General features: G+C 36.7%; 3 protein-coding genes across 6 annotated transcripts; all 3 read right to left on the reverse strand.

The window, feature by feature from the left end:
* Positions 1-2,825: 2,825 nt before the first annotated feature.
* Positions 2,826-19,621, reverse strand: tnnt2a (troponin T type 2a (cardiac)). 2 transcript variants are annotated; one of them, XM_067370590.1, is made up of 12 exons: positions 19,599-19,621; positions 14,836-14,892; positions 13,549-13,578; positions 13,114-13,138; positions 12,958-13,021; positions 10,152-10,268; positions 9,896-9,973; positions 9,680-9,787; positions 9,452-9,561; positions 7,103-7,193; positions 6,782-6,822; positions 2,826-3,055 (listed from the first exon to the last, which is right to left on the reverse strand). In XM_067370590.1, exons 5-12 carry the CDS (start codon positions 13,012-13,014, stop codon positions 3,022-3,024), a joined length of 636 nt encoding a protein of 211 aa, XP_067226691.1. In that variant the 5' UTR covers positions 13,015-13,021; positions 13,114-13,138; positions 13,549-13,578; positions 14,836-14,892; positions 19,599-19,621; the 3' UTR covers positions 2,826-3,021. The 2 variants fall into 2 exon arrangements, with proteins under 2 accessions (XP_067226691.1, XP_067226690.1); XM_067370589.1 differs by lacking the exon at positions 19,599-19,621 and adding an exon at positions 18,750-19,521.
* A 2,636-nt stretch (positions 19,622-22,257) lies between these two features.
* On the reverse strand, positions 22,258-42,213 carry lad1 (ladinin). 3 transcript variants are annotated; one of them, XM_067372034.1, is made up of 14 exons: positions 41,983-42,206; positions 40,914-41,039; positions 39,022-39,322; positions 33,920-33,987; positions 33,598-33,766; positions 31,967-32,053; positions 31,624-31,667; positions 28,092-28,134; positions 27,931-27,974; positions 27,757-27,823; positions 27,153-27,281; positions 26,953-27,045; positions 23,147-23,245; positions 22,258-23,027 (listed from the first exon to the last, which is right to left on the reverse strand). In XM_067372034.1, the coding sequence occupies exons 1-13, from the start codon at positions 42,018-42,020 to the stop codon at positions 23,174-23,176; spliced, it is 1,281 nt and encodes a 426-aa protein (XP_067228135.1). In that variant the 5' UTR covers positions 42,021-42,206; the 3' UTR covers positions 22,258-23,027; positions 23,147-23,173. The 3 variants fall into 3 exon arrangements, with proteins under 3 accessions (XP_067228135.1, XP_067228136.1, XP_067228137.1); XM_067372035.1 differs by lacking the exon at positions 26,953-27,045 and having other exon boundaries at positions 41,983-42,213; XM_067372036.1 differs by lacking the exon at positions 41,983-42,206 and having other exon boundaries at positions 40,918-41,039.
* Positions 42,214-44,608: 2,395 nt separating this feature from the next.
* On the reverse strand, positions 44,609-55,026 carry tnni1a (troponin I type 1a (skeletal, slow)). Its single transcript, XM_067370911.1, has 6 exons — positions 54,943-55,026; positions 52,804-53,545; positions 50,174-50,305; positions 49,659-49,748; positions 48,140-48,316; positions 44,609-45,267 (listed from the first exon to the last, which is right to left on the reverse strand). Exons 2-6 carry the CDS (start codon positions 52,810-52,812, stop codon positions 45,163-45,165), a joined length of 513 nt encoding a protein of 170 aa, XP_067227012.1. The 5' UTR covers positions 52,813-53,545; positions 54,943-55,026; the 3' UTR covers positions 44,609-45,162.
* Between the last annotated feature and the right edge of the window lie 17,063 nt (positions 55,027-72,089).

Below are 72,089 nucleotides of genomic sequence, written 5' to 3' on the forward strand. Positions count from 1 at the left end.
CAACGATATTAGCTTTACCTGTGACGTGGGGGAAAACCTCTTATCCCATTTTCACCTCAATCAATCATGAGAAATGTTGCTTTACAAGATTTCATTTCCTCTTTGCGATTTTACCAAAATACAATGAGTATCAACAGCTGTTCGAACATATGTCTTTATTGTACAGGCAGATTATGGGAAGTCTTTTCCCCATCAGAAAACAGACATTTGTTTATCACTGTAACTTCTGAAGAAAGCAATTGTATTTATTAGCGTGCTTGCTTCATGTTTACTTGGGATCTCCACCCTACACTAGAAATGGCGGGCTGTGAGCCAGGAGAAGCTTTATGAGTCATACAAATTTCCCAGTGTAATTAAAAAAGTTTGTTCTTTTCATACACTGCGTTCCAAATTATTATGCAAATGCAAATTATTAAGCTAGTACAATTCAGATTTTAGTTTTTCTAAGAAAATGTTTGTTTGTTTATTTATCCATGTCTTTTTTAGATAACTGGTATCAATCTCAGACAAAATAATTTGCCAGATCTATGGAAACTCTACAATATGGACCCATGCAATATGGGGAGGAAGAAAGCTCTTTCTGAAGATGAAAAGCATGAAATGGTTCAATGTTGTGCAAAAGGCATTAAAACAACTAATATTGTGTGAAACTGAATGGAGATTATCAAATTATCATAAGATTTGTGAGTGATTTAAAGCACTGCAGAACTCAGTCAGATAAAGGCTTATTAAGTAAAGTTCCTGTCTAAAAAATTAATTGCATTAAAAAGGCTGCTATAAAAAAGCCAGTGTTGAGCAGCTGCAAACAGGTATTTGAAGCTTCTGGAGTCTCAAGAAGCTCTCCATGCTGGCTGGCAGTTGTGCGTAAAGATGCATTTCAGCCACTCCAAACCAAACCTCACAAAGAGAAACATTTGCAGTGGGTGTAGAAATACATGAAGACTCATTTTTAAATAGTTTTATTCACTGACTAATACCATACTACAATGGATGGTCTATGGATGTATTTCTGGATGGTTGGTGAATGGCCACCACGTTCCAACAAGACTGCGGGGAGCTAGCAAGGAGCTAGTGGGTGTTGATTTGGGCTGGAATATTGGGAAGTGAGATAGAGGGTATTTAAATGACTTTTGCAAGATATGTGAAGTTCATAACTGGCCATTTTCAGCTATGATATAAAAAAGAGGATAGTGCCTTCTGAAATACAATGCACTATCCCATGCTGCAAAAAAAATCCCCACAGCAATAAAACTGTTTGAAAATATGTTTCTACACCCACTGTAAATGTTTCTCTTTGTAAGGTTTGGTTTGGAGTGGCTGAAATGCATCTTTACGCACAACTGCCAGCCTGCATGGAGAGCTTCTTGAGACTCCAGAGACACCAGCAGCTTCAAATACCTGTTTGCTGCTCAACACTGGCTTTTTTTTATAGCTTTTAATACAATTAATTATTTTGACAGGAACTTTCATTAATAAGCCTTTATCTGACCGAGTTCTGCTGTACTCTACATCACTCACAAATCTTATGATAATTTGATAATCTCCATTCAGTTTCACACAATATTAGTTGTTTTCATGCATTTTGCACAACATTGCACCATTTCATGCTTTTCATCTTCAGAAAGATCTTTCTTCCTCCCCATATTGCATGAGAACTGTGAGCTTGCTTAATAATGTGGAACAACTAGTAGGGTTTCCATAGATCTGGCAAATTATTTTGTCTGAGATTGATACCAGTTATCTAAAAAGACATGGATAAATAAACAAACATTTTCTTAGAAAAACTAGATTCTGAATGTTTACTGTACTGAAATCTTACTGATATGTCACTTGCATAATAATTTGTAACGCTTCAGCTTGTGCATCATATCAAGGGTCATTTTGTTAATGTGTTTAGTCTGTTCTGCTCGTGGTTATTTCATAGAATTGTTTGTAGGTCTAAATTACTGTAATTGAGTTTTGTTTCAAATGGGAACTTATCGATGCTAAAGCACTAGCACATGATGATGTAAACACAATATATGCTCCTGTGCCAAATGGTAATATGCAAATCACTTAGGAGGAGAATTTTTTGGCTTTTTAATCTGCAGAAAGGCCTGAAGGGCCATTAACAGAAAAGAGCTGGGTGTGTTAATGTGCATCACTTGAAGACGTTTCTTGTGCGTATGCATGAATAATTATAGTTCATTATGTTGTGTAAGAGAGATTTCAAATGCAAACTTTTTATGTGTGAGATAACTGACACCGAATTTACGTAACCTGCGAAACGAAGCTCATGTGACAGTGGCTCCAGTCTGAACACAGCCATTGTTTTAACAAATTTGCATCTGATCTTGGCTCCATGTATTTATATCAGTTAGTATTATAAATTACACCACAGTTCTGAATAAAAAAAAAAAAAAAAAAAATGAAAACGAAAACGAAAGCAAAACAACTTTCAAATGTATCATTTTAAGTATCGGTACCATTTCAACAAGTGCACACTGTTCAAAAGTATGGGGTCTTTACATTTTTTAATATTTTTGAAAGAAGTTTCTTATGCTTAGCACTATTAGGCAGCATGTATTTGAACAAAAATACAGTGAAAACAGTAACAAAATAGAAAAGACTATTTGAATATATTTTAAAACGTAGTTTGTCCTGTGATCAAAGCTGCATTTTCAGCATCATTACTCCAGTCTTCAGTGTCACATGATCTTTCAGAAATCATTCTAATATGCTGATTTGATGCTCAAGAAACATTTCTTCTTAATATCATCAATGCAGTATCATCATGCATTCTTTCACTCCAAACATTTAAACAGAAGTGTACACAACAAAAATACTATTGGTGCTTCATGTTCTGATATTTTTTTTAATTATTTTTGTTAAGTTGTACACAGACAAAATCTACAGTGTTTATTCAGTATGACTAATTAAAAGCAAATGAATCAGTGAAGTAATATACACAGCTCTCCTGAACATTCTCTTCATGATTTCTACGGGTTTGTGAGTAGTCCAGTATGTCTTTTAGCACAGCATTCACTTCCTGAGGCCTCTCTTAGTTCTCTTTGTCCTAGAAGAAAAAATAGCCAAGAAAATAACAGCCTTTAGTTTACATCGCAGAGGTAAACAATGTTTTGTGCAAAAAAGTAGAAAGTGGACACTTATCGTGCTATATCAACAGAGAAAACAGGAAAATTAGCACCACCAAAAAGGAGCGTAAATATCGCTACGGCATCCACAATGATGGATAAAATCCTGAGTATGCTCAAGTTACTTATTTGGACAGGTAAGAGAATTAATTATTGTATAAACCACTGTCTAAATCTTTTACATAACAGTTTAGAACAATCATGCTGTTAGCGTCTAATCTGACAACATTGGGGCATCAGTAAATGGTTAGTTCACTCAAAAATGAAATTTCTGTCATCATTTACCCTCATGTTGTTTACTTCATGTAACTACAACTTTGATGCTTAAAAGAGATCATAATACTAATCCATATGAATTGAGCAGTTTAGTCCAAATTTGACTTGGACGCATTATGTGATGAACATATTGAATTTCAGCTTTTATTCACATATAAACATTGATCGGTGAACACAGAAGCTCAACTGAACTTGCTTGATGCGCGAAAACAAACCTCATTGGTTCTTGTGGAAGCTCAAACCTGCTGCATAACACACGAAAAACGAACCTCAGTGGTTCTTGCTGAAGCTCAAACGTGCTGTGTAACATGAGAATGAACCTCATTGGTTCTTGTGGAAGCTCAAACGTGCTAGGTAACACTAGAATGAACTTCATTGGTTCTTGCAGAAGCTCAGTTGTGCTGCATAACACGAGAATGAACCTCATTTGATGCTCAAACATGCTGCGTAACACGAGAATGAACCTCAATGGTTTTTGTGGAAGCTCAAACTTGTTACATCAGAAAAAGAATGGCATCTACGCTAATATTAGTCTTTCTGTTTATCCCGAGGTTTACCGTAGTCAACCGGATTCGGGGCCGTTTCCAGATGAGACCGAGGACCGGTGCCTTGACACAACCACAACGCAGCCCTGTATCAGCAGAGATCGAGTCGACTAGATCATCCATTGTCGAGACATCATCAACTCGACAGTCAGTGCCACAGTTTCCTCAAAATTATAATCACGATTATTAATCATGTTTATTCTATCAAAAGAGTAATGAAACTATGGCTATTTTGCAAGTTCTTTACCAACCCACACTTCACCCAAAAGGCCTGTAGGTGGCACAAAGACTAAAATTTTACCAACTATGATAACTTCGTTAGATGGTAAATCAATACCAAACATGGTTTTGGTGAGCGCTTTGTAATATGTATTCACATTAGATTTTAAAGCAACACAATTCGTTTGCAATAAGACAAACCAGATTCAAATTGCCCGGCAAATTCGTAAAGCAAAGAAAAATCATTTCTAGCTGATCAACATTATGAAAACTGGTAAAACCTTTAGGAACTTCAAAAGATAAAACAGCGAAATTCCTGATATTACTTCCAATATTTCCAAATTATGTTCATTTTCATAGAGCGGGCCAATATCGTGACGATTATTTAAAATCAATCGAGAGAAGCAGATATCGTTATCGTGATAAAATACGATTAATCGCGCAGCCCTAATTTAATTTAATTTGACTTGACATTTGATATTCAACAGTATCCTTGACATTTATTCAACAGTGCTTTTGATCTGCCTGCACTGACACTATTTTTTAAAAGGAAAAATTATATATCAATTATCAGTGTAAAGCTGCTTTGACACAATCTGCATTGTAAAAAGCGCTATATAAATGAAGGTGACTTGACTTGACTTGACTCAATCGTGCTGCAAAACACACAAAAAAATGAACCTCACTGGTTCTTGCTGAAGCTCAAACATTCTGTGTAACACGAGAATGAACCTCATTGGTTCTTGTGGAAGCTCAAACGTGCTAAGTAACACTAGAATGACTTGACTCAATCGTGCTGCAAAACACACAAAAAATGAACCTCATTGGTTCTTGCTGAAGCTCAAACCTCATTATCATGTTGCGCAGCACGTTTGAGCTTCTGCAAGAACCAATGAGGTTTGTTCTCACACATCAAGCAAGTTTAGTTGAGCTTCTGTGTTCACCGATCAATGTTTATATGTGAATAAAAGCTGAAATTCAATATGTTCATCATATAATGCGTCCAAGTCAAATTTGGACTAAACTGCTCAATTCATATGGATTAGTTTTATGATCTCTTTAAGCATCAATGTTGTAAGTACATAGTCTTGTGGGTTTGAAACAACATGAGGGTAAATGATGACTATATGGAGAAAAATCCTGGAATGTTTTCATTAAAAACCTCCATTTCTTTTCAACTAAAGAAAGAAAGACATGGACATCTTGGATGACATGGGGGTAAGTAAATTATCAGGAAATTTTTATTTGAAAGTGGACTAATCCTTTAAACATATTGCGTAACAATACGTGACTGTTCCTTTGTACTGGAACAGATAGAGCTGCTGAGATCTCTGCTGACTAATGATGTAGACGAGAGTTTAGTGCTGGACACGCACAGGTAAATGCTGACTTTGCTTTGCAACAAATGGTAACCCAAAGCCTCTATGCCCTCAAATGTTTTAGTTTTGACTCCCACAGTCGTTTTCTGTCTTTGAAGCAGCTCTGACAGCTGACAAGACTGTCACTCTGACATGCATTCACAAAGACTCGTGTTTCTGTGTTCCATGCCTGAGGCAGAGTGGATGAGTCAGAGTTTAATTTGAATGAGAAAGTCCTCCGGGACATATAGCAGGGTTATAAAAAAAATACACATACAGCAATATACCAAACCCTGAGAGAATAGTGCAGGTATGTGTCAAAACCAAAATAATGTCGGAACTAGTTCAGTGGTCAATGGGAACAGTGATATTAATCTTCATGCAGATTTGATAATGAGAAGTTGTTGTAGAATAATGAGACTCAACTATTTTACATTTTGTTGGATTGGTGGTGAGTTTGTTCAATTTGGTAACATTTGTACGTTTCATACAATCTGCTTATGTCACTCTAGCTGTTTAAATGCACCCAAATAATCAGTTTCTAATTGGATTGATGGCTCAATTGGACTGAAAAGCCTTCATGTAAACAACTCAATCGATCTGGTTGAGCTTGATCCAAATGAAATTTAGAACAGATTGAAATGGATGGCTTAGACCTAAAAAATCACATAAACACCCAAATCCATTTATTTTCTCAATCAGATTCAAAAATACCTTGCACACATGCACAGTGCCATAAAGTCTATGCTTACATATGTTTTCCACATTACAAATGTGCATATGTTTATTTATGTCTCATGTCTTACGAACTAGTAAGTGAGATATTTACTAAATATGGCAGCCACATGTCAGCTTTCTGTTTAGATATGGGAAGCTTATGGTTTTAAGAATAAAACCTAAAAATAACCATTAAGGCCCTGAGATACTTCAAGTGAAATTGTGGAACAAACTGGTGTAATGTCATTTTGAACAAAATCAGGCCAAAACAAAGTTCGTTTCAGGACTTTGAAACAAAGCAAACTTTCCGGTTCATTTCCTCTACTCAGTCCATCGAGGTCGGATGTCTATGAGTAATATGAACACACTGGAGAGATTCTTTTATAGTAGAAATTGAATTGTAATTCTCATTTAACAACTTTAGGTTTCGGGGTGGACCTTCGTGCTTACTTTCATACAAATCACATTGTATAAATACATACGAAATCTTAAAAATAGTCATGTTTTCTCATGAGATCAGTTTAGAACTCACGTTTTCTGGTGGTCACTGACTCTGTTCCTCAGGACATTGATCTGTAGAGAGATGCACAATCAAAAACACTAAACATCTCACTGAACACAGGATAATGAGACCGTGATGATTGAATTATCTGTGCATTTGGTGGTCATATGTTATTACATTTATGAAGTTATTACATTTTGATGAAAGATTTGGATTTTTTTTCTTTGAATTACATGCAATAATGATTCTTGCACACTGAGACCGGAAACATGTTTTAAGAAAGTGAATAGGGTTGTTTTTGATTTCATGTTGATACTTTATCCAAGCGATACAGTAAATTCTTCAGCTTACCTCATATTTCTGTTTGGTAAACTGGTACTGTAACTCAAACTTCTCTGCTTCTAGTTGACGCATCCAACTCCACAGTTCCTTTGCTTTCTCCCTGATGAAAAAAAGGATCATTATCATTAAATCTGCTTGATTGCTATTTGTATTTGTATTGAATTCTATTCCAGAAGTTAAGAAGCAGTAAAACAGGGGTGTCCAATCTCGGTCCTGGAGGGCAGAGCACCAACTTGCCTCAACACATATGGAAGTTTCTAGTATGCAAAGTAAGACCTTGATTAGCTAGTTGAGGTGTGTTTAATTGGGGTTGGAGCTAAACTCTACAGGACAGTGGCCCACCAGGAGCAGGATTTGACATGCCTGTAGTGAAAGAATCTGACTGGAGGAGAGATTATTACTAGGGTTGTCACAGTACTAAAATTTCAGTTGTCAGTACCAATACCCGTACAATTCCATGGTTCTCAGTACCAATTTTGGTACCAGAGCAAAAACTGTTAATTTAAAGGTGCCCTAGAATTAAAAATTGAATTTACCTTGGCATAGTTGAATAATAAGAGTTCAGTACATGGAAAAGACATACACTGAGTTTCAAACTCCATTGTTTCCTCCTTCTTATATAAATCTCATTTGTTTAAAATACCTCAGAATAACAGGCGAATCTCAACATAACATCGACTGTTACGTAACAGTTGGGATCATTAATATGTATGACCCCAATATTTGCATATGGCAGGCCATGTTCAAGCCATTAGACAAGGGCAGAACGTCTGGATGTTCACAGCTGAATCAACAGACTAGGTAAGCAAGCAAGAACAATAGTGAAAAATGGCAAATGGAGTGATAATAACTGACATGATTCATGATATCATGATATTTTTAGTGATATTTGTAAATTGTCTTTCTAAATGTTTCGTTAGCATGTTGCTTATGTACTGTTAAATGTGGTTAAAGTTACCATTGTTTATTACTGTATTCACGGAGACAAGAGCCTTCGCTATTTTCATTTTTAAACACTTGCAGTCTGTATAATTCATAAACACAATCTATTAGCTTAGTAGCTTAGGCCGCAACCTATATATCGGTGCATAGTTAATGATGCCCCAAAAATAGGCAGTTAAAAAAATGAATTAAAAAAAATCTATGGGGTATTTTGAGCTGAAACTTCACAGACACATTCAGGGGACACCTTAGACTTATATTACATCTTTTAAAAAGAAGTTCTAGGGCACCTTTAAGTACTTTTTAAAAATGTTGTCCCATTTTTGTCCGTCCTTTGGTTAACACTGTCAATCGCTGCAGTTTCCGATTCAATCATGCATTTGTCAATCCAGAAACTTCGCCATGCACTTAGCAGTATGAAAAACTCATCTTGTGCTCACTCGCTTTATAATCACTAAGGCTGTCAATCTCTAAAGTGCAAGCTCACTGAGTTCTGCACTCTCGTGAAAACTCCTGTGATGATAAAAAAAAAAAAAGCTGTCTTAATTGTACAATAAATATCTTATTTATATTGTTTTTATACTTTATATTGTTTTACACTTTGTTATAATGCAGTGGTTCCCAACCACATTGCTGGAGGCCCACCAACACTGCACATTTGCATGTCTCCTTTGTCTAACACACCCGTTTTAGATCTCTGAGTCACTACTAATGAGCTGATAACCTTAATCAGGGGTGTTTGAGGAGACATGCAAAATGTGCAGTGTTGGTGGGCCTCCAGGAATGTGGTTGGGAACCACTGTTATAATGAAAGGATTTGCGAGCGTGCGGCTCACGTCAAAACAAAACAAAGCCTTGTGTGTTTTCAGCAGTGTTAACGGTTTATGACTAGCTTACAGACTAGCACCTCTGATAGGCCATTGCGTTCACATGCTCAAAAGATATGATTGTGATTGGCTACAATGCTCAGTGCTTGTAAAAAACATGCTGTAAATAGAAACCTTTGATGCTCAGAGAACACGAACGAGAGCATTTGAAAGAACCATCTATGAGCGGGTACTCGGTACTACCGGCACTGCAGAAATGCTGGTATCATTTTTTTTTTTTTTTAGTACCGACTGTATACCGATAGTACCGGTATGTTTGACAATCATCATATATTAATAATAAATAATAAATTTAAATTCTGTCATCATCTCCTGTAATTCAAAAACTACATGACTTTCTTTTTTGTCTATACAATGGAAGTCTTTTCCAGCATTCTTTTGTGTTCCACATAAGAAAAAGGCCATGTCAATGATGCCAAATGTTAATTTCTGGGTGGAATATCCCTTTAACTGTGAAAAAATGATAATGCATGACATGTTGTGGCCCTACATTTGCTCCTGTAGGTAATTGTAGAATGACTTTTCAAACCTGAGAGCAGAGTCGTTGGCACTGTCGATGTCCAAAGACTTGCGGCGATCGCCTAGAATCTTCTTCTTCTTCTCTCTCTCAGTCTGTTTCTTTCCACTCCGTCTCTCTATCTGCAACAAAACAATTATATATAGTTGTCACATTTCTGTCAGTAAACATGTTGGGAACTCATGGAGACAGTCAAAAATGTCTTTTTCTCAGCAAAATTCATACTGTCTCAACTCTGACCTTCTGCATGTAACCACCGAAGTGCAGGCTGGTGAGCGTCTTCTTCTTCTTGGCATCGTCCTCTGCCCTCTTTTTGGCTTCCTCTTCCTCCTTGCGAGCTCTTTCTTCCTAAACATTTAAAAACAGAGAAGGATTTGCAAAGCTAATACCAGTTTGTCTCCATCAGTGTGAGGTTACAGGAAATGTCAATATCTTGTGCTTTGGTTTTCTACTGACCTCCACACGCTTCTGCCGTTCCTTCTCGCGTTCGCTGCGAATCCTATGCTGCTCCGCTCGCTCGGAACGCCGTTTCTCCTGCGGGATCAGTCACATTACAACTTTTACAACTGAGATCACTCAACAAGAGCTAATGGTGGAGTTTATTCTTCAAAATGACAGAGTTGATTGATTTGACACTTGTCTGTTGAGTCGAGCACATTCAGGCTTACTCTGGGTCACATATTTGTCTCATATTTGAGCATTGCTCACTCACAATCCTGTCTTTTAGGCTGATGATTTCCTCCTCCTCCTTTTTACGGCTTTCAAAGTGAGCTTCAATCAATGTCTGGAGCTCGTTCAGGTCCTTCTCCATACGCTTACGATGGATATCCTGAGGGGGAGTGGGTGTCAGTTTGACAGTTTTCTTGACAATACATGCAAGTTCAGATATATAACAGCATTAATCAGAATCTGATTAATGTCTGTGTCCAGTGAAACATTCTGAAGCATTTGTAGATTTGCTGATTTCTACAAATATTCAAATATATGTTGTTTGTCAAGATATTTCAGTACTTCAAAAACAGCAAAAGTGCCTCAGAAAATGACAAAAATTAAAAAAAACGTGCTGACAAAAACATTGTTACAATAATTATAAAATGAGAAATATATTTTAATAGTTAAAGTTATAAAACTTGCTTGTAATACCTTATATTTTATCTTTTATCTAACATTTCATAATATTATATGTAGCAACGTCACTAACAATTATTTTGGTAATTGAGCAATCGGTCGATTATTTTGACGATTAATCGAGTAATCGGATATTTTTGTGACTTAAAAGCGCCCTAGAATCAAAAATTGAATTTACCTTGGCATAGTTGAATAACAAGAGTTCAGTACATGGAATTACATACATTGAGTTCCAAAGTGAAGTTTCATGATTACATGATATTTTTAGTGATATTTGTGAATTGTCTTTCTAAATGTTTCGTTAGCAATTTGCTAATGTACTGTTAAATGTGGTTAAAGTTACCATCGTTTCTTACTGTATTCACGGAGACAAAAGAGCCGTCGCTATTTTCATTTTTAAACACTAGCAGTCTGTATAATTCATAAACACAACTTCATTCTTTATAAATCTCTCCAACAGTGTGTAATGTTAGCCCGTTAGCCACGAAGCACTATCAAACTCATTCAACATCCAAATAAATACTATACTCACATGATCCAACGCATACATGCAGTATGCATGATGAACATCTTGTAAAGATCCATTTGAGGGTTATATTAGCTGCGTGAACTTTCTAAATACACTGTATTATAGTCGAGAGCCCCAAAATAGGCAGTTAAAAAAAAATGTAATTAAAAAATTAATTAAACCGGTTCTAGGGCACCTTTAAGCAAACAATAGCCTTTAAAATACATGTATAATAACAGCGAGGCAATAATATTTGGTTCAAATAAAGTATCAAAAGCAAATGACACTGGTTTTATAGAACAACACTGTTAAAATACTTAATATATTATAATATACATAATACACTGCCCGGACAAAAAGAAAAGAAAAAAAAAAAGAAAAAAAGAAGAAAAAGAAATCCCCGTTAGGATTTAAATAGGCAAATACTTAAGAGTCTATGATTGGATCATTATTGCTGTTTCTAGCATGTTATATGTGTGGCAAAAGTTCTAACCCTAATTGGAGTGTGTAGCTTTTAATCTCTTGAACAACCATGTAGGAAGACGCATCATGGTAATATTCCAGGATGACAGTAGCCGGGTTTCCATTACAGTTTTGTGCAAAACATTTGCAATATTTTCTAAATTTTGATAAAAAAACTATTAAAAATGACAGTGTTTCCATGACGTTGTGCGACTAAAACATATTTTTTTCCCTTTGTAATAAGTCATTCCTAAAATAATGACGAAGGATGTTAGTAGGTTGAAGTATATCACCGTCACTGCACTAGCCATTATTTTTAATAGAAGGAGACGTAGACATGTTATCCAAGCATTAATGGCAAGGATAGCGGCCACATATGAGGTGTTTCTGGGTGTTTCTCCCTCATATCTGCTTCAAGGTCTTGATAAATTGTGGCATTTCTTTGTTGTTTAGAATCCAGTATTCCTATAATTCTTTTGTCTTTTATGATTTTAATAAATAAACTGCTTATTAAACTCATCTTCTATCCAAACATACATACAAGAATGATTGACTTTTAGGTACCCCAGGTGACTTGTAGATGTGAAAAATGTTTCCATTGCAGTTTTGCGAAATACATTGCAGTTTTGTATTACTTTTTCAAATTGCCTGAAAAACCACCTCATTTGAGCATTTTGTGATATATGTGTCAGGATCCCGGTGTTTTGTGTTTTGTAGGACTTTTCTGTTGAAGTGTAATCTTGGTTTTCTTTGTTTCAATCTTTATTTCCTGTGTTTTGGTTTCTGTTTTGCCTGTACCTTATGTGTCGCTATAGTTACCCTCATTAGTTACCATGACATCATATCACCAACACCTGTCCCTTATCAGCCCATTGTTAACGTGTCTATTTAAACCTTTATGCTTCATTTGTTGTTTGTTGGTTGATGCGTTTGTGAGTGTGTTCTTGCCGTTGCTCTTGTCTGCTGTCTGTGAATTACTCCTGTTTATGGATTACCTTTTGTTATTAAACGTTGGTGCTTGCATTTGGATTCTCACTCTGTTTCATGCCTGCGCAATCGTAACAATATGGGAGTTTTGTGAAACTTTCCATTCAGAGTATTTTCAATTCACAATATCAATTTGCGCAGTTTGAAGGGAAATGGAAATGCAGCTATCAAGATTCATCAGGCTCAAATTGTGAAAGAATGGTTCAGAGAGCATGAAGAATCATTTTCACACATGAATTGGCACCTCTGAGTCCAGATCTTAAATTCATTGTAAGTCTTTGGGATTTGCTTATTATCACTGAGGCTCACTCTGTTTTGCTAAAGATCATTAAACTTTTATGAGCTGTTAATTTGGATTCTAGAGTGGTTTGACCAATGGAAATCATAACCAAAATCGTTTAGGCTCAGTAAGCCTCCTGTGAATTTTACTCACATCAAAATCAACTCTTTCTCCATCTGGAATCTTTGGGGGCACCAGGTTCGGCAACATGAAAGGTCTGAAAAACAATGATGGGCTTTGAAAATTCTGTATGAAATTAAATAATGTTCTGTTGATCCTGATCTGTAGAAATATAACAAATCAACTTACTTTAGGAATTTGGGTTTAGCCTCTTCTGAAAAATCAAACATACAAACAATCAGAAGTCATTCAAAGCAATATGAAGGATTTTTACTTCGAAAACTATACATTTATTCTCAATATCTGGGGTGGAACCATTCTAAATAACTGAAACCAAATTTGTAAAAAATTCCCCTACGTGTTCTCACCAGTATCATTGATTACACAATAGCACATGGTTACAGATGGTTAAGAATGTGTCATTAAATCAGTACATTGGTAAACTAGATTTTTCCTGTAATGAATGTTATCATAAAAGGATTTGGTATGATCTAATACTTTGAAGACAAATTTATTGAGAAGGGTGTGTGTGCCGTAATACAGGCTGCTACATGTCAAACAATCACTGCAAAGCTATAAATTTTCGGTTTCCTGACATTTGCCAATGCAATAAAGATCAAATACCTCCTCCGTCTTCTGTCTCTTCTTCCCCATCTGAAAGAAAGATAGAAACGGAGGTTTTCAGCATCACTGACAGTGCCACAGAGAACATAGAAGTAGGAACCAATAACAGAAGAATAATGGGAAAACTACCACATTTCACTTCAACTATATACATAGAGCAGAATATTTTTAGATTTATTGTGTATTATGAGTTCAGTTAAATGCATGTGACTTGATGGATCAGTAAATAAAATTCAATGACTTTTTCTAAATATGTTTTGTGTTCTTTAGTCACACATGTTTGGAATAATATAACGGTGAATAAATTATGACTTTTTTTTCATTTTCTCACTTAATTCATTTCCTCAGAAGGTCTTTTCTGAATTAGACAATGAGCCTGTTAAACAATTACTACAAAATTCTGGCCACTTTTTTTCTTTTCTAGTTTTATAAAGGTTTTTACTTTTGCATGCTGTTTTATTTGTAAATGTTTCAATTCCATTTGGCTCTATTTATTGGTTTTTGGTTCTGTATTATTCTGTTTGGTTGGTATTTGGTTCTATTTTTTTTTTTTTTTGTCTTTATCAGTGCAATCAATAAACCTAAAACAGCAACACTTAGATAAAACTTCAACATGGTTCTTGCCCACAGATGTAATCTAATGCTATCTGTCAAAAATCTTTCTCATTCTGCCTGTGCAATCTAGAAGGTATTTCTGCAGCTGGGCGTTTCAATTTCATTTGGCAGATGACGTGACTGAAGATGAATACAAAAAGCAAATTCCAATAGATCATCTGAAAATTTGCAGGAAATTGGATTTTATTTTTTATTAAAAATATACATTTTTATTTACATATACAACTCAATACAAAACTTTTTCAACTCAGCTGTGGCCTAAAGTTTTTGTGTTTATGGTTGTGATTATGACATTTATCCCTGACTTCAACCAAGCTTTACTATGATGGTCCATCATACATAATCAACTTCTCAACTATGCACTATTTTATTTAAATTAAAAATATTGTACATAAAAACCAAAATAATACAAAAATTGGTTTAATAAAAAATATTATTTTGGTGAGACAAATTTTGGATAAGTACTATTTTGTATTCTTAAGTGTGTTATGTAAGTATTTTCTTTTCAATTCCATCCAAGAAAATCTGCAATCATTTTAGAGCAATTCCTGATGACGTTAAATAACTTCAACAGTATAATGCTAAGAACTCTTCATGACAAATTTTCTGATTGTCTGATGGAGGTCTGGAGGGGTTTGAGGTCAAACTGAGGGGTTCACCAACAGGACTCACCATGTTCTTGAGTGGTCTCTTCCTCTCCTCCTGCTTTCGCTTCCTCCTCTTGAGCCTCTGGATATGGAGAAAGTTGCAGGACGGGTGTATTTAGCTTGCATTACTGTCAACCATGATTCAAATTGTTTTGGTTCATTAAGTATCAATTTACATAAGAGATTCCTTTGAAGTTAGTTATTCTGTCTATTTGAGAGTGGGGGAAAAAAATCTAATTGAAGTATGTGTGTAAGAGAGAGTGCGTGGTGAGGTGAGTTCCTGAGGGCAAAGAAGCCATATACCAGCCTGGGCATGATGGGTACTGGTGGCAGGCTAGTTAGATTAAAGCATACCACAAATCCCTCAGATGGTTACACACTTACAGCAAGACACACCTCTCTACTAGCCACACAACTGTTGTCTATGATAGAAATGTGTCGGCATGTCTGAAGTCAGACACTTAAAAAGTTTTGTAGTATAGATGGTAATACCACACTTTGATTTATACAACATTTAAATCTGGTCCTCAAATCTGATTGATCGAGCTGCATTCACTGATGCATTAAAACTCTTCACTGATCACGGATAGTGACTCTTTCTGTAGGTTGCATTGTTAATTCTACATTGTTACTTTATCAGTGAGTCATTAGCTCCTTTTGCATGGACCCTAATAAACCAATTGTATAAAAAAGTTGCATGTAACCACGTCAATTGGAATGAATTGGCCAAATTGTAAGGGGTGGTTTAAACCTTTTCTAATCCTTCGATATGCATGTAAACCGAAACTGGAAATTTCTGCGCATATGCAATGGATGTAGAAATGGCGCAGTGACGTTTGACAAACAGGAACAAGCTGTTGTTGTTGTCGTGTCATTCTAAAATTCTCATTCCACTTATCATCTGTGAAATGCTGCAGGACAATGTTGTCCCAGCAGTGCTTGCTTTTGACTCTTAACCACAGACTTTCCACAGGCTTTCAATAAAACATGGCTGCCTAAGTAGTAGAAAGTAAGGCTGCCTAAGTAGTTTCTTTCTTTCTTTCTTTCTTTCTTTCTTTCTTTCTTGAAAATTTGCAAAAGGTGAGGTTCAGACTGCGTTTGGAGCCTGGCTACATAGTACACAAGCATTTGGACTGACAACACCTGTGTCTAGGTTGAAAAATCTGATGAAAGTGGTTGGGGAGAACCAGCCGGCCACCACACAGATATCTGTGATAGAGGAGGCCATACCTCTAGGCCCTAACCCCTAGGGGGCACAAAAATTCGATGGACCTATAAGCCAGCGCTATTGCATCCGCAATCCATCTGGAAATCCTTTGCTTCGAACTGGCAGTCCTTTAGTGCAGCCTCTGAAGCTGAAAAACAGCTGCTCTGATTGCCGAAATCGGCTAGAGTGTAGTTCTCCAACGCGCTTGACTGATGCTAAAGTCAGCAACAGGGCAGTCTTAAGCGAGAGGGAACGAAGGTCAGTTGTCTTGAGCGGCTCAAAGGGAGGGTCCCGAAGTGCGCTAAGGACTGTGGAGGGGTCCCATGATGGGACCGAGCATGGACAGGGAGGATTCAACCTCCTATCCACCCTGAGAAACTTACTGAACCCATCATGCTTCCCAATTGATTGGCCAGCCATAGGGTGTGATTCCATTTCTGGGAACCAAGGCTGGTTCTGCCAATGTGGTGCCACCAGTAGAACTGAACATGCTTCTTCCCAGATTCGACTGATGACCTGTGAAAGCAGGGCTACAGGAGGGAAGGCATAAAGGTTATTTCTGGGCCAGTGTGTCCATTCCCTTTTTGGGACTTCTCTTCCGTTGCGGAGATCCACATCCACCAGAGCAAAGGTGCAACATGTCGCGCTGATATGTCTCTACTGCCCCTGCTGTGTGAAAACATGTCTGCTCCTACATTTAAGGGGCCCGGCAAATTACCTGCCCTCACTGAGGTTCCTCTGTGCCGATAGGAGTAGACAGTTCGCCAGTCTTTGCAGAGGTTGAAACCTGAGAACTCCTTTGTGGTTTACAAAGGCAACCACCGTCCTATTGTCCGAGCGGACCAGTACACGATGACCCCTGAGTTCCAGCCAGAATCACCAGAATCATTTCTAGGCAGTTGATGTGCAAACTTAACATAGGGGTTGCCCGTGAGCTGAAGGCTATTCTGCCAATGCATAGGGCGCCCCAGCCCATCTTGGAGGCATCTGTCGTGACCATTTTCCTCCTGTAAACTGAGCCCAGTATTACCCCATCCTGGTAAAAGTGGGGTGATTTCCTAGGGACCAAGGATTTGATTTGAGTCCTGCACGGATCCTGTTTGATAAACCCGCACCCGCCCCACACCTGCAGTTATTAACAGCACACCCAATATCCGACAAAAAACAATAATTTTAGCCCATACCCGACCCGACCCGTTTGACATAAAAACGCGACCCAACCCAACCCGCACCCGCATTAAATCTCCTACATGACATAGGCAAAAATAATTTTCTCATGTAGCCTAACACAAGCAATAAGGCATTCTATGTCACTGCATTTAATTAAACATTGCGTTAAACAACACAATAAAAATAAGAGAACAAAGTATGTTTTAGTTGGCCTACAGCTAGTTAAATATTTTAGCAGATTAACTTGGTATTTAAACGCGGTTGTCTCTTCTGAAACTGAGCATTGTTTACCAGTCCTCTGGTCCTCTTTGTAGCAGCGCGAAAAATATTCAAAAACTTTTATTAAAATTGTGAATAGCCTATATTAAAGCAATAGCAAGAGCAAAGCGCGCTCCCTTTAATATATTCACTATAGTTTTCAATCAGATGCTGCGCGATTGGCTACAATGCTCAGCGCTGCAAATCGTGCTGTAAGCCTTTAACGGTCTTCAGACAGAGCGTAAACACAAAACTGTTAAATGCACTGAATTGAGTTGGAATAGTCTTGGCTATTGGACCTGCAGTCCACCCATGCCTACCGCGTGTCCGACCCGCACCCGACACATAAATATTATTCCACGCGATACATTAAATTTGGCGGGTCACCTGTTGGGTACCCACCCGCGTGCAGGACTCTGCCTTGGGTCACCTTGAGAGTGTGTCGGCCCATGCGTCATGCACGAGGTGGGACATGGACCTTCAACCAGAGCTAGAGTTTGTGGGTGAAGAGTACAGGGGATTCGCTGGGGGAGAGCACTGGGCCAATGTGGGCTCGCTTTCACCTGACTGCTAAGCCTGACGGCTTGAGAGGGGAAGGAGATGAGCTGGTTTGAGCGGTTTGCTAGAGAGCGTGATCTGGGCATGCAGCGTTGCGAGGCTCAGCATCTTGCAGTACAGGCAGCTGGAGTCCATAGTACCAAGGAGGAGACCCACTTTTGGTGCTTGTCTGGAGTGGGCAGGTGAGCCCACATTCTCGGCCTGACATTTGCAGCAATGTAGCTGGAAAATTTGCTCTTAAATTTGCACTCTTAGCAGTCGCCAGATGGCCACTGAATCATCTTGCTTGCCGAAGTGTCGTTGTTCTGCTGCTAGGCTCGCTCAATGGCAAGAAGAGTGAGTAGAGTCTTCGGTCTTCTTCGGAATAGCAAGATGATCTTCACACTGAAGGAGAAATATTCTGACAATATGGCATTTCTGCATGACTTATATAGGCAGTCTTTTGGGCTGAAATGGCATTTGTCTGTGCAGTTGCAGATTCAGAGAAAACTGAGTTTTCCCTATAAGCATCAGCGAACTGACACAATGCGAGTGGACTGTATCAAAGGGAACTACATTTGTTTGAGTCAAAGTAGCCAGCAGGCAGCATTATGCAAATATGTTACATGGTGATGCAGCTAAATCACAGAAATAATGGCAGGACTACAAATGAGGTGTTTAAGGCAGGTAAAAATATGGTATTACCATGTTACCATAGTACTTTTTTAGTGTTAGTGAATGGCCTTTGGCAGATAAGCATTCACTACCTTCCTCATGCTGCACCTCCTCCTGCTCCTCCTCCTGCTCCTCCTCTTGCACCTCTAAGCCACACCATGCAGGTTAGGTCAGCAAACAAAAAGACATCACAAAGATGGAAGCTAAGAGATCTGTTCACAAGTTGCACTGAAAGACAATAATGCAGATCTTACAGAAGTTTCTGCTCTACTTATTCCATATCATTGTCATTTTTGGGTGTGTTTTGTTGAAAGCTGTCAAGCAGAGTGAACTTTTGTTCTGCTGCAACTGACAAGAAAAGCTTAGCTTTCACAGTCATAAATCTTAAATGACAGGGTCTTTAGGAGTAACATATGCAAACCTGATTAGCTGGTGTGTTTTGAAGGTTTTACTGTTGTCTCCCCATTCGAATTTCAGTGTAATGGCAATATTTTAACAACCCTGCTGAAATGTAATTGGATCTTTACATAAACCACCATATATAGGTGGTTACTTCACTTTTCTAAAACTCTATAGCCGCAAGGGTAACACTTTAGTATGGGGAACACATATTCACTATTAATTACGACTTTTCCCCTCAATAAATTCCTAATTTACTGCTTATTAATAGGAAATAAGGTAGTCGTTAAGTTTAGGTATTGGGTAGGATTAGGAATGTAGAATAAGGTCATGTAGAATAAGGCATTAAGATGTGCTTCATAAGTACTAATAAACAGCCAATATCCTAGTAATATGCAAGCTAAAAAGCAACTAGTTAAAAGACCATAAAATAAAGTGTTACAACTGCAAGGCCAATATTTCTGACCGTTTTGAAAACAAAAACTGTATTTTATTAATTACGGCGTATATATGAAAGTTATGTTATGGAAATCAAGACTTACCCTCCAGTTCCCTAGAGAATGAGACAGAATAGTGCTGTTATTTCCATTGTTCTCATAGCTCAAGTACTTCCCAACAGCTGCCTGAATTCTCAGATTAAGTATACTTATCAGATGAGTCACAAGTGGATGGTATTAAAATACCCTATAGCACTTGTGACTGTATTATACAGTTAATGCACAGTATTCTTATTTGGACACTGTAATATCACTAAAAAGAAATATTGTAAGAGACATATTTGTCACTGATGAATGGATGATAATTGAACAATGAATTGGTGCACTTACTCGTACTCTTCCACTTCTTCGCTGTCTGACATTTTTACTCTGTAGTAAAAATAAATAAATGTAAAAAAATATATATTATTTTAATGAAAAGTAATTTTACATAAATTCAGAAGTTAACCAAAAAACACAATTTTGTTTTGTTTTTTAATAATAATAATAATAATAATAATAATAAAAAAAATCAGTCCTTTTTTTGTTTTGTTTTTCAATCTTATTTCAAATATAAATTTTGTACCTCACACTGTTAATTTTTCTGTACATAAAACATAAATAATATACAGCATATAACCCTCTTACCTGATATACAGCTGAGATGTAGAGAGAATGGCTGCCTTAATGTCCGAGAGGCAAGCTCTGGCTCTCTTCTTGATACTTATATCATTGGAGCTGGGGGTCTTTGTGGGGGTCAAACGTCTCACTCACTGTGTTTATTTTTACCCTCAGAGATAAGTGGAGAACAGTCTTGAAAGCGCTCCCTAAAAGGCCCGCTGCCATTGTTATGGTGAAGAGAATGGAGATAGCTAATGTCCATATCAACACAACTCTCTTGAGGTGCCCTGTGATAACATGTGTGACTGGTTAGTCTCTGACCGGTATGACCGGTCACCATGCTTACCATTCCATATCTCTACTCATGCTAGCAGCCTGAGACTGCATTGTGTTCAGATCCACAATTTATTTAGTTCTGTCATGCTCAGGCCTTGTTGGAAGGTTTGAAACAGTTGGAAGGTTAGTTTGAGGTTTGAAGGTTAACAGGCCTCGTTTAGTTTGAAAATTTAATGTTTTGAAGAGAGATTTATTTATTTTAAATAATGTAGGCCTTGTTATGTGTTCTGAATGTTTTCAAGGTGGTTGCTTTGGGTGGTTACGAGATAGAGAGAGAGAGAGAGAGAGAGAGTACACTTCAATATTTTTAGCTTAAAGAGCTGACAATCATCATTCCCACTTGTTTGCAAAGCATTATTATTATTATTATTATTACTATGATTATTATGATTATGATGATTATTATTATTGTAATAATGGAAGCAGGGTATAATAATAATAATAATAATAATAATAATAATAATAATGCTTTACAAACAAGTAGGGGGAAATTATTCATATTATTACTGACAAAATAGTATTAATAATAGCATTTTTGTAATAACAAAAACATTATTAATATATTGTCACTAATAATAATCATCATATTCCCCCACTTGTTTCTAAAGCTGTATTATTATTATTATTATTATTATTAGTAGTAGTAGTAGTAGTAGTAGTAGTAGTAGTAGTAGTAGTAGTAGTAGTATTGTTATGATTTATATTATTTGATGAAATAATAGATAACATTGTTTTTGCTTTAATTATTAAAAATATTATTAAAATATATAATATATTTCTTATTTTCAAAGTCAGATCCTCTCTGGCCTGCATCATTTGAGCGTTATTATTATTCAACATTTATTTAAAAATATTCCTTCTAGCATGTCATTACTGATGTTTTCATGACATGCAAGACAACATAAATACTGGTGGAAATAATAATGCTAACAATAATAGCATTATTAAGATAATAACAACAATAATAATTATGCAATTATTATTACCATTAATGTTAATAATGATAAAATATAAAAATATATTTCTAATTTTTACAAAGTCAGATCCTCTCAGGCCTGTGTAACCACCTGCTCTAAGTGGGACTTGAACCCTGGTCTGCCGGCATAAGAGTCGGGCATTCTAACAAGGAGGCTAAAGACTGCAGTCTCTAGAGCGCCTATTGAGATCAGGGGAGTGAAGTTGACGTGCACAGCTCTTACCAGCCTACGTCCGTTACGCTCAATCCCCTAAACCTCACTCTCACCCGGGTCACGGCACCAATATAACCCCTCCTGTTTGAACCGCCCACTCTAAGCGGGACTCGAACCCTGGTCTGCAGGCATGAGAATCGGGCACTTTAACAAGGAGGCTAAAGACCGCAGTCTCTAGAGCGCCTATTGAGATCAGGAGAGCGAGGTTTACACGCACAGCTCTTACAGGCCTACGTCCGTTACGCATAACCTGATTTTGCTGAGTTCGCTGGGTCAGATTTGAGGGTCAAGTTTACAGATTGTCAAGTTTAGGCTTAAAATCATGAATTCAGTGTTATTCATCTATCATTTTCCTCTGAATGTTGGTGTAACTTATGGGTAGGGTTAGGTTTAGGGGTAGGAATAGGGTTAAGACAAAATTTTCAGACTAGAATGTTGTTCCAGGATCAGCAAAATATGTTGACCCAGGAACGCATCTAACTCAGCAATATTAGGACGTGCGTCCATTACACCTGCATCATTTAAGCATTATTATTCATCATTCAATTGCAAATATTTCCTATAGCATGACATTACTGAAAACACAAGTCAGCATAACCACTGGTATAAAAATTTTATTAATCTACAGGATAACCCTTCTGGGCAGAAAAGATAATTACATGACAGGTCTTTCAGTTTTTCCCAAAGAAAAAAGAAAAAGGAAACGCAGGCTTTGGTTGAGCTGGAATGAATTGAAGTCAGTTAGCAAAGGGCTTGATAGAACACATTTTGCCATTCAGTCATTAAATTACATTTCTTTATTGTGACTTAATTGTCTGGCAAGTTGAAACAACAGCAGCCAGAGCATAGATCAGCTTCAGCGTGTGATTTTCTAGCTTCATTAAACATGAATCATCAAGCTCATTTCATTGAGGTTCATTGAAACAGACATTCATGATATTACAGTTGTACCTTGGACTGTTATGTGTTATGGCTGAGTTTAGGGGTCAGAGATTATAACTCTTTCTCCTAATAACTTTATCGACAGCGCGCAAATCAAGTAAAAAGGGGAGAGGCATGTCTGGCATGAACGCAAAGAGACAGTATGGTCATATTCTTGCGATGTTCAATTGCTGTGTTTTACCTATAAAGACACTGTAATACAGTCTTAGTTGCATTCCACAATCCATCAGTACACACATTCTCAACAATAAAACCAATTACGTAAGCCTTGAATTTACCCAAATAATGTACTATGCCTTAAAATTGCTGAGGAATTAACCAATGTAAAGAAGCAGAAGGAAAAGGAGTTTAGGGACAATCCTTGGTACTGACTGTCTGAAAGAGTCGATCATGCTTCCTCCAAAATCTGCAGACACAAATTATCAAATGAATCTCATGAAACATACAATGCAGAAAAAAATAATAATGAAAACAGTGATGATCACAATTATCCTTCCATATGTTTATTTAGAGACAAGCAATCACCTGACTTTGCCATTATCCATGAGAATATCACTTGTGGTCCTGATCTTCTCCTCTTTCAAACAAACTTTTCTTAATGGAGATGTCCACATGTCTCAGATCCTGAGCAAGAACAAGTAACAAAAATATCAGGATATATTATTAGTGAGTTATGGGAGAAACCAGTATTCCATATTTTAAGCTTGTAACTTATTCAGTCAAGTCAAGTTTTCAGCATTAAAAAGTTGAAACATCAGTGTGGCAGAACAAGCCATCTGTGCCATAGTCTTAGTCTGCAATCTGATTGCAGAGTCACTTCAAAATAAAAATATGAAATTATATTTTGCATAAAAAAAAAATTAAACCTTAGGACTATTAAGATTTTTGCAACATTATTTTCATGACTATACTGTACATAATTGCAATCATTCTTAATGTTCTTAAAAATAGGCTTCTTTTTCTTTTCTTTGTGAAAAATCTAGTTGACTACAACAGAGAGAACTACAGTAAATACTGTTTTAAATGCAGCACGTTCTTCACCTGAACTTACTGTTTACAATAGATCTTTTTGGTTGATGAAAAAGGTTATTTGAGGATATGAGGAGGTCTTGTGTCGTCATAATGATATGCCATACATTATGGCTCAAACTTTCATAGTCATTTCATAGGTGCAAATTACTCCACATTCATAAGATGCATGACACATATTTGTGTGATGACTAACAAGGTCAAATGAGGGAACCAAATTGGCTCAGTGCAAAGTGTAATACTGCCACCAAGCCAAAGCCTGGAGAAGAGCAGTGTTCAGTGAACTAGTGTAGAAAATGAACCTTCCAGGATATCATAAATCATAGGAAAAAAATGAAAATCAAAAAAAAAAAAAAAAAAAAAAAAAATTCAGTGTGTGTGTATATACAGCTATGGAAAAAAATAAGAGACCACTTAACATTGATTTCTGAACTTGGAGTGGTCTCTTAATTTTTTCCATATATATATATATATATATATATATATATATATACTGATCAGCCATAACATTATGACCACCTTCCTAATATTGTGTTGGTCCCTCTTTTGCTGCCAAAATAGCCCTGACCCATCGAGGCATGGGCTCCTCTAGACCCCTGAAGGTGTGCTGTGGTATCTGGCACCAAGATGTTAGCAGCAGATCCTTTAAGTCCTGTAAGTTGTGAGATGGGGCCTCCATGGATCATTTGTTCAGCACACCCCACAGATGCTTGAATGAATTGAGATCTGGGGAATTTGGAGGCAAAGTCAACACCTCAAACTTGTTGTTGTGCTCCTCAAACCATTCTTGAACCATTTTTTATTTGTGGCAGGATGCATTATCCTGCTAAAAAAAGGCCACAGCCACCACGGAATACCGTTTCCATGAAAGGGTGTAGATGGTCTGCAACAATGCTTAGGTAGGTGGTACATGTCAAAGTAACATCCACATGGATGGCAGGACCCAAGGTTTCCCAGCAGAATATTGCCAAAGTATCACACTGCCTCCGCTGGCTTGCCTTCTTCCCATAGTGCATCCTGGTGCCATGTGTTCCCCAGGTAAGTGACGCACACGCACCCAGCAATCCATGTGATGTAAAAGAAAACATGATTCATTAGACCAGGCCACCTTCTTCCATTGCTCCGTGGTCCAGTTCTGATGCTCACATCCCCACTGTTGGTGCTTTCGGCGGTGGACAGGGGTCAGCATGGGCACCCTGACTGGTCTGCGGCTATGCAACCCCATATGCACAGCCCCGAAGCACTGTGTATTCTGTCACCTTTCTATCAGAACCAGCATTAACTTCTTGAGCAATTTGAGCTACAGTAGCTCATCGGTTGGATCGGCCGCCCATGACCCTGTCGCCAGGTCACCACTGACCTTAGATACTGACCACTGCAGACCGGGAACACCCCACAAGAGCTGCAGTTTTGGAGATGCTCTGATGGTCATTTAACCATCACAATTTGGCCCTTGTCAAACTCGCTCAAATCGCTTGCCCATTTTTCCTGCTTCTAACACATCAACTTTTAGGACAAAATGTTTCTAAATTAGATTAATCACATACAAAATACGAGTTTGAGTTTACATAATATATGTGTGAGTAGTGTGTGTAATTAATATGTATATATAAATACACACAAATGCCAAATTCTAAACCTCCATCTGAATGCCAAAGCAGAAATCCAGACTCAACACTTTTCCAGTCTTCTATTGTCCAGTTGGGTTAGTTGGTGACCCGTGTGATTTGTAGCCTCAGTTTGCTGTTCTCAGCTGACAGGAGTGTCACTGGTGTGTCTTCTGCTGCTGGAGCTCATCTGCTTCAAGGTTAGACGTGTTGTCCATTCGGAGATGCTCTTCTGCAGACCTTGGTTGTAACGAGTGCTTATTTGAGTTACTGTTGTCTTTCTATCAGCTGAACAGTCTGGTCATTCTCCTCTGACCTCTGGCATCAACAAGGCATTTTCTCCCACAGAACTGATGCTCACTGGATATTTTCTCTTTTTCGGACCATTCTCTGTAAACCCTACCCAACCCTATACTCAGACCATCCCATCTCACACCAACAATCATGCCACATTCAAAGTCACTTTTCCTCTAGAGGTGTGGGAAAAAATTGGTTCACATATGAATTGCGATTCTATCTTCTACTGATTCACATTGATTCACAAATTTCAAAAATCAATTTTCTAAAGTTAGAGTGTTATTAATCACAAAAAAGCCGCGAAAAATGACTTAATGCTCGCACTGACGGACACACACTCTAATTCAGTTCTCTTTCACAGCTTACTGCACTTGCATGGTCAAATACACACACAATTATGTCACAATGCATATCGTGTGGAGTTTTCACGTAAACACAGTCTGTTATGTCCTTCGCAAACGTCAACAGTTGGAGAAAAGCGGATGTGTAACAGTATATTAGATCCATGCATTCATTCCTAAAGGGACAGCAGCCTCATAAACTGTTGCCATCTGTTTCATTAATGTTAATATTAAAAATCACTCACTGTATCAATTTTTATTTAATTCATACAGTGAAGACTATACAGTGTTTTGTTTTTACATTTGATCTTTCAATTTCTGTAGTATTTCTTACTATATGTTAAATAAACCTAGGCTTCTGTACCTGAACAATTTAACGTTTATTTAATTTGTATATTTTTTCTGTTGTATTTGTCCTATTGTTTGTAATTTGCTTCTTTTTCCTATTTTTAATGTTTTAATGTTTTTTTTTTTCTCTAAAACATTCCACTGCAGTCAAATAGGAAGTAACACAAAACAGTAGAATCAAATCTACGCATATATCGAATCAAATTTGATTTAAAATCTAGAATCGATTTTTAATCAAATCATGACCTCAAGAATTGATTTGAATCGAATCGTGAGGTACACAAAGATTCCCACCCCTACTTTCTTTTCCATTCTGATGCTCAGTTTGAACTTCAGCAGATTGTCTACATGCCTAAACACATTGAGTTGCTGCCATGTGATTGGCCGATTAGATATTTGTGTTAACAAGCAGTTGAACAGGTGTGCCTAATAAAGGGAGGATCATGTGACTCTGAAGACTGGAGTAATGATGCTGAAAATTCAGATTTGATCACAGGAATAAATTACATTTTAAAATATATTCAAATAGAAAACAGTTAAATTGTAATAATATATTTCTTAATATTACTGTTTGTTTTTTTTTACTGTATTTTTGATCCAATAAATGCAGCTGTGGTAAGCATAAGAGACTTAATCTCAATTAATCTTGTAATGCTGTTCAGCTTAAACGAAATTTCAGCACATTTCTCCTACATAATGCAGCAGTTACCGAAGGACTATGAGATGATGACACGGTAAATGTTTCCTTCTGAACCCAGCGATTAATTCGATCAGAGATTCCTGAAGAAAAAGTGCGAAATTCCTGAAACAGAGTTAATAACATTAACAAATGATTGAATGATCCGTTAAGATGAGCTTAAATAAGTCTAAAAATAAAGCTTTTTTTCCTGACACTAAAATGGTCATCACCTGTTTGGAGAACACATGGCTTTTCTCTGATCCCTCCTGTTCTTTCTCAAACAGCTCCCTCTTCCTTGACACCTCATCCGCTAAAAACACAGTCTTAAGAATTGCTGGGGATTTGGATACTTCCCATTTCTGAAAGTTGGAAAGAACAACACAATCCATTCCTTATGCATTCATCAATACCTGACACTGTTCACAAAAAGGGCCTGAAACTTTTTCAACAACTGGTCAATGAAATGATGTGCTTAACATTTTATTATAAATTTTATTTCAACTTAATATTATATTATCTCTTTTCCCCCATTTATTTATTAATTGCAACCATATTAGCAACATTTGGGACATGCCTAGATACAGTTAAAAACCCTGTGATTTTTAGAAATAAATTAAATGGATAAATAGGTTAAATCTATCAAATTTTAAGACATTTTAAAATAGCAACTTTGCTTTCAATGTTCATCAAAAACATCTAATATTTCTCACAACAACAACAACAACAAGAAAACATTTGTACAATTTACATTCTTTAAAAAAAAAAATGGGACAAAGTGTGTAAAAGTGGCAACTTTTTTTGTAATTTCAGATGAGTCTGTGATGAGATCCAGACCTGTGAGGCTTGAGCCAGACGTTCCATCTTCTCCTGAATGGAGCGAGATGATAATCTTTGTCGGGAGCTTTTGAAACAGCACAGACGGCATTTAATTCAACACACCCTCATTTTACTGCTGCTAAAACAGAGATTAATAGCTCACTATAAATGCAGTAACACAGACATACTCACTTTCTCTGAAACGGGGTCTGCTGTTCCTCCTCCTGGTTGGAGTTCTGTGGGCCAGAATATCCAGAATAAGCTTCATCGGTATGGGATTGAGTCTGGACTGAAGTGGTATTTGTGTGACTATATACTGTAGTTTACTTTAAATCTGTATTTGATAGCTTTACCTTATTGGATTCAAAGGTCTTCGCTGATATCCGCACACTGGCACTGTGGATCAGATTGGATGTTAATAGAAGTGAAGTCAGCGCAGATTTTTTGCAGCCTAATTATTGTATATAAATATTGAAATAAGCAATGCCATTATGTAAAAAAAAACAAAAAAACAATGAGCAACAATTCTACAACATTTATTCATATCCTTTAATGTTTATTTATACATATACTAATACATTTTTAATACACATTGTACATGTTTGCATTGGTTAATACATTGGGCCCTAAAAATCTAAGCGTATGGTCTGAAAGTGCATGTGGCATGTCAGTTAGGTCATGTCTGGATTCTCTTTTGCTAGCGACGGAAAAAAAATGGTCTAAAAGGGTTGTACCTAGTCTCTTAATGAGTCATGGTTGTGTTTTGGGCATAGCATGCAATAAACCAATCAGAGTCTCATCTCCCAATCCCTTTAAAAGCCAGTTGCGAGCGCCATGGTGGATTCGCTATTTACATGGAGGAATTTGCAAGCGGAAAGACTGAATGCTTCTCCAGAGAGGAATCCTTTTATTTTAATATTTGGCATGCTTGTGTGCTGCAGAGTCTAGACGTTGTTCACCTGCCTATAGGTGCATATTACTAAAGCACCCTTTAAATAACAAAATAAATATATAAATAAAAAATACTGCGTCATTGACTTTACACCAGATTTTTCTTGGTCAATGGCGCAGTCTATTTCAGTTGCCTCAAAATAGCAACATGCCAACAATGCACCTGAACCAGACCAGTATGCCCATGGGTGAACAGATGGGCACGAGTGCATTTGCTGTTTAAACAACGTGGGCGATGGATGTGAAAATGATAACTGCGTCGGGCTAAATCTAGCAAAAAACACTGGCGTCACATTGCTCCGGGTGTATAGGGCCTGTTGTCTGCAAACACCAGCTTTAATAAATTATGCAAAACATAAGATGCTGTGCTACTTTATAATATCTAATCAGCATGAACCAATGTTGGTCACACTTTAGTTTAGTGTCCAATTCTCACTATTAACTAACTAGTAACTATGACTTTTGCCTCAATAAACTCCTAATTACTGCTTATTAATAGTTAGTAAGGTAGTTGTTAAGTTTAGGTATTGGGTAGGATTAAGCGATGTAGAATATAGTCATGCAGAATAAGGCATTAATTTAGAAGTGCTAATAAACAGCCAACATCCTATATGCATACTAATTAACAACTATAGTTAACAGTGAGAATAGGACCCTAAAAATAAAGTGTTACCCAAATGTTAACATATAGAACTTATTTTAAAAAGCTACCATGTTCAGAAAGTAAACATATTTTCTGAGTCATTACTTGTACATAAAATTCAGAATTTAAATGATTAAAGATGTACAGTATTAAACTTTTTTGTGTTAAAAGTTTACAAAAATTATATAATGAGAATATACAACATAAATCCACAATATACAACATTTTCTTCTCTTATCCTGAATCATTATGGCACACTTATAATAAGTGTTTATATTCTGGACTATTTCAGACCAGACTGGTAGGACTCAAATAATTTACAGTAATATTGTGAAATATTATTACAATTTAAAATAACTGTGTACTATTTAAATATATTTGACAAAGTAATTTATTCCTGTGATGCAAAGCTGAATTTTCAGCATCGTTACTCCAGTCTTCAGTGTCACATGATCCTTCAGAAATCATTCTAATATGCTGATTTGCTGCTCAATAAACATTTGTGATTATTTTCAATGTTGAAAACAGTTGTGTACCTTTTTTTTTTTTTCAGGATTCCTTAATGAATAGAAAGTTCAAAAGAACAGCATTTATCTGAAATACAAAGCTTCTGTAGCATTATACACTACCGTTCAAAAGTTTGGGGTCAGTACGAATTTTTATTTAAAATTTTTTGGATACTTTTTTTAATACTTTTAATACTTTTATTCAGCAATGATGCATTAAATCAATCAAAAGTGGCAGTAAAGACATTTATAATGTTACAAAAGATTAGATTTCAGATAAACACTGTTCTTTTGAACTTTCTATTCATCAAATAATCCTGAAAATAATATTGTACACAAATATTTTGTACAATGGTACACATTAAATGTTTCTTGAGCAGCAGATCAGCATATTAGAAAGATTTCTGAAGGATCATGTGACACTGAAGACTGGAGTAATGATGCTGAAAATTCAGCTTTGCATCACAGGAATAAATTACTTTGTCAAATATATTCAAATAGAAAACTTTTTTTTTTAAATTGTAATAATAATTCACAATATTACTGTTTTTACTGTATTTTTAATTAAATAAATATAGCCTTGGTGAGCAGACGAAACTTCTTTTAAAAACATTAAAAATCTTAGTGGTTCCAAACTTTTGGACTGTACTGTATATATGGAGTTAGCATCTTCTCCAAATATAAACAGAAACTTGTGAAGTGGAAAGTGACATAAATGTATTTCATCCAAAACCTACTGTAATTGCCTAAGGTGACAGTTTGATTAAAATTAACCTTTTTTTTTTATTATTATTTTATTTTATTTTTTACCAACATCTGTACATTTATATATTTGTTTGGTCAAAGTAAATCTTCATACCATTAAATTAATTAGTTTGTTGCATATAAACAATAGGAGCATGCATGTCTCTCAAAAAATGATAAAAGACTAGATGTTTCCAAACTTTTGACAGGCACTGTACATGAATACATTTTCATTTATTTACAATTAAGTGCAATTACATTCAGTTCACACTTAAGTATATTCTTATGTCCTGTTTTTTTTTTTTTTACTGTGTAAATCATGGTACAAATTTGTATTCTAGTCAGTTACTTAAAATTTGTAGCAATACCCTTTGAAAAAAAAAAGTGTTCTTATTATGAAAATATGACATACTTCAATGCAAATTAAATGTAAAGTTGTGGACACTTAATTGTATGTATATTGCAATTAAATGAAAATGTATTATATTTACAATGTATGTTAAATGCACCTAGCTGAATTTTAGAGGGTTTCATATGTTTATATCTTTATATGTAAATTCATAATTATATTGTCTTTAAATTGTGGTTAAAGTTACTGCTAAATGTACTGACAAGAATGTATGGTAAACTAAAATATACATTAATGACATTTATTTTGAAACTTGAATATCATATTTTTAAACATATTTGTAATTATACATTTGTAATGATTAAGTTGCAGTTTAATATTAAAATGTATTTTCTTTGACATTATTACAAATTGCACTTTTTATAAGTGTACTTATAAGTCTTAAGAAAATAGTCATATGAGTGACCTTTTATTTAATTAATATACAGTATCTCAAATTTTAACAGTATATTTAAAAAAAAAAACTTTTCTTGCAGATAATACATTAGTTTTTTTAAATATACTGTTAAAATTTGAGATACTGTACACTACAAGTGCAAGGAAAATACTTAAAAAAAATAAGTTAAAGTCGCATGCACATTTCAGTCTCTCTCTGTGTGTGTGTGTGTGTGTGTGTGTGTGATGATGAGTACCTTCTCTGTAACGGCATGTTTTCTTCTTCCTTCTTCTTCATCATCTGAAACAGATTATGACAGTGAGGCACAAAGCAGTACAGTCCCGTCTGCTCTATGTTGAGTCAGTCAAATATTTAACAAATGAGTCCTCACAGCACATGGCATAAATAATGAAAAGCGTATGAATGTCCTCACTGTATTTAAGTATATGACGCAGCATTGAAGGTTATTATTGACACAAGAAAATTTGACAGGCTTGCTGTACTGTCCATATTCAAATGTTGACACTGTCTTGTGTAATATATTGACTCTCATGTTTATATAGCTCTTATGTATGTATATAGTAAAATGAGAGCTTTACCCTGAAGGACACCGTTCTGGAGCTCTGCCGTGTGAACGCAGGTTTCGCAGCTGGTTCGAAATTGCTCGGTGACCCATTTTCGTGTCTCTGTGCATACATGCAAACAAAATAAGGCAGGAAGGGGAATAGTAAGAGAATGCATGATGTTTTCCAAATTATCCAGTCATCCAAATTATTTTGGAGTTAATTCAGTTGTAGAATGTGGTTGTAACCCCTGTAAATAACATAAGTCTGTTTACAGAATTGGATTAAGGGGTCAAGAGGAATGACAACTCAGTGTCCTTTTGAAACAGAAGTACATTTACATTTATTCATTTTGCAGATGCTTTTATCCAAAGCGACTTACAAGTAAAGAATACAACAAGCGATTCATTGTGAAGAGGCAAATAGACACAAGAAGTGTGAACAATACAAGTTTCAGACATTATGCTAGAATAGAGAGGGATATGTCATTTGAGCATAACTTTTAAAATGAGTTCTTATTACAGAAATAATATACTTTAAAAGAACATACTGAATGTAATGTTTACAGAAATGTAATTACATGTTACTTACAATTAAATGAAAATGATTTTTTTTTTTAATTTATGTTAAATGTAATTATTACTTAATAGTGCTTTTTTACCCACATTGTAAAAAAATACTTTCATGATTTATCACAACATTTTTTTTTTTTTTTTGGTCAAATCAACTTATATAATTAATGTAGTTCAGATAACATAATATTTTGAGTTTCTGTTGATTAAATCAGTTGCCTTCATTGTATTAACTCAAACATTTTAAGACTTACTTTTTTTAAGTTAAACCAACAATTATTTTTTTTTATAGTGCACTTAAGTACATCTGTATATGTAATTTCATACATAATTTCATTTATACTTCTGTGTTCTATTTTTCTTCTAAAATATATGTTAATGTCATATTTAAATATATTTGTAGTTGCACATTTGTAATAAAATTGAAATTTAGTACATTTAAAATATATTTACTTTAAATGTAATATTGAAGAACACACTACAGTTAAAATTATAATCAAGTACTTTAGTATGTTAGTCAACACATCAAAATAAGTGCACTTCTTTAAAGCATGCCAAAATATTAAAACAATGATTCAAAATGTACTTAAAAGTAAATAATTACAAAGTGCACTTTTATAAAAGTATACTTAAGTAATGAAAGTGAACTCTCTTTAAATGCACTTAAGTTGCCTTTCATTTCATTAATATTATATCTGCAAGTTCAGTTTTTTTTTTAAATATTCATTTAAAATTTCAGATACACTTTAAGTGCACATTCAGTACAATAAAGTGCACTTCGTTTTCACAAGGGTAAGTATGTTGCCACGTTGATCCCCTTGAACATTCATATCATATCTGTGAAAATCCTCCTTGCCTTTCAACTATTAGAGTAAATATCATAGCGTCAGTGTTCCTCTAGAGGGAGCCCTGATATCATTCTACTTCAGATGTACTATGGTAATGCTATGCAATTCTTTGAAGATCCATATAAATGCCATTGGTATCATGGTATGACCATCATTGTACTAAGGTATGATCATAGTACTTATTGTAGGGAAACTATCCTGTAAACAAAACAGCTGTTCTCTTTGTGGGACTATGTGTCTGTCTCACCGCTGTGTCTCCATTTGACGTGGGGCTCATAGAGCCGGAGTGGGCGGGGCTGTGCTGAGGCTCCGCCCCTGGAGACTGAGGGGGCGGAGACCTGGGGCTCAGAGGAGAAACCAGTCTGCTGGTTGCTGGGGGTGAAGAGGGACTCTTATCAAAGGAGATGGAGAGAGAGCTGATCAAAGAGAACAACAGTATGATAATTTGAGCAGTGCTTTCATTATCAGCAGAACTACAAACAGATCAATGTCTGACAGAAATGATAAAAGAGCTGAGTCCAACCAACATCTCGCTCTAATTCAAATATGTATACTAGGAATGTAAGTACCTCACAAACTTCCGGGATGCTTTTGAGTTTGCTGATGTTGAATCTTGGTTCGTGTCTCCATTTTCTTGCTAAAAAAAGACAAAAAAAATCTTTTGAGTTGAATGCCACTGAAAATGAATGGGCAGTATGATACGATGGTTGAATTGTGTTAATATTGTGTCGCTATACCATGATAGATGTATGTCAGTGTGCAGGATTGCTTTGTGTTAGGAATGTGTCAAGATGGAGAAGAATTTGTTTTAAGTGGTGTTGTTAGGTACACAAACTTTAGTTTGCAGTTATTGTGCAGCATCACATTATTTGCCTCATTAGGCAAGTTTATAACTTATGTGTAATCTTACACATGTTGCCAGGTGTTTGTTTTTAACCTGGCTGTTATGTAACAGGAAGTTGTTTTTGCACTAGTTGCCATTTGTGTCATTGGATCAATGTGATGTTATCTTTTGAATTGCGTCCATCAAATTGAAAACAGAAATTATTAAGTAACCTTTGTTTGTACAGTTGTACAGTTTATTGATTGGATTATGAAAACATGGGCATGATTACAAGGTTGTTTGATGTATAAACCACTTTTACAGTAAATTTCCAACAAAAACTGTATTCTGATATTTACACTGCTGTTCAAAAAGTTTGGGGTAAGATTGGTAAGATTTTTTTTAAGTCTCTTCTGCTCGCCAAAAAAATCAGTCAAAACAGTAATATTGTGAAATAATATTACAATTCAAAATAATTGTTTCCTATTGTAATATATTTTAAAATTTAATGTATTCCCGTGATCAAAGCTGAATTTTCAGCATCTTTACTCCAGTCTTCAGTGTCACATGATCCTTCAGAAATCACTCGAATATGCTGATTTGCTGCTTAAGAAGCATTTAATATTATTATCAATGGTGAAAACAGTTGTGCTGCTTTATAATTTTGTGGTAACCATCTATTTGTGTACTGTGAAATAAGCCTTTAGACATGCCGCCAACCTTAAATTTGAAATGTGAAGTTAATAGACAACCAATTTCTGAGAAAATCTCTTAGTTTCTCTAGGAAATCCTTAGTTTGAATTTAAATTCAAGCACATTTGACAATTGAGATCTTTACAACTATTAGTTGACATACTGTTGACATGGTTGTTTTTGTGTAGATGCTGCTAACATTGCTTCATACTAACATAAGAAGATTTGAATTCAAGCTAGGATTCCTAATTCACAGTGAGAGACAGATTTCATTAAAAGGAACCCCTTTTAATTGAAACTTCAATAGTCCTTCAGCATTGCTGTGCATATTATTACCGGATACTGGCCGAGAACTCATGTTTTTAAACATTTCACAGAATTGACAGCACACTTCAGAAGTGGGTCAAATGACTTCATGTTCTCTCATGTCTTGAGGTGTGTAAGGGAAACTGGGCCTCCCGCAGCTCTTTCTGTTAATCCTGTAGATGATTAATTACACACTCTACAGGTGGTAACGAGAGACAACTTCAAAGCCAGTGGATGACCTCTGACACCTAGCCACATGATGAAACCTGTCAGATTTACACTGCGTGGAAGCGACAATTTACAGACTCTTGAGTGGACAACAGAAATAAGGGAATTTTATTATTAATCCATTGCAAAATAAGTTCATTTGAACTTTTCTGTGAATGACAATCATAATGAAACACTGCTGTCACGTTGACGTTGACATCAGCTCGATACAACATGACAATTTCATTGCCACTGGCCTACTATATATAGAACCTAATGGGTAATGCTATAATGTCCTTTGCAACATTAATATTCTCCTGCTGTGAGAACTGAAGCATAACCCTGTAAAAACAAGATCCCAGGTCAGGTTGCGGCCTTTGCAAAGAATATGCCATGCCAAAGCATACAACACTTTATGGTTTATTTGTTGGTTTATTTAAAGAAGTTATTCCTAATTGCTGCTAATGGCAAAGTATTTGTTCTACTAAGAAAACGCCAAACCGTGCCAAGCCCAATAGTACAACCTCATACAGTAAGTGTTGATTTAAAACGCTCTCTGGCCATTGAGTCCAGTAGAGTCTGATGTTAAAAGGTTAGTTCACCCAAATATTAAAGTTCTAAAGTATTAATTACTCACTCTCATGTTGTTCCAAACCTGTATGACTTTGGTTAATCTTCAATACAAATTAAGGTATTTTAAATGAAACCTGAGAGTTTTTTTGTCCCTGCATTGAAAGTCCAGGTAACCAAAAGTTAGAAGATCCAAAAAGGTCATAAAGGCATTGTAAAAATAATTAATTGAGTGGTTTAATTGAGTCTTGTGAAGAGATTTGTTCACCCAAAAATGAAAATTCTGTCATTAATTACTCACCCTCATGTCGTTCCAAACCTGTATGACTTTCTTTCATCTTCGTAACACAAATGAAGATCTTTTTGATAAAATCTGAGCGCTTTCTGTCCCTCCATTGACAGTCTATGCAACTACCACTTTCAAGCTCTAGATAGATTACATTAGAGGAACACTCCACTTTTTTTGAAAATAGGCTCATTTTCCAACGCCCCTAAAATGAAACAGTTGAGTTTTACCGTTTTCGAATCCATTCAGCCGATCTCCGGGTCTGGCGGTACCACTTTTAGCATAGCTTAGCATAGTTAATTGAATCTGATTAGACCGTTAGCATCTCACTCAAAAATAACCAAAGAGTTTCAATATTTTTCCTATTTAAAACTTGACTCTTCTGTAGTTATATTGTGTACTAAGACCGACGGAAAATGAAAAGTTGCGAATTTCTAGGCCGATCAAAAAAAGTTGTTCCTTTAAGGGTTTGGAATGACATGAAGGTGAGTAATTAATGACAGAATTTTCATTTTTGGGTGATCTAACCCTTTAACTCTTTCTCTGCCATTGACAGAATTTTCCAGCAATCCATGTTTTTCACTGTTATACAGTAGGGGGCACTATTTCACATCTTCTGAAAGAATACAGCATCATCAGATCCAAAAAGAAGCAGAAACAAAAACAGAAGCATTGCTTACACACATGTAAGCTAACACAATCATCAAACATTCAACAGCATATAAATCAAAACTGCCTAATGTTACTGAATGAAATGTCGACTGAGTAAGAGGTACAGGACTTTGAGCTTTGAAGCTTTGAGGGTGTTGATGGACTCGATCTAATCCATCTATTTTGATTAGCGTTCTGAATCTGATCCGAACAAAGTCTTTGATAAAAACACAATTTTCTCAGCTTTTTGTTCAAAAATGTTGCTTTTTTATGAAACTTATAGACATTCAAGTGTTGATAAAAACATAATGCCAGAAGCTCTTTTTTTAAGCAGAGGCTTTGTTCTTTCTTTTGATATATTGCATTTTTTTTGTTCATTTTGTTTCTTTGAAGAGGCAGGATTCCTACAATCATGGAAAACCTGGATATATAAGGTAGCCTAAGTTTAAAAGTGTGATTTCACTTCAGAAGTGTGAGTTCTAGACCTGAAAAAGTCATAGCAATTATTAAAACCCTAGAACTTATGTTCTAAAATATTTGATCAGGTAGAAATGCTAATTTTTTTTTTCAAGTTGTATGCGCACATCCAAACAGCACATCAGCAGGTGCTCGATCAAAAGAAAACTGAGCTGAAATGCGAAAGAAGCCTAAATTTCAATGTTTTGACCACAAGTGGTCAACATTTTCATGATGATATTTGCTTGTTTTCTTTGCCTAAGACCGCTTGTGGTTGAAAAGTTTTTAAACTTCTTTGGGAGCAGAAAAAAAATATATATATATTTTTAAAATCCATATCCAGTAAATCATGCTCAACTGAAAAAGTCATGTAAATTCATTGGTTTAAAACAGTGGGAACCTTGAAGAACATCCAGCTCTTAAAATGTCTGGAATTCTGAAGTTTAATTCACAGAAGTGTCTGGCTTTCCAATACTGTTGTCGACAGTGGGGGACCTTAGAATCAAAAAGGTTGAGAATCACTTCTCTAGTGTCCATTGGCCAAGTAGGCACAGCTATTGGTTGATGACGATATACTGGTCTATCATAGTATGAAGCTGCCTTAAAGGTGCCCTAGATTGTTTTTTTACAAGATGTAATATAAGTCTAAGGTGTCTCCTGAATGTGTCTGTGAAGTTTCAGCTCAAAATACCCCATACATTTTTTTTAATTCATTTTTTTTTAACTGCCTATTTTGGGGCATCATTAACTATACACTGATTTTTTCAGCATGGCTCCTTTAAGAGATGCGTTCCCTCTGCCCCACGAGCTCTCGACTATACATTGCATAAACAAAGTTTACACAGCTAATATAACCCTCAAATGGATCTTTACAAGATGTTCGTCATGCATGCTGTATGCATGCTTCGAATTATGTGAGTAAAGTATTTATTTTGATGTTTACATTTGATTCTGTGTGAGTTTGAGGCTATGCTCTGTGGCTAACATCTAATTTTACACTGTTGGAGAGATTTATAAAGAATGAAGTTGTGTTTATGAATTATACAGACTGCACGTGTTTAAAAATGAAAATATCAACGACTCTCTTGTCTCCATGAATACAGTAAGAAACGATGGTAACTTTAACCACATTTAACAGTACTAGCAACATGCTAATGAAACATTTAGAAAGACAATTTACAAATATCACTAAAAATATCATGATATCATGGATCATGTCAGTTATTATTGCTCCATCTGCTATTTTTCGCTGTTGTTCTTGCTTGCTTACCTTGTCTGTGCACAGATCCAGACTGCCTTTCCTTGTCTAATGCGTCAAATGGGCTGGCATTATGCAAATATTGGGGTCATACATATTAATGATCCCGACTGTTACGTAACAGTCGGTGTTATGTTGAGATCCGAGTGTTTTCCGGAAGTCTTTTAAACAAATAAGATTTATATAAGAAGGAGGAAACAATGGAGTTTGAAACTCACTGTATGTCTTTTCCATGTACTGAACTCTTGTTATTCAACTATGCCGAGGTAAATTCAAATTCTGATTCTAGGGCACCTTTAAAATGCTGTCCAAGTAGGCAGCTCAATAGGTTTTGGAACAGTGTTCTGTTCCAAAGCTGAACATCCTCTAAAAGCATCACATGACTGTAAAAGAACTACATTGAGAACTACCGTTTTCCTACCTTCTCTTGTGTCTCTGTGTCTCTGGAGTTGGTGGGAGATTCTGGTGACATGAGGGTCTCCACAAAGTGCTGAATGCTCTTGTGGAGTTCCTCGTCCTGCTCTTCCCCCAGCAGCTCCACATGGGGCTCGGCATCCAGGCTGCCCCCCTCCACTTCATTTTTATTCTTCCTCAGCGTTTCAACATGCCTCATCCTCCGGCGTTCATCACGGACTCGCAACATCTCCACAAAGTCCATCTGCAGCTGGGCCAGACCGCCACCGGAGTCGCCACTGTCGCCATCATCGGCAGGCTCGCTGACACTGGAAACATTATAGCATGTGTTTATATAATGTTATGTTTGCTTTTTCAAATTTATTTTCATGCATTCATACTAGGTTTAAGGGGACATATCATAAAAATCTGACTTTTTCTGTGTTTACGTGCTATAATCAGGTCACCGGTGCATCTACCAGCCCAGAAAACGTGAAAAAGGACAACCCAACTTTGTTTTGGTAAGCCTTTCTCTGCAAGCATGTGAAAAATCAAACCACTCAGATTTCGCTCCCCTAGTCATGTAGGAAGGGGATCTTATAATATTACCGCCCCTTAATCTGCACATTTCCACCCACGGCGCCGCCATTTTGTTTTAGCAGGCCAAAATGGTGGACCAGTTCTAAGGCCATGGCAAAAGTTTGAGCAAAGCATGCTAACTGTTCTGTCGTTGGATAGTCTGCAAGTTGACCCTGGCAAGCTCGATTGCTAAAAAAGGAGCGTTTCTGTCCGAGCGATATTTTGGAAAAAATGTTAGACCATTCACAGCATTTGATAGCAATCATAAACGTTTGCCTGGTGTGTATGACTCTGTCTGACAAACAGACACATTATGTATAGTGTGTGTCCATAAGGGTTTTTGCACTACATTTCAACATGACGGTACATGCTAGTCGATGAGTTGAATCAACTCCACAGCAGCTACATAAATATATCCACTAACCACTCAGAAACGTCCAGTTTCATTCTAAAAGTTGTAACTTCTTCCTGAGTCTCTCCATCAGTATCCGACTCCGGTTTGAATAATGTAAGGCTGAACACCGTTACTGACAATCCTCATTTTTGCTGCGTGAGATTCTCCAGCTTTGTTGTTGTTAAGTGAATCACGAGCTGTTAAAGCTCCGCCCTCTTCTGGAAAGGGGGCCGGGAGCAGCAGCTCATTTGCATTTAAAGAGACACACAAAAAAACAGCGTGTTTTTGCTCACACCCAAATAGGGGCAAATTTGGCAAGCTATAATAAATTATCTGTGGGGACACATTCTGGGGACACCAGAGACTTATATTACATCTTGTGAAAAGGGACATAATACGTCCCCTTTAAGACCCTTTCACAAGGAGATGCAGACTTTTTTTAGACAGAGTAGACAGCACTTTTAAATTTTCATGATCTTTTTTCCATACAATCCTTCCTGTTCCCCTCTATGGGGGCCGGAATTCTACTGTCTTTGTACTTTGATAGATTCATCACCCTTTTAAGCCACTGGGACACATTCTGGTACATGAGACTGTACTTGTAAACTTGTTTCTCAGACAAGACTCTTTTCTTCATAAACATGGGCAGTGTTCATGTATGGTATTATAAGACCAAATTACATCAATACATGTAGATTCTATTCATGTTCACTTTTATGATACCATAAACCTTTATCTAAACCTGTTCATCCTTATGTTCTGTGAGGTCAATTGCTCCATGCAAATATTCAACATAAAATTTGCATTTAGTTCGATATATATCACTGAGTCTTATCAATTTAAAGCTGATTACAGTTCAAGTTGAAGTAGAAAGCATAAATAGACTATTAAAGTTGCCTAAAGTTGTGGTTGTGGTGTAGTTTTTGTCGTTTTTATTGTTCTCGCACCTACTGGTTTGTGGTTTGGTCTCTTCTGTGGGACTTTCATCCGTGTCTTCTGTAGACTCCCTGGTCTTCCTCCTCTTCTCTCTCTCCACCTCTTCCTCATCCTCCATCGTCCACTGTCGAGCCAGCCTGAAGATCAACACGGCACATGTTTCAAATGCATTGATATTTATAATATTACAACACTAACCATTCAGACTTTCCCTACATATATAAACATACATGATTTTTGACATTCCACTTTTCTGTGACCATTTATGCTGATAATAGACAGACAGACAGATAGAACTTTAGCTACAGCCATTTTTAATTTTTATGAAAAAGAAAAAAAAAGCATTTGATTGAAACTTTTCATCTGACTTATTTAAACTCTCTGGCAAACTGAAAGAAATGGCGATGACATTCTGAGCTACTGACTACTGAAATTCATCCCGTCAGTCTGTATGAAAGTATGAGAAGATGCATTACGATCAAAGGTCTCGATGATATATCCCAGAGGTGGACTATTGTATTTCAATTTGAAAACAGTGTTTCATTGTGCAATAACAGGTTTTTCAAGCTTTGTTTTGGTTAAAGGATACTCACTGCCTTAAGTCTGAAAGCATGGCATTACTTTCCATATGAGTGCATTACACTAACTGTCAAAATAATCTCAACCTCCATCACAAACTTCAACTGCGCATCCAGTCCAGACTTAATTACTTTCAGTTTTTATTTTAGTCGTAAAATTGTCATCCAACATACACATGACTTAATACATATCAAGATTATTGTAAATGTCCATATTTAATTGGAAGTGGTGCTGTAGGTGCTGTATTTGTCTAAAGGGAAACTCGTTGTGTTTATTATTTTACTAATACTAAGTTTTGGTTGGTTTTTCAGTATATTTTTATTCTTAAAAATTAAAAAAACTAGTAAACAATTGCATCACAGTGGTAGTTCTGATAGTTGTGAATTATTAAATATCCACAGTAGCCTATGAACACACACGCTTCTGCAACCTGTCAGAAACCGTAAAACCATTAACCAGACCAAACAAAATAAAGCTAAATGTATATTTAAATCTACTTACGTTGACAGAGCAGACCAGTTTTTCCGGCTAATAGACATAATTTTTGTTTCTTTTATTGAACTCGATAGGAGAGAGGTGTATGAAGCCCTGCGCTCTTCTGTCTGAGTGCCACCTTTACCCCGCACCTTCACGAGAGCCGCGTCACATGACCACCTTCATCACCTCCCGCCGAGCGTTCATCATACATGTTCACTGTTAATACACTTTTATTCAATCGCTTCCGTGTTTTCATCAACTCTGGGATCATGTTTAAGTCATTGAGCAGCTCTACAGAGTGTGTGGACGACGGGGGAACACTACACGACAATCACAACGCAAGGACGCTCGCTTTATCATTAACAAGCTGTAAACACCAAGCGACAAAACTATAGTTTTATAGTAACTTCAGAAAGAAACTGTTTTAGTGAAATGTAAAAAGCTATAAGCCAGTAAAATAGGCTAAATGGACAAAAATATAACTATCGAAAAAAAAATCGAATTATTAAATTATTTTATATTATATATATTATATTATATTATATTATATTATATTATATTATATTATATTATATTATATTATATTATATTATATTATATTATAATTATCTGCCTTAAATATTTTAGAATATTTTAAAATACATAAAACATCATTAATAATGATTAATATCTACTATATCAATAACATTACACATTCCATAAAACATTACAGAAATTATTTATCCGTTCACATTTTTTATTTTTATTTTTTATTTTTTAATTCATGTACCTTGTAATCTTTAATCAAAATAACTTCCCTCCCTCTTACAGCATCTCTTCTCTTCTCTGTTGATATGTTTGCTGGCGCGAGGGCGGGGCAACCTGTCAATCACATGTAATCCACCAATAGCAAACCACGACCATTCAATCAATTCCACATGGGCAAAATCAAATCCCGCGCTACATTTATTCTTGTTCGAGAAGCTGTTTCAATTGGATTATGTCACAAAATGGAAGAAAAGACAATCGCGACTTCTGTTTCATGCCAACATTACCACATATAAGAGACTCAACAAAACAAGAATATTCCTGTTATTACAATCATTAAAGGATTAGTTCACTTTCAAATAAAATTTTCCCGATAATTTAGTCACCCCCATGCCATCCAAGATGTTCATGTTTTTCTTTTGTCAGTCGAAAAGAAATTAAGGTTTTTGATGAAAACATTCCAGGATTATTCTCCTTATAGTGGACTTCAGTAGCCTCCAGATGGTTGAAGGTCAAAATTACAGTTCCAGTGCAGCTTCAAAGGGCTTTAAACGATATGGAATAAGGGTCTTATATAGCAAAACGATCGTCCATTTCCTAAAAAAAATACAACTGTATATGCTTTATAAACACAAATTATCGCCTTGCACGTGCTTCCACTTTCCGTATTCTTCAAAAAGCTTACGCTGTATGTCCTACACCTTCCCTATTCCACTTACGAAATGAACGTGGTACCAGTTCCATTTTTTTCCATAAGTAGAATAGGGAAGGTGTAGGACAAGGCTATCATTTGTGTTTACAAAGCCTATACAGTTGTATTTTTATCGAAAATGACCAATCATTTCGCTAGATGAGACCTTTATTCCTCGTCTGGTATCGTTTAAAGCCCTTTGAAGTTGCACTGAAACTGTCATTTTGGCCTTCAACCATCTGGAGGCCATTGAAGTCCACTATAAGGAGAATAATCCTGGAATGTTTTCATCAAAAACCTTAATTTGTTTTCGACTGAAGAAAGAAAGACATGAACATCTTGGATGACATTGGGGTGAGTAAATTAGCAGGAAATTTTTATTTGAAATCTTTTAATGACTGATCTTTTAATGACATCACTTCCAGATGTATGTTGACATTTCCAGTGCTTGTAATGGGAGCACTTTGCTTTGTCGACTCAGTCTTGAAGCAATCTAGCTTTGTTGCATTGCATCAGGTAGTAGAAATGTTGTTTTCAAAAGGATGTTGCAATTCGAAACATCTTACATGTTTCAATGCACTGAAGAATACAGCATTTAAAGTGAAGCCAAGCATATAGGACATTTTATGTCAGTTATTCACAGTGGAATTAACTCTACAGTTCAGAAAGCATTGAAACTCTGGGCTGGAGGTGTTTGCTTTATTCCCTGTGCCACACCTATAAGAGAGCTGCTGTACTTTGACCAGAGCAATATGAAAGCCATTGTAGACTATCCAGTATAATAAGGGTTTGGTCATAAAGGAAATAAAAGGAATCTTCACTGGAATGTCAAATCCAGTGACATGTTTCCGCTGTATTGTTTAATTTACAATTGCCTCTATATTCACTCATGCTAGCAGAGAAAAAGAAAAAAAAACATTCCACATAAGGAACGTCACAATGAACTTCAACAGTTAAACGTTAAATAAGTACAGCTAGCACCGGTGGCCTGAACACCCCACCCAATGCCAACACAGGGAAGACAGCGATATCCACTATGCAAATAAGGGTTGGAGTCCAGTGTCTTCAGATGACAGCCTCCACAGTTAACGCTTCACTTCCTTATCTCATCATCTCTGCATGATCCTATGGCCTATTCAATAGCAATTTAAACATTTGCATCAAATTAGACTAAGCAAAGAAACACAACACATCTGGTTAATTTTTCAGGCATTTTACTGGCATAACATGCAAAAAGAAGTTATCGCACTTATGTTAGCATACTCCTTTTTACCTTCATACAATTTGCATGAGCTTTTATTTGTGCTTTTTTATTTTATAAATTTAATTTCACCATTTCAAGTCAGGATTATGACTTTTTTAAATAGTAATTTGTAGCCAGATTATCAGAAAACATGTCAAACAGAGTATGGGAAAGTTTTGTTAAGGCTATACATGTATAATGAGTCTCATACATCAACAAATGTTTCACTTTGTTTATTCACGTAATACATTGGTACACCTTTCATTAACTCTTTCTCATAACTGAATATTGACATAATAAAAGATAAACTAAGCAAGTTATTTACTTATTGGCCAAATGAAAGTTGCGCAATCATTTGCACCAAATGCAGAGAAGTTGCAATGAAGTACAACTGTCTTATCAATGCACTGTTTAATGACACCTCAAATAAAACCGAACTATAAGGTATTTAAATGATATATTTAGTATGCAAATCTAAACCTAACCTTTTAGTTGCCAAACAAAAGTAATCTTCACTAAGGTTTCACTGGGTGGGGCCTTTTGCCGCATCAAACATCTTCTTCCTTCCCTCCATACCAGACATGGCCTCCACGTTCTTCCTCCAGTCACTGTCCTCAACTGGCCTCTTCTGCAGAAAAGGACAGAAGTGTTCCTATTAACTATAGCCATGGTTCAGCCGCTTTGTTTCATTTGAATGAACAATTTCAAAGGAAAATCAATCTTCCCCGTTGAGATCACGCATATACAGGTTGCGGCATCCAGGATAAGTACAAGCAGTGTTGAGGAAAGTTACTTTTAAAGTAATGTATTACAATATTGCGTTACTGCCTAAAAAGTAACTAAATGCTTTACTTAGTTACTTTTTATGGAAAGTAATGCATTATATTACTTTTGCATTACTTTTACTCATCTGGGCTGGGTTGGGCTGTTTGTTTTTATGTTTTTTTTTTAAATAAAAAAGTAATATTTTTGGCAAATGTAAAGAGCCTTTCCCACCAAAAGTGAAATGAATAAGACTCAGGCTGAAGGAAATGCAAATTCACTCCTGTACAGTAGAGGGCACAACTCAAACAAACCTTTCAGCTGGGTTGCCATTCTGGAATACAGAGGAATATGATGCAGGAGAAGAAGGAAATGAGTAAATGCCTGCATGTAGCCTAGAACTAGTCTAGAATAACCCAACATGGGGACAGGAGAGCTGTCAGTCAATAAATGGGAAAACAAAGTAACTTGCATTACTTATTTGAAAAAGTAACTTTGTTACTTTGTTGTAAATTTAAAAGTAATTCATTACTTTACTAGTTACTTGAAAAAAGTAATCTAAATACGTAACTCACATTACTTGTAATGAGTTACCCCCGACACTGAGCACAAGTATGATTTTGATGAGCAATAAAACATGTTTTGACCATCAAAGTGATGGTTGCCATTGACTTGTATTATATGAATGACTAAGGACCATGGTTTCAGCTAAAAATCTTCTTTACTGTTCAACTGAAGAAAGAAAGTCACGTAGATCTTGGATGGCCTGAGGGTGAGTAAATTAACAGCAAATTTTCATTTATGGGTGAACTAACACTTTAATTGGACTAAATGATTGGACATACTTCACCAGAGAGAAGTCCAAGTATGACATTTTGTTTAAACATTACGAGGTTAAAATTATGCTTTTCAATGAAACACATGCCTAGATGAATTGTTCGCAGATTTACAACACGCATTTAGGAAATTGGGTAGCACTTTATTTTACATTCCTGTTCCCCATGTACATAATATGTACTTATTATAGTAATTGCAATAACTGGGTAATAACTAGGTACTAACCCTGAACCTACCCTTAAACCTAAACTTAACCCATGTAGTTGCCTTATATTACCCAGTACTTTCTTAGGTAAGCACACGGTAAATACATGTAAGTGCACGTACTGTAAAATAAAGTGCAACTAAAAAATGGTTTTCATTTCATGCCAACTTTAACTGGAGACTCGCTCTGACTGAATCATTGAATCAGCAAGTTGTTGTTGACAGATAAGAGAATGGGATTAGTCCAATTCACAAATGAATCATTCAATGCAATTTTGTGAACTGATTCAACAGGTTCATTGAAAAGGATCAGCTCCAGGGTTGCCAGGTTTTCACAACAATTGCTACTTAAAACTAGTCCAAAACTAGTCTAATCACATTGTCCCCCATAAAAATCGTGTTTTGGGGGGTAAAATCTGCATTTTGGTGGGGTTCCCCTGGTAAAATTTGCAAAAAACACTTTATTTTACAGTGCCATAGTTACATGTTATATACTTACTAGTAATAACAGTAAATGATGCATAATTACAAGTAACTAACCCTAAACCAAACCATAACCCTAATTGTAACTCTATAGTAAGTACATGTAGTTGATTAATAGTACTCAGTACTTATTTGAGTAATTACAATGTAACTACGGTAAAATAAAGTATAACCAAATTTGCATTACAGGGGCTAAATATCATGTTATTTGGGATTGCTTCAACCCGCGGACATGAAAAACAACCCACGGCAACAGTGTTAAAGTAGCAAAGTTCCATGGACTTGGCAACACTGATCAGCTTGTGCCTCAAAGTGGATGCCAATTTTTTTTCAGTTCGGAATAATAAGGAATGTAGTGAAGTAAAAATAATGGTTTGCTAAAATAAAAATTATCTGGTAATGTAGAGACTTGAAAAATGTACTGAAGTACAGGAACAAAGAAATAATACTTTACTACTGTCTATCACTGGGTTATCGACAACACGTGGCAGATATGATCCGAAGACATTCAATTGAAAATACCCCATAACGTCCCTTTAATCTGCTGGTTTCACTATTCTATTAAAGGCTTGGTCTCGGTATGTTGTGTTTCATCTCTTTGATCAAATAAGCGCAATAAAAAAGCTTATTTGCATTGAATTCAGCTATGCATCTACACAAAAGCTTTTCTTCTAGTGTACCGGCACTTCTGTTGTCCACTCGTGTGTCTGTCATCCAACACCCAACCTCTATTATAATCAAGACAAACACTGAAAAGAATTAACATTGTCACTGTTTGGTCTCCAAAAACATTGCCTTTTACTCCTTCGCTTCACATCCCATGAGCCTCCGCCTTTCAAACAGCTGTTGGAGGTGATGTCATTCTTCTGTCTGAGCTCAGTTAAGCTCTGAATAGTCAGGGTGCATTGTTTCTTTTCATATCTAAATGGTGAGCATTGCCGATTGCTTGATCCACAAGTTGTCCAAGTGCCAATCCAGATAGTTTAGGGAGTAAGGTGAGAAGGTTAGTAATGTTTTTAGGCCTTTCACTGGCGTAACCTTGAGGGATTAACAGTTTTCTCTCATTATCTTACATGGAGCATTCCAAAATTTTCCTACTTGTTTAGTTTTGTTTTATATGGTGCAGGCATTTGTACCAATATACCCATTTGACTATGTAAGCATTGCTTTAATTGGTCCTATAACTTTGTTTATGTGTTCAGATGACATCATACCTTCTCAGTATCCTCTTTTTTCACAGATTTGAGGTTGGCTCGTAGGTCCATTGAGACTTTGTGTTTTGAGCCTAGGAGAGATCGGAGGATGGCATCTGCAGAAACCCTCACCCTCCTTAGGGTGGGCCGCTTGAACTTCCCCCTCAGGTCCAGAACCTTAATGTTCAGGTCTTTGATCTAGAGGATGGATGGTCATTTGATTACTTACTTATTAGATAACTAAGCATATAGATAGGCTTTGTTCCAAAAGCTAGTGAGTACTGCATGCGATACAATTGATCATAGTATTTTGTTACATTGGATGGAAGAGTTGGTGGGTATTCATGGAACCTTCTCAGTTAGCACAGGGAAGTTTTCTCCTTCGTCAGTTTCCCTTTTATGTGGTGTGCCCCAAGGGTATATTTTAGGCCCTCTTCTCTTTTCACTTTATATGCTCCCCTTGGGTGCCATTTTTAAGTCTGTTTTGCTGCAATGTGAAAAAAAAAACCTGCAAAACGCGCCGGCGCGTTTTCAGACCTCAGAGAGTTAAGAAATGTAAGATCTCCTACCACTACTATGCTGATGATACACAATAAAACATACTTTTTAACAGTAACAAAGTAAGTTTGTCATCAAATGTAGTATCTACACAGACAGTGTGCAATTATGGATGCAGCTCATGTATTTGTTGTGGAAAAGTCAATCCCGTAATGCGCTGCGATGATGAACAATTCCATTCAATGCAGTAAACGAAGCAAGAGAAATGTCAATTATGAACAAAATTCTTTGAATAGGGAAATGTGTATCTAAAATATATGATGCATTATTTAAAATGTACTGTTTTAGCCACCGTTTGTGTGTACTTTGAGTTTTATGCTGATTAGAGTGCCTTGTTGTTAGCTTAGCAACATGCTAACACCTGTATCAGAATCAATTTGGAGTTGATTCTCATGAGTAACTGTTTGTATGACACACATTCGCAATATATTTACGTTGTTCCTAATTAGGTTCCATTTCTGTTGGTATGCTCCCTTAAGGCCCATCCATACCAAGGACATTAACTATAATGATAAAGATATCGTTTTTATCTACGGTAAAAGATAGCACAACTATAATGATAATGGCATAGGAACGATATCAATGGAATCACTCTCAGAATTATTTTTTTTTTCCCAACCGATGAACATTGACAGCCAATCAGAATTCGTCCTGCTTTAATGAGCTCGAGCATTTAAAGTGGCAGACGACAAATCTTATAATAAAAGAACGTTACCGTCTAATGGTTTGGACGTTAATATCATTATTGTTATCTTCGTAGTTATCGTTCTTGGTGTGAACGGGCCTAGGGAGTAGACTGCAAGAGAGCCCCTCTGTAAAGAAATATCTAACAAAAAATGTTCCCCCTTTTCAAGAAATCACAATCCTAAATGCTCAGAACTGCATACTAATATTAGAAGCCTCCAAATAGACCAGATGAAGACAGCATGTTGTTACATTGTCCAACTGGTTATTACAATATGGCTTATGTGGATTTTCATACCTCACGCTTATTCAGTAAGACTTTGGCTTCAATATCATAGCGCTCTTCATCCACCACATCAATCTTAGCATGAAGCTCTTGACAGAGTACCTAAAAGAGCCAGAAATGTTAATTGAGTTTCAGGAATTCTATTTGAAGTGAATTCGTATAATATTACACAGGGTTATGACTAACAAAATAAGGCTTACCCAAAAGGTCTTTTATTATGAGAACGAAATAACATATGGCACATTTTCCTACTTATCTTTTACTCAGACATACATCTCATAACAATGAGCATGGTTGGCTTGGATGGCTGTTTACCTTGCAATTAGTCAAATTAAGATAGACAGGCACTGGGCAGGACATTTGCATCAGCCTTATGAAAGCTAATAATATGCAAATAAAGCTGGGTGGGGTGGCGTGGGCAGCAGTGATTGTGCCATTAGATTTCAAGTCTGTGAGGATTTTCGTGTGGCACCAAAATGTGCTATACTGAATGTTTGGAGTTGGACTTCATTATGGCATGAGGTTACCTGAAGCTCAGCGAATGACATTCCCTGCGTCTGTAGAGGAGGAGCTTTCTCCGTCAGATACCTCTGCTTCTCTTCCTCTTTATCTAACACCTCCTGTTCCAGCTCCTCCTTGGCTTTGGCCACCATCAAACTCTGAACACACACAAGTAAATGTCAGTGCTCCTGTCTTAATACCCACACTTGCGGTCAACCACTTGTCTAATTTCATGACGTATTTCCTTTATTTGGCCCAAGTGTTTAAGTGGACGTGAAGACTCAGAATTGAGAGATATAAAGTCAGAATTGTGAGATATAAAGCCGGAATTGCTTGATGTAAAGTCGGAATTGCGTGATGTAAAGTCGGAATTGCATGATATAAAGTCAGAATTGCGTGATGTAAAGTCAGAATTGCTTGATATAAAGCCGGAATTGCGTGATGTAAAGTCGGAATTGAGTGATGTAAAGTCAGAATTGAGTGATGTATAGTCGGAATTGCGTGATGTAAAGTCGGAAATTGCGTAATATAAAGTCGGAATTGCATGATGTAAAGTCGGAATTGAGTGATGTAAAGTCGGAATTTAGTGATATAAAGCTGGTATTGCGTGATGTAAAGTCAGAATTGAGTGATGTAAAGTTGGAATTGAGTGATGTAACGTCGGAATTGCGTGATGTATAGTCGGAATTGCGTGATGTAAAGTTGGAATTGCGTGATATAAAGTCGGAATTGCATGATGTAAAGTCGGAATTGAGTGATGTAAAGTCGGAATTGAGTGATGTAAAGTCAGAATTGAGTGATGTAAAGTCGGAATTGAGTGATGTATAGTCGGAATTGCGTGATGTAAAGTCGGAAATTGCGTAATATAAAGTCGGAATTGCATGATGTAAAGTCGGAATTGAGTGATGTAAAGTCGGAATTTAGTGATATAAAGCTGGTATTGCGTGATGTAAAGTCAGAATTGAGTGATGTAAAGTTGGAATTGAGTGATGTAACGTCGGAATTGCGTGATGTGAAGTTGGAATTGCATGATATAAAGTCGGAATTGCATGATGTAAAGTCGGAATTGAGTGATGTAAAGTCGGAATTGAGTGATGTAAAGTCAGAATTGCGTGATGTAAAGTCGGAATTGAGTGATGTAAAGTCGGAATTGAGTGATGTAAAGTCGGAATTGCGTGATGTAAAGTTGGAATTGCGTGATGTAAAGTCGGAATTGCGTGATGTAAAGTCGGAATTGCGTGATGTAAAGTCGGAATTGCGTGATGTAAAGTCGGAATTGCGATTTATGAAGTCAGAATTGTGAGTTATAAAGTCAGAATTGCGAGTTATAAACTCAGAATTGCGAGTTATAAAGTCAGAATTGTGTGATATAAAGTCAGAATTGCGAGTTATAAAGTCAGAATTGCGAGTTATAAACTCAGAATTGCGAGTTATAAAGTCAGAATTGTGTGATATAAACTCAGAATTGCGAGTTATAAAGTCAGAATTGTGTGATATAAAGTCAGAATTGCGAGTTATAAAGTCAGAATTGCGAGTTATAAAGTCAGAATTGCGAGTTATAAAGTCAGAATTACATGATGTACAGTTGCAATTATAATAATCTTGCAATTCTTACTTTATAACACGCAACTGTGAGAAATAAAGTCAGAATTGTAAGATATAAACACAATTCTGAGAATTTGTATTATTATTTTCTCAGAATTGGACTTTATAACTCACAATTCTGACTTTGTTTCTCACAATTCTGACATTGTATCTTGCAATTCTGAGAAAAGAAGTCAGAATTGTGAGATAAGTCACAATTACCCCCCCCCCTTTTTTTTTTATTTATTTAGTGGTGGAAACAAGCTTCCATACACTTATAATGTTGTAAAAGTGCAATTAAAGTTTTAAAGAGCTTTATTTACACATTTTGATTTCCAATACTTGCACAAAATAAACATATAAATGTCTTTTCAGTAGTCTCTTTGTCACGAATGACACAATAATTTAGTTATTGTGGTGTTTCTAATTAAGTGATGAAAAGCAGTTGCAAGACAGCCTATACTCACAGGGCACGATTTCAGGGCATATGAGGTCATGTACATGATGAATGATGGGATATGCTTAGCCTCAAATACTGATCCAAAATGTCATTGGAGATGGTGTGGATTTAGTGTGCATTAAGGGCACTGAGTTTTGGCATTTATCAGACCTTGCACACTTACTTCATGTCATGTACACGCACATTCAAGTGGCCAAGACCGCAAGTATTGGGACAGACCCAACATTATCTTAGTTTAGACACATGTCTGCCATCTAGTGGTGTGTTTAATGACTCAAAATGACTATTGTTCATATTGAGATTTGAACAAAACTCAAACCCAGAGCACAAACCCTTGGTTGGTGCTCTGCTTTTATAAAGTGGTACCGAACGCCAGTTCCACTGAATCTTTCTATGACTTTGCACCGTCTGAACAAGACCGACATAGAAGTTCCCAGCCATAGAAAAACTGCTTCAGCAGATGGCATCACTGCTATTGTAAATGCCAGGTTTTTTAAAGGTTTAAAACAGGGTGTGATTTCTGAGATATTTTGAGAACCACTACCTATGTTGAATCTTAACTCATCCCGCACCATGAATGTAAATGTGAATTTATGTGTGTTATAAACCAACCTTTAGCATAAGCTTTCTTGAGGCTGAGATCTTGGACTTCCTCTGGGCCACAGATGTGAAAGTTAAAATGCAGTACAAGTAGTACAGATAATCAAATAATCAAAGTTTTAGTCATTAATTAGAGAAAATGATGCATAACTTACCTCTTGCCTGAAAATACAGCATATAATGTGCATTGGCATAGGATGAAAACTTATTAGACCACTGTAGAGATTATTGTTTTTATAAATTCCAGTTTACACCAAGAGCGATAACTAATAACTATAATGATAACAGTATAGTTTTAAATTAAATTTTGTAACACCTTTTAAACAAACTTTGATGTTGGCTTGATAAAGCCCAAACCTTGACCCGGGACTTGAACTCGGGTTGCTTTGTGTACAGTTGCGGCAAATGTATTATTTTGTCAGCTTTGGAATTCCATACCTACAGTGCCATTGCTCTGACATAACAGCTCTCTTTAGTCTCAGAATAATAATAATAATAATGTTTAAATTGTAGAACAATGTTTGCTTGAGAAAGTGATAGCCATCAGCTCTTTAATCCTGCTTCAAAGAGCTCTAGCATTTAAAACACTAGACGACAAAACTGCAGTACACTTAGAATAAACAGAACGAGATCATCCGGTGGTGTGGACTCTAATATAGTTATCGTTATAGTAATCTTTACAATTATCGGCCTTGGTGTGAACATATTTAGAGATACACACTCACCCTTGTTCCGGCATCTTGGCAGCTGAGCACTAAAAGAGAGCAAAACCAATGTTTTCTAGATTCATTTGATACATTCAATTTCATCCAGTCCTCCCACTGAATTCCCACTGAATGAATTTAGGAATACATCATGGCCACATCCTGTCCTGCTCTGACCCACTCACAATTGTCTGCATGTCTCTGGTCAGTGACCTAAATGCCCCCCCAAAGAAAGCCATGGGTGATCCTACTACATTCTTAGCTGGATTAACACAAAGGCAAGAATTTGGACTCGTCCGGCTCCACAAACAGACAGTCATCTAAATGGGTAAAGCATTTGGTGAGGGGTGATTGTTTATTGTATATATTATATTATATTATATTATATTATATTATATTATATTATATTATATTATATTATATTATATTATATTATATTATATTATATTATATTATATTATATTATATACACAGATATTAATGCTTCAAAAAATATATATATATATATTATCTATGTAGATCTTTATCAGGCCCTATTGCTTCTAATACAATTTTGTAACTTTAATATCCATTCATTAAGATGCCTTTTTCAGTTTTGTCCCGCAGCCAACTTGGGTTCGGATGTGCACATGTTCCATAAACTCTAATGGATCGTGATAACCCACATAATTACCTGACCATTATGGGAGACTTTAGTAGGCTTAGGCTAATAAAAAAATGATGTCAGGATGATAAATATATCCTTTTGTCAATGTTTCTCATCCTGATCTCATATTTTTTATATATATAATTAGCCTAAGCATACTAAGTCTCTCATAATGTCCCTCCACCCACTTTTTTTAATGCAATGATGCATTAAATTGATCAAAAGTGACAGTAAAGACATTTATAATGTTACAAAATATTCTATTTCAAATAAATGCTGCTCTTTTGAATTATCTATTCATCAAAGAATCCTGAAATAAAATTAATTTCAACATTCAACCAATTTCAACATTGATATTAATAATGTTTCTTGAGCATCAGACCATCATATTAGAATAATTTCTGAAGGATGTGATTCTGAAGACTGGAGTAATGATGCTGAAAATTCAGATTTGATCATGGGGATGATACAATATTTAACATTATTCACATAGAAAACAGTTATTTAAAAAAAAAAAAAAAAAAAAAAAACATTAAAAATTGCACCGATCCCATATATATATATATATATATATATATATATATATATATATATATATATATATATATATATAAATGGCTATTAGTAAGATAATACAAGTGTATACAAGTTAAACATAGAAATGTATTCAATAACCAACAAGAGTACTAGGAAATCAAAGTAGGAAATCAAAGAAGTGTACATATAGTCTATCACTAAATGCTTTGTTTCAGTGTCTGTGGTAATTTCTGTGGTGATTCCCTATCATTAGAAGCTTCTTACCTTACAGTGTGGGTTTGTATGGTGTTGTCGTCAGACTGATTATTGATAACAGAATAGAGATATGCTCTCTTATTTAACCCTCAGCGTCTCTGTATCTAATCTGTCAGTGGAGGATATTATTAGAGCACAAATCTTTCTCTCTCTCTCTCTCTCTCTCTCTCTCTCTCTCTCTCTCTCTCTCTCTCTCTCTCTCTCTCTCTCTCTCTCTCTCTCTCACATTAGGTTCATCTCATGGCTCCACAGCTCTTTCCTATCTGTCTGTCTGCTGCGCCAGTGGACCATCTCCAATCTGGTTTATCTGCTCAGAGCTGATTGTTCTGCTATGCTGTGAAATGTCAATATACCGTGGCTCCAAAAAGTATTTGGACACTTAAGCCTCTCTTAATGTCGGAATGTCATTGTGTTGGATATAAAATATCAAACCAACTGGCAACTGCAAACAAAAGGTGCTAGAGTTTTCTCAAGATCAAAGGTGTGGTCACATTAACCATTGCTCATCAAAATTTTGCTGGCAAAATAGAGTAATTACAATAAGAATCTGTATGATCAGGAGTTTTGCATGAGGGCAGATGTTTCGCTTGTTTTCCACTGGTTGTAGTGTGTGTTGTATAGTTATCTTTGTGAGGACCTTTTTTAGACAATTGGAATGAGGACAAAGTGAGGAAAGTGAGGACATTTTGGCTAGTGATCACATTCTGACACCCCATTAAAGGACTGTTTGTGGGTTTAGACTTTTCTGAGCGACACACACAGAAGTAAAGACTCATAACTCCAAAACTGTAGCAAGGAGAGTCAAAAACAAATTAGGATATATATATATATATATATATATATATATATATATATATATATATATATATATATATATATATATATATATAACATTAAAAATCTTAGTGATTCCAAACTTTTGGACTGTACTGTATAAATATATATATCCAAAAGTTTGGAACCACTAAGATTTTTAATGTTTTTAAAAGAAGTTTCGTCTGCTCACCAAGGCTACATTTATTTAATTAAAAATACAGTGAAAACAGTAATATTGTGAAATATTATTACAATTTAAAATAACTGTTTTCTATTTGAATATATTTCACAAAGTAATTTATTCCTGTGATCAAAGCTGAATTTTCAGCATCATTACTCCAGTCTTCAGTGTCACATGATCCTTCAGAAATCATTCTAATATGCTGATCTGCTGCTCAAGAAACATTTAATGTGTAAAATTGTACAAAATATTTGTGTACAATATTTTTTTCAGGATTATTTGATGAATAGAAAGTTCAAAAGAACAGTGTTTATCTGAAATCTAATCTTTTGTAACATTATAAATGTCTTTACTGATATACTTGCTGAATAAAAGTATTAATTTCTTTAATTTCTTTTCAAAAAAATAAAAATAAAAATTCTTACTGACCCCAAACTTTTGAACGGTAGTGTATAATGCTACAGAAGCTTTGTATTTCAGAAAAATACTGTTCTTTTGAACTTTCTATTCATCAAGGAATCCTGAAAAAAAAAGTACACAACCGCTTTCAACATTGAAAATAATCATAAATGTTTCTTGAGCAGTAAATAAGCATATTAGAATGATTTCTGAAGGATCATGTGACACTGAAGACTGGAGTAATGATGCTGAAAATTCAGCTTTGCATCACAGGAATAAATAACTTTGTCAAATATATTCAAATAGTACACAGTTATTTTAAATTGTAATAATATTTCACAATATTACTGTTTTTTACTGTATTTTTAATTAAATAAATGTACCCTTGGTGAGCAGACGAAACTTCTTTTAAAAACATTAAAAATCTTAGTGGTTCCAAACTTTTGGACTGTACTGTGTATGTATATATATATATATATATATATATATATATATATATATATATATATATATATATATATATTTTTTTTTTTTTTTTTTTTTTTTTTTTTTGACATAGAATAACATGGAACGCAATAAGATCGGATAAAAAATATTTTTTGTTCATTTTTTCCGCAGCCAGGTGGCGCCAACGGGCGGTAAACTCCGTTTTAGAGGCACATCTCACATTTTGTGTTATTCCACGTTGGAAAACGTATATGGATGTGTACATGGATGGGTCCGGGAACACTGGATACACACTTCATCCCTGAAAGATGAGAGACATGTTTTAGCCAAGTATGTTAAATCATTCCGTGAGTAATATCTTGTGATCAACGCAATATATTATATTGATTTTGGATTCATTTTAATCTTGAGAATCTGCTTTAAATATCGATGTGCCATTTTATGCATTTTTCACGAAGTTATTAGCACGTGAAATATACATATTTGTATTCAGTTAGCGGCTGTGCTATTTTTGTTGTAAACGCATATTACTCAGACTCATTAGAAGGTGAAAACAACGCAACAGAAGCATGTTGAAGGCTTGATATGAACATTTAAAGTCTCTGGTTTTGTATGCAAAAATAATTTTTGATTAAATTTTTATTGGCTCTTAAAAAGTGACACGCAAACGGGAGCGCCAATCCTCCATCCGGTCTTAAAGGGTTAAATCAGTTCATGTGAGTATAGTGGTTAAATATTAATATTATAAAGCACCAAGAATATTTTTTGTGCAACAACAACAAAAAAATAAATAAATAACGACTTAAATAGTGATGGCCGATTTCAAAACACTGCTTCAGGAAGCTTATGAATCAGTTTGTCGAATCAGCGATTTGGAGCCAGAGTCACGTGATTTCAGCAGTTTGGCGGTTTGACACACGATCTGAATCATGATTCGATACGCTGATTCATAACGCTGCAAACTTACTGAAGTTGAAATCACTAGATAAGTCGTTATTTTGTTTTTTTTGGCACACCAAAAATATTCTCATCGCTTTATAATATTAATATTGAACCACTGTACTCACATGAACTAATTTTAAATATGTTTTTAGTACATTAATGGATCTTGAGAGAGGAAATGTCATTGCTAGCTATGGAGGCCTCACTGAGCCATGGGATAAAATATCTTAATTTGTGTTCTGAAGATTAACGAAAGTCTTACGGGTGTGGAACGTCATGAGGGTGAGTAATAAATGACATTATTTTCATTTTTGGGTGAACTAACCCTTTGAGCTTAGGGTTAGAAAGATACTAAGAGTTAGGCACTTAGTTGTGATGGTTAGAGTAAGAAGCTAGGGACTGCATTATATCAATGAACGGCCTCACAAAGATAGTAATACAAACGTGTGTGTATATTAAATCCAGCACCTGTTGAGCAGCAGGGCAACATTCCTCTCTGAATTCTCTCCTCTTCTCACAGATCCCCCTGCAGCACTGAATCATCTCGCTCAAACCCTCATCCACTCATGCTGACCTAGAAAAACACTAATATGATGGTCTCATTTCATGTATGCAATGACTGTGAATATGTATTTTTTTAACAGTATAACCATAATTCCCCCGTTGATTGATTACATTAAGAACTACAAACATTTTTTTTTCAAGTTTTCTGAAATGTTGTTTAAATATGCAAATGAGGCATTATCTAATTGAATATGCGCTCATTTGCATACATTTCCAGAACTGAACTCAGTGGATGAAGCTGAGTTTAAAATTCTTGTTTCATTTTGCAGACATATTAGATTTAAAGGTTTTTTTACAGTGGTGTTTTGGATGTCTCTTTTTATCACTCATAAATCACAATGATTTTACAAACAGAAAGTTTTATAAATCAGGCAAATGATATAGGAATATAAATAAAGTGAAAAGTAATTTTATAAAATTCTGACATTAATTACTCACCCTCATGTCGTTCCAAACCCGTTCATCTTCAGAACACAAATTAAGATATTTTTGAAATCCGAGAGGAATATTCTCATCCATAGACAGCATTTTAACCTCCACTTTCAAGGTCCAGAAAGATACTAAAGACATCGTAAAACTGTGACTGCAGTAGTTCAACCTTAATGTTACAAAGCGACGAGAATACTTTTTGTGCGCAAAAACAAAACAAAAATAATGACTTTATTCAACAATAACTTCTCTTCTGTGTCATTCTCATATGTTGTTTACATTTAGCGCTTCCAGGTTCTTCGTCAGAATGCAGACATGTGTCGTGCTGCTCACATGACCAACGCCGGGCAATAGACCAACCTGGAAGCGCTGGATGTTAACAGCGTATGAGAATGACACAGAAGAGAAGATATTGTTGAATAAAGTCGTTATTTTTGTTTCGTTTTTGCGCACAAAAAGTATTCTCGTCGCTTCGTAACATTAAAGTTGAACCACTGCAGTCATGTTGAGTGTTTTAATTATGTCTTTAGTAACTTTCTGAACCTTGAAAGTGGAGGTTAAATTTCTGTCTATGGATGAGAATAATCCTCTTGGATTTCATCAAAAATATCTTAATTTGTGTTCTGAAGATGAGCGAAGGTCTTACAGGTTCGGAACGACATGAGGGTGAGTAATTAATGACAGAAATTTCATTTTTTGGGGTGAACTAACCCTTTAAATGTGTACTTTAGATGTTTTCTTTCCTCTAGTTTGAAACAACACATTATGAAACCCAACGTGTACAAAATTGGACTCTTAATAAAAAACTAAACAAAAAACACAATGTTTTTGCCTGCACAATCAGTGTTGGTTTTATGAATCCATTTGTTAGCATGACCTTACTAGACCTGCATGACCTTAAATTGCAATCACACAGGGTCAGTGTTATGAAAATATATTTAGACTAAAGCCAGGCTGGCATCATACATCAGCAGCCACACTCTTCATTCACTCCTCCTGTGTGACACCTGTGGCCAGTTTGCATGGAGCATTTTTTTTATTTTTTTGACCTCTCAGATATTGTTTTAGGAGGCCTCTGATGTAGAAATCAGAAATTTTTCAATTTTTTTTTTTTTTTTACATTTTAGTAACTTTTTATGGAAATGTTGTAATATTGCAAAATTGTGTCTAGTTAGGAGCAGAATTTCTGTATTTGTGCTCACTTTGTCTGAACAGATATACAGAGCATTTAAGCATTCATTTGCAGGGTTGATTGCTTACTTTGCCCCATAAGCATTGAATAAGCATTTATTAATAAAAATATTGAGGAAATTTGTATTTATAAAACTTTTTCTTCAATCACTTTCAGTGTGGTTTGAATGAAGTCTGTGTTTTACAGTGATAGTCCCTATAGTTCTTTTCATCTGAGAAGCACAGGCAAACATTGCACTTGCTACAGTGTATTTGTGCATCCATTATTGCAGTGTCTACAGCGTCCTCTCTTACTGGGAAATGTGCAATCATGTCTTTGCGTACATCCAGTGGATGGTGGTCCGATGACATCTTGGCATTCTGAAATGGAAAAAGTAAAAAAATAAATAGGCTAAGTGAATAATACATACAAAAACTGAAAGAATAGAAAAGGTGGTAGACCATGTGTCGAGGGTAGAGATCTAAGTAAATTATCCATATATATTATAATTTCAATGCAAATGCTAATCAAAATTCCACTACATTCAAACAATACTGTCTGGCTGGCCTATTATGCTCTCTACTTATCATACTAAAGGAACACATGCATCCCCCCCAGAGCACTTACAGGTTCATGTTCAAGACCATTCACCCCTGTCCCTGAACAATGCAAAAAATCCAGAACATTGCTACTTGGGCAACACTCATAAAAAATTTGAGAATCATTTAGAAGTTAAAAAACTACAAAGATAGGGAGTTTCAGATACTGCTATTCAGGCTATTTTGACTACCACTCTGGCCCAAAGTTGTAGAATTACAACATGGACTTAACAAGCTCTAAAATTAATTTTCCAAAATAACTAAATACGTGTTATAGACATTGTAATAAACACCAAAAAAAAAAAATATATATATATATATATGTAAGGAATTTTACTTGCTTGAATCTTGATGACATCCAGTCATGCAAAAAAGGAGATGAGCTCAACATGAAGTTTGCAGGTTGCACTTCATGGCCAGATGACTGGACCTATAAACACTTCTTCTATCCAATAGCATTGTGAGGACAAATAATAGAACCTATTAACTATGTAAATGTGATCTTGAGAAAAAAAAATATATATATATATTTGCAGGTATTGTCATGTGGATAGTTTGCAATGCACTATAGGTTACAATGGCAGGTCTTCCCTTGTAAAAGAAAAAAAAGACCACTTAATTGTATTTAAAAATCTGTAGTAGTAATAATAATAATAATAAACAAATAATTTAGTAATAAAATAGTTTAGCTTGAGGATGAATCACTTTCATTCTGGATAATCAGGAGTTTCATCAACAGAACTGATAAAACTTTTTTAAATAAAGCTTTATATTATATTATATTATATTATATTATATTATATTATATTATATTATATTATATTATATTATATTATATTATATTATATTATATTCTTGAGAATAATAATCAGTCTTCATGATGTTTGAGTCAGTCTGCCCTCTGCTGGAGATTTTGATTTAGTTAATTTTATCATGTAACCCTCAGATTTTAAGTTAATATTTCAATAATTTACTAACACAATTGCTTGTTCGTGGTTCACAATCCTTGTTTGGGAAACCCTGACAATATAGCCAAATAATATATATATATATATATATATATATATATATATATATATATATATATATATATATATATATATATATATATATATACAGCTATGGAAAAAATTAAGAGACCACTTAACATTGATTTCTGAACTTGGAGTGGTCTCTTAATTTTTTCCATAGCTGTATATATATATATATATATATATATATATATATATATATCTATATATATATATATATGGTGTTGCATGAAGTTTGGCAAAATGACGCAGCATCTCGTTCCCTGGGTTACACGCTGTACGTAACCTGAGACATTCCCTTTCGAGTGGACACTATGAGGAGCAATAGACTAATATGTGATGGCTGTTAAAACTCAAGTGCAGCTTTAGTTTCCTGGGGGAATCACACTTTATTGACCCAGAGCTTCAGGGCAGAGCAGCAGTGTTGAATTCATCAGACTCTCACTTGTCTGCTATTTTAACACAGTTTACACACACTGTCTCTCTGCTGCTCACATGCCTCTGTCAATGACGCACAGAAGCTTCTGGAATGTGAGACAGACAACTGCAGTCAAGAGAAAAAAAACAAATATCATATTAACTTTACGTTTCTAGTCATTTATGTTTTCATGACTTTTAAAGAGATAGTTCACCCCAAAATTCATTTTTTTGTCATCATACACATCCTCATGTTGTACCAAAGCTGGAAGACTTTTTCATCAGTGAAACACAAAAGATATTCTGTAGAATGTTGGTACTCAAACATATTGAAAAAAAAAATTGGTGTAGAAACAATTTTCACTCAAAAATTGCTAGTAAATTTCACAAATGATTACAAAGAAATGGCAAGTAATACATTGAATTAAACATGAAATTTTGAAGTGGAAAGACTGAAATGGTAGGCCTATTCAAATACAGTTGTGGCCAGAATTATTAGACCCCTTCATAAATATGATCAAAGATGACTCTAAAAATAAATCTGCATTGTTTATCCTTTTGATCTTTAATTCATAAAATTAGCAAAAATCTAACCTTTCATTGAAGGAAAAGAATTGAAAGTGGGGGGGGAAATAACATTATGAAATAAATGTTTTTCTCCAAAATGTTACAGTTGTACTGGTTTGAAGAGATGAGGCAGGTACGGATTTCCACACTACACAATACTTTAATCCAAAAGGCAAGGAGAACCAAACATACAACATAAACATAACATTAAGACGGACGAGGAGTGAAGGGAGTGAGTGCAATATAAAGGGAGTGCAGATAATAGAGTCCAGGTGCAGGTGATCCGTGATGATGAGGAACTGACGAGGGAAGTGAGTGCAGGTGTGGAGAACAGGAGGATCATGGGAAATGGAGTCCAGGGGAACAAGGGATCTGTGACAGTACCTCCCCCTCCCGGTAGGCGCGTCCTCGCGCCGTAAATAGAATAACCGGGAGGGGGGGGCGGGCGCCCTGGAGACCTCATGCAGGTGCCGGGGGATGAGTGGACTGGAGTGGAGGTCTCCAGGGCGGATCCATGAGCCATGGCGGGTCAGGAGCCTTGGCAGGCCACGGCGGGTCAGGAGCCTTGGCAGGCCACGGCGGGTCAGGAGCCTTGGCAGGCCACGGCGGGTCAGGAGCCTTGGCAGGCCACGGCGGGTCAGGAGCCTTGGCAGGCCACGTCAGAGGCCCACCCACATGTGTGGCGCCCACATGTCCCCCACCCACGGGTACTTGGCCCCCCCCAAAAAAATACTTGGAGAGGTTAAGGATCATATAGAGGAGTCCAAGGAATAAAGTCAATGTGTGGGTGGAGGAGCATGGAGCTGGTTTGGCGGCGGAGACTGGAGAACTTGGCTCGGCGGCGGAGACTGGAGAACTTGGCTCGGCGGCGGAGACTGGAGAACTTGGCTCGGCGGCGGAGACTGGAGAACTTGGCTCGGCGGCGGAGACTGGAGAACTTGGCTCGGCGGCGGAGACTGGAGAACTTGGCTCGGCGGCGGCGGCCGGAGCTGAGGGCTCGTAGGCGGCGGCCGGAGCTGAGGGCTCGTAGGCGGCGGCCGGAGCTGAGGGCTCGTAGGCGGCGGCCGGAGCTGAGGGCTCGTAGGCGGCGGCCGGAGCTGAGGGCTCGTAGGCGGCGGCCGGAGCTGAGGGCTCGTAGGCGGCGGCCGGAGCTGAGGGCTCGTAGGCGGCGGCCGGAGCTGAGGGCTCGTAGGCGGCGGCCGGAGCTGAGGGCTCGTAGGCGGCGGCCGGAGCTGAGGGCTCGTAGGCGGCGGCCGGAGCTGAGGGCTCGTAGGCGGCGGCCGGAGCTGAGGGCTCGTAGGCGGCGGCCGGAGCTGAGGGCTCGTAGGCGGCGGCCGGAGCTGAGGGCTCGTAGGCGGCGGCCGGAGCTGAGGGCTCGTAGGCGGCGGCCGGAGCTGAGGGCTCGTAGGCGGCGGCCGGAGCTGAGGGCTCGTAGGCGGCGGCCGGAGCTGAGGGCTCGTAGGCGGCGGCCGGAGCTGAGGGCTCGTAGGCGGCGGCTGGAGCTGAGGGCTCGTTAAAAAAGTCAATAAGCCAGTCCAGATCTGGCGGCTCGCACAGGGTTGGAGCGGGCTCTGGAGATACAGGAGCGGGCTCTGGAGATACAGGAGCGGGCTCTGGAGATACAGGAGCGGGCTCTGGAGATACAGGAGCGGGCTCTGGAGAGACTGGAGCGGGCTCTGGAGAGACTGGAGCGGGCTCTGGAGAGACTGGAGCGGGCTCTGGAGAGACTGGAGCGGGCTGCTTCCTCCTCCGCTGCTTTCTGGACCCAATTGAGGAGTGTGGGTCCAGCGTTGACCAGGAAATCAGTTCACTGGAGGGATATGCGGAGGGAGAGGCAGGCTGACCAACTGGCCTGGCCACCCGTGTTTCAGGAGAGACTGGACGAGATGAACACATATCCTGAACCTCATCACAATAGAAACTAGATCCGTTTAAATATAAAATTAGATTAATGGTTTCGTTCAGGGAAAAATAATCTTCAGGTTCATAAAAACGGATAGTGTTCTCGTCCAGTCCGTCCAGAAACAAGGTGATTAAACGTGCCTCAGACCAGTTAGTCAGAAAAGCTAGCTCTACGAACTCCTCCACATACCTCTCCAGTGAACGTCCAATCTGGAAGAGCCCGATAAGGCGAACGCCGGGTGACAGGGTGAGAGGCGTTGGAGGAGCAGGAGCCAGGGAGCTGGTCAAAGTCTCCATCTTCTTGTGGAAATCCAGTCTATATTGGTCCGTCTTTCTGTTACAGTTGTACTGGTTTGAAGAGATGAGGCAGGTACGGATTTCCACACTACACAATACTTTAATCCAAAAGGCAAGGAGAACCAAACATACAACATAAACATAACATTAAGACGGACGAGGAGTGAAGGGAGTGAGTGCAATATAAAGGGAGTGCAGATAATAGAGTCCAGGTGCAGGTGATCCGTGATGATGAGGAACTGACGAGGGAAGTGAGTGCAGGTGTGGAGAACAGGAGGATCATGGGAAATGGAGTCCAGGGGAACAAGGGATCTGTGACACAAAACACGTTGCCCACAATTATTAGCACCCTTTATTCAATTCTTTTTGCAACCTCCTTTTGCCAAGATAACAGCTCAGTCTTCTTCTATAATGTCTTCTATAATATTCCTCCATACAGAATCTCTCCAGATCCTTCAGATTCCCAGCTCTATGTTGGTGCTTCTTCTCTTCAGTTCACTCCACTCATTTTCTTTAGGGTTCAGGTCAGGGAACTGGGATGGCCATGGCAGAAGCTTCATTTTGTGCTCAGTGACACATTTTTGTGCTGGTTTTGATGTTTGTTTTGGATCATTGTCCCGACGGATGATCCAACCACAGCCCATTATAAGATTTCTAGCAGAAGTGGTCAGGTTTTGATTTTTTATCTGTTGGTATTTGATAGAATCCATGATACCATGTATCTGAACAAGTTGTCCAGGACCTCCAGCACAAAAATAGGCCCACGACATTAAAGATCCAGCAGTATATTTAACCGTGGACATGGGGTACTTTTTATCCATGTGTGCACCAAACCCATCTGGTGGGTTTGCTGCCAAGAAGCTCTTGTTTTAGTTTCATCTGACCATAGAAGCTTGTCCCGTTTGAAGTTCCAGTCTTGTCTGACAACTGAATATGCTGGAGATTGTTTCTGGATGAGAGCAGAGGATTTTTCTTGAAACCCTCCCAAACAACTTGTGGGGATGTAGGTGCTTTTGATAAAAAAATTTTAGGCTTTCTGAGATTCAAGACTCAACTAATCTCTGCAATTCTCCAGCTGTGATCCTTGGAGAGTCTTTGGCCACTCAAACTTTCCTCCTCACCGCGCATTAGGACGATTTAGACACACATCCTCTTACAGGCAGATTTGTAACATCTTTAGTTGATTGGAACTTCTTAATTATTGCCCTGATAGTGGAAATGGGGATTTTCAATGCTTCAGCTATTTTCTTACAGCCACTTTCTATTTTGTGAAGCTCAACAATCATTTGCTACACATTAGAACTATATTCTTTGTTTTTTTCTCATTGTGATGAATGATTAAGGGAATTTGGCCTTTGTGTTTCCTCATGTTTATACTCCTGTGGAACAGGAAGTCATGGCTGGACAATTTCATGTTCATGATCACCCTGGTGAGCTAAAAAATTGTAAATATGAATGGGAATATACTTCAGAGATATTTTACTCATAAAAAATTCTAGGGTTGTTAATAATTGTGGGCAATGTGTTTTGGAGAAAAATATTTATTTCTTAATGTTATTTCCCACCCACTTTCAATTCTTTTCCTTCAATGAAAGGTTAGATTTTTGCTAATTTTATGAATGAAAGATCAAAAGGATAAACAATGCAGATTTATTTTTAGAGTCATCTTTGATCATATTTATGAAGGGGTCTAATAATTCTGGCCACAACTGTAATCTTTGTTTTCTTTACAGCTATATATTCAGGTTCTATAGTGCAGCTTTGGTTACCTCTGACTTTTATTGTATGGAAAAAATGTCTCAAAATATTTTATTTTATGTTCCACAGAAAAAAGAAAAAGAAAGAAGAAGAAGAAGAAGAGAGAGAGAAAAAAAAGAAAGAAATGTCCCAAGGACATTAGGGTGAAAAAAATAATGACAGAATTTTCATTTTTGGACCATCCCTTTTAAGTACTTTTTAAATTCACCAATAAATTAATTTTGGCTTTAATATTTTATCATAATAATGATCAATCAATGTCATTTTTAACAAATAATTTGAAAATTTCATTTAAAAATTATAACAAGCATAATATTAGTTTAGTTTTATTAATATTTTGATTTTTTTATATTTTTCATTTTCATGTTAATTTTAGTTTCATTTGTTATTGTAATTTCATTGTGCATTTTTTTTAGAATATTGCTATTTACTTTTAATTTATTTTATTTCAGCTTTAGTTTCATTTATTTCTATTTAATAATTATGTGCCTCAACATAAACTTTTTTCAATTTATTGCCAAGGCAACATTTCTAATTCTCTTTTAGTTTACGATTTTCAAATAATATTTTAATTTAATTTAATGTAATTTTTTTTATTTTTTATTTTATTTCTGTTAACAGAAATGTTTTTAACAGTTTTACTTTTAGTTAACCATAATAATACTGGTTAGAACATGAGAATTTTGTTTTTGAATTTTATTTCTGGACTCAGGGTATATTTACACAACAACAGTGTACTAAAAACAAGTTTTTCCTTTGCGTTTTCCGTGTACAGGCAACAACATTGTCAAATCAATCCCCGTTCACACGGATCCATGAAAACAATTAAAAACACTGTATTGTTCATGCCAAGCCAGTAGATGGCGATGTCACTTTGTAAAAAAACTACGCACCAATATCCTATACCTATATGTCACCATTTTCACAAATTCACGTTTTTGTAGTTATACGGAGACGATAATAGCATCGTTTTCAAAAACGTGCATTTTGAAACCAGATTTCAAAAGTTTGTGTTTTCCGGCCCCCAAAACGCTGTTGTCATGTAAATGAATGGCCAAAACGCATGAAAAATACAGTTTTTAGTTCAAAATAGTGTCGTGTAAATGTCCCTTCAGTTACTTCCTGAAAACCAAACTAATTCTCTACTAACTCAAAGTACTTCTCGGTAGGCGCATGTGCACATATGAGCGTCCTTCACACAGTGTTTATTATCAGAGCTCAGCTGTTGAACACGCTTCACATCGACACACATGTGATGCTCCATTACTGCAGGTCACTTCCCTCATGATCTGTGTGTGTTTATGAGCGTGAAGCCATATCCATGCAGTCTGACTGCCACATTGAGCCGCCTCTAACCCCATTTAAACCACAGAGACACACCTTTGGGAAAAGATGCCACAACATGTCCAGATGCAGACTTAAGTGTTATGTAACTGGGAGAGACTGTGTGTTTGTAAGTGTTTGTGACACTCTACACTAGTCAAACGAGGCAAACGTACCTACTGCTGTACATTTGCTTTGATCTCCATTGTGACATAATATATTTAGAGTAAATAAATAACTACACAGATGCTCATTTATGGCTCTTATCTGCTTGCCACAGAGCAAATTAAAGCTTAGCAACCTCCACAGAACTATTAGTAGCCTATATTTTGGTCTAATTACAGTTTAACACCATACACACACACATACACACACTCAAAGAGGACTTTATTCTGCAACTGCTGTACACAACACATTGCACACATGTGGCGAGGTCCAGCAGGCTGTAAGGAGGCTCTTGTTAAGGTTTTGCTGCCAGACTGCTGAGTCATCTCAAGACTGTGGCTTTTTTTAACAGAGCCTCTTCAGTAGCTCCGGCTCTGGGGTTTTCCACACACACAATCTGCCTATTATTGCAACACCACAGGCACAGCCCAGGGCACTAAACGGCCTGGAGATGAGAACACAGCTACACTGGAAAGTGTAAATTATGGTAGGAGCTGTGCTGCGACCCCACAGGGTGACTACAGTGTTTATAAGGCAGGAAAACCAACGGTCGACCGTCGGGCAGTTTTTGTTCGTCGGCAGACAAAGTTTTCTCAGTATGTTCCGCACCGTCGGCTGAAGTTGGTCTTCGTCGGCCGATTCGACATGTCGAATCGGCGTCGGAGCTCGTCGGGCCATCTGATCATTCTGATTGGCTGTTCAGCTACTGCCACCTGCTGGTACGGAAGGCATTTCATTTTACGAAGGCGCAGAACGGACGTGCTACTTGTCCGTCAGCTGTCAAGTGTTGGTTTGGTGTGTCAGGGCAATTTTGGACCCAGACGCTGCTGACATGAGCCAACCCCGCAGTCTGTTTTCGTCGTTGCTAGTTTGTCGGCGTCAGCTTGGTGTGTTCCTGCCTTAACTGTCACCGTCCCACAGGTGGGACGTTTGCCATTACATATTTAAAACAGTAATATTCTATACTAAACCTAAACTAATCTTGACAAACTATATATCATTGAAAGCTTAGAATCTCTAGTTTACATATTTGGTGACTGATTTCCAAAATAAATTACATAGGAGCAGTAATTTATCAATTTGCAACAAGCATATTTTCATACTCATAAGGCATGTTCAGACCTTTATTTTGAAATTGCGATGAACATGAAAAATCATTAAAGATTGGTTGAAACATGTTTGTTTTCATGCCAAGAGTTCAAAAGATAACATCCATTCAATTTTTTTGAGAAAAATAGGTCTGAAAATGTTTTTAATATAAAAAAAAAAAAACACATTTATGTTTGTAGCTGCTATCTATAACCTACATACATGTTATTTTTATGTTTATTAGAGGCTGAATTCATATCATATTCTGCCAAACTTCCCATACTACTTCTATATAGGATGTCTACTTCATAAATAGTATGAAAATGATGGAAATATATGGTTCAGATCACTCAAACCATATATGGAAATGGAGGCGCCTTTATATGGTCACCAATGGAGCTTGGTTGTCATCTAGTGAAAAAGTGTGGTACTGCGCCCAAACTAAATCTTACTGAAAGCTCATTTTTTGAGATATCAACCTGAAATTTGGAACACAACTTGGTTCAGAATTTTGGCTTTGATTTCCTAGCAGCTTTAGAGTAAAACTTGTTTTGTAAAATATATATTTTATATAAAATATAAAATATTATATTTTTACATTTTACATTTTCATAAACTTAAACTTCTATAACTTTTTTTCTGTTTCACTTACATAAGTTATTTCACATCTACAATAATCTTTCATCTTTAAAACAAGACCAGCCTTATGTCTATACTCCAAAGTATTCTTGAATTACAACCATTTAAGTTTGGATAGTGCATTTTCTTTTTTAAAAAAAGTGGGGGTGACAGTTAAGGGGTTAATGCTCCCTACACACTCAGTAGGGAACATCAGTAGAAGTTCACTTTACCTTTTTTTTTTTTTTTACTTCACTTCACAATTTGTTGATTTGTGTCATGAAACGCTGAGACATGCAGATCAGGGTTTCAAATATGATGATAAATACTGACTGAAATACTGTAGCTCAAATTGCTCAAGAAGTTCATGCTGGTTCTGAAAGAAAGGAGTCAGAATACACAGCGCATCACAGTTTGTTGCGTATGGGGCTGCATAGCCGCAGACCAGTCAGGGTGCCCATGCTGACCTCTGTCCACCGCCGAAAGCTCCAACAGTGGGGACGTGAGCATCAGAACTGGACTATGGAGCAATTGAAGAAAGTGGCCTGGTCTGATGAATCATGTTTTCTTTTACATCACGTGGATGGCCGGGTGCTTACCTGGGGAACACATGCCACCAGAATGCTCTAAGGGAAGAAGGCAAGCTGGCAGAGACAGTGTGATGCTTTGGGCAATGTTCTGCTGGGAAACCTTGGGTCTTGCCATCCATGTGGATGTTACTTTGACACGTACCACCTTATTAAGCATTGTTGCAGACCATGTAAACCCTTGCATGGAAACTGTATTCCCTGGTGGCTGTGGCCTCTTTAGCAGGATAATGCATCCTGCCACAAAGCAAAAATGGTTCAGGAATGGTTTGAGGAGCACAACTAGTCTGAGGTGTTGACTTGGCCTCTTATTAAGTGCAAACAATAAGTACAACCATATTCTCTCAGTGCAAACAGAGACCAAAACAAAGACCAGAACTAAGAGGTGGTTACAGTCAGTTTTGGAATGTAAGTATTTGAGAAAAAAACACATGCTGCATTATACTTTTGCAAAGACTACAGAAGACACGTCACTCGTACTGTTTTGAATAGGAGACAGTGCAACACGGAATATGGCGAAAATAATAGCCAATCGCTGATTTGTAAAGTCATTGTGTCACTGCAGCGGCTGTTAGAAGCACCGGTTCCTATAGAAAAAGTCAGATGAGCGCCTCTGAAATGAGGTACAAGAGACGTGCATTTAGGACTGCGTATGCGCATTAACTTGATCCAGCCTGAAAAATACATATTTCCCCCGTGGTAACGAAAATGGTATCGGATATCAATATTTTTCAAGGTATCAAATCTAAGTTGGAAATTCCAGTATCGTAACAACACAAATACACATACATGATGTGATTAATCAATTTGACAACACTAATATGTGTGTGTGTGTGTGTATATATATAAACAGGTGCTGGTCATATAATTAGAATATCATCAAAAAGTTGATTTATTTCACTAATTCCATTCAAAAAGTTGTATATTATATTCATTCATTACACACAGACAGATATATTTCAAATGTTTATTTCTTTTAATTTTGATGATTATAACTGACAACTAAGGAAAATCCCAAATTCAGTATCTCAGAAAATTAGAATATTGTGAAAAGGTTCAATATTGAAGACACCTGGTGCCACACACTCTAATCAGCTAATTAACTCAAAACACCTGCAAAAGCCTTTAAATGGTCTCTCAGTCTAGTTCTGTAGGCTACACAATCATGGGGAAGACTGCTGACTTGACAGTTGTCCAAAAGACGACCATTTACACCTTGCACAAGGAGGGCAAGACACAAAAGGTCATTGCAAAAGAGGCTGGCTGTTCGCAGAGCTCTGTGTCCAAGCACATTAATAGAGAGGCGAAGGGAAGGAAAAGATGTGGTAGAGAAAAGTGTACAAGCAATAGGGATAACCGCACCCTGGAGAGGACTGTGAAACAGAACCCATTCAAAAATGTGGGGGAGATTCACAAAGAGTGGACTGCAGCTGGAGTCAGTGCTTCAAGAACCACTACGCACAGATGTATGCAATACTTGGTTTTCAGCTGTCGCATTCCTTGTGTCAAGCCACTCTTGAACAACAGACAGCGTCAGAAGCATCTCGCCTGGGCTAAAGGACTGGACTGCTGCTGAGTGATCCAAAGTTATGTTCTTTGATGAAAGTAAATTTTGCATTTCCTTTGGAAATCAGGGTCCCAGAGTCTGGAGGAAGAGAGGAGAGGCACACAATCCACGTTGCTTGAGGTCCAGTGTAAAGTTTCCACAGTCTGTGATGATTTGGGGTGCAATGTCATCTGCTGGTGTTGGTCCACTGTGTTTTCTGATGTCCAAGGTCAACACAGCAGTATACCAGGAAGTTTTAGAGCGCTTCATGCTTCCTGCTGCTGACCAACTTTATGGAGATGCAGATT

The sequence above is a fragment of the Chanodichthys erythropterus genome, chromosome 20, assembly GCF_024489055.1.
Source record: "Chanodichthys erythropterus isolate Z2021 chromosome 20, ASM2448905v1, whole genome shotgun sequence".
NCBI classification, from domain to species: domain Eukaryota; kingdom Metazoa; phylum Chordata; class Actinopteri; order Cypriniformes; family Xenocyprididae; genus Chanodichthys; species Chanodichthys erythropterus.

What these genes read in the sequence shown, in the direction of transcription:
- tnnt2a (XM_067370590.1), bottom strand. Translation starts at nt 13,014, where the DNA reads ATGTTGCCGAACCTGGTGCCCCCAAAGATTCCAGATGGAGAAAGAGTT. An exon ending in TCGGTGGTTACATGCAGAAG is followed by an intron (nt 9,562 to 9,679) that starts GTCAGAGTTGAG and finishes GTTTTGTTGCAG; the next exon opens with ATAGAGAGACGGAGTGGAAA. An exon ending in GTCAGTGACCACCAGAAAAC is followed by an intron (nt 3,056 to 6,781) that starts GTGAGTTCTAAA and finishes TTTTTCTTCTAG; the next exon opens with GACAAAGAGAACTAAGAGAG.
- lad1 (XM_067372034.1), bottom strand. Translation starts at nt 42,020, where the DNA reads ATGTCTATTAGCCGGAAAAACTGGTCTGCTCTGTCAAC. An exon ending in GCATCCCGGAAGTTTGTGAG is followed by an intron (nt 33,767 to 33,919) that starts GTACTTACATTC and finishes CTCTTTGATCAG; the next exon opens with CTCTCTCTCCATCTCCTTTG. An exon ending in GCCATGTGTTCTCCAAACAG is followed by an intron (nt 27,046 to 27,152) that starts GTGATGACCATT and finishes ACTCTGTTTCAG; the next exon opens with GAATTTCGCACTTTTTCTTC.
- tnni1a (XM_067370911.1), bottom strand. An exon ending in TGTCATTCGCTGAGCTTCAG is followed by an intron (nt 49,749 to 50,173) that starts GTAACCTCATGC and finishes TGGCTCTTTTAG; the next exon opens with GTACTCTGTCAAGAGCTTCA. An exon ending in AAAAAGAGGATACTGAGAAG is followed by an intron (nt 45,268 to 48,139) that starts GTATGATGTCAT and finishes CCTTTTCTGCAG; the next exon opens with AAGAGGCCAGTTGAGGACAG.